The sequence below is a fragment of the Magnolia sinica genome, chromosome 2, assembly GCF_029962835.1.
Source record: "Magnolia sinica isolate HGM2019 chromosome 2, MsV1, whole genome shotgun sequence".
Taxonomy (NCBI): domain Eukaryota; kingdom Viridiplantae; phylum Streptophyta; class Magnoliopsida; order Magnoliales; family Magnoliaceae; genus Magnolia; species Magnolia sinica.
This window is the reverse complement of record NC_080574.1, coordinates 105,784,830-105,856,918: the sequence shown is the minus strand read 5'-3', so window position 1 is coordinate 105,856,918 and position 72,089 is coordinate 105,784,830. Positions and strand designations below refer to the sequence as shown.

The 72,089-nt window shown below is 40.3% G+C and overlaps 1 long non-coding RNA gene and 1 other non-coding gene across 2 annotated transcripts; both read left to right on the top strand.

The window, feature by feature from the left end:
• The first annotated feature begins 30,651 nt into the window (after positions 1-30,651).
• On the top strand, positions 30,652-30,758 carry LOC131238122 (small nucleolar RNA R71). The gene has a single exon (XR_009167535.1). It is a non-coding gene; the product is annotated as a small nucleolar RNA R71 (small nucleolar RNA).
• A 6,356-nt stretch (positions 30,759-37,114) lies between these two features.
• Positions 37,115-37,547, top strand: LOC131229846 (uncharacterized). Its single transcript, XR_009163627.1, has 3 exons — positions 37,115-37,181; positions 37,264-37,356; positions 37,439-37,547. It is a non-coding gene; the product is annotated as an uncharacterized LOC131229846 (long non-coding RNA).
• The last annotated feature ends 34,542 nt before the right edge of the window (positions 37,548-72,089 follow it).

The following is a 72,089-nucleotide window of genomic DNA, read 5'->3' as shown; positions in this document are numbered from 1 at the left end:
CTTATAAATAGTGCATGAATCTCGGAAGAAATCATCGAATTTACTTAATCTATTCAAGCCAATCTTCGTCGAACTTATGAGATCTGGGCTCCATCTAAGCTAAGTGTGCTTATTTAATATTCTCTTTCCTTAGCTTTATTTAATTGATTTTGTTTTATATTCCAATCGATTTGATAAGAGGAATTATTATTCCCTTTCTTTGGAATCAAAATCAATTAAGGCAAACCCTATTTGGTTTAATTTAAAATCTATTAGAATTAAAACCATTGTAATCAAGACTTGGACATTGAACTTGGACATTCAATCATCTAATTTGATTTGGTTCTACCGGCCGCTACAACGAAGGAGATAATCGGGTATTTTACATTTAATTGTAAATCCCTTTCTATTTTGGTTTCTTTGAGATTTGCCGGAAAAATCTTGTTGTATTGGTTTTCTGAGGAGAGCCGGGAAAACTCGGAAGTGAGTTTAATTGTGTAAGCCCACAGACAAAGACACAATTGTAAAGGTTTTGGGTGAACTTGGGAAAACCTATTTTTAGTGAATGCTAATATCCCCTGTGTGAGGATATTAGGAGTGGAGTAGCATTTTGTGTGGCTGTTGTATAACAGTTGGTGAACACACAGGCGAACCACTATAAACCCTTGTGTTATGGTTGTTTGATTTATTCTTCTAATCTTTAATTAATTTTTGTGGGATGTATGTATGGTGGTGAATGTTGTAATTATTTAATTCAAGCTTTGTGAGAATGTTGTAATAGCTTAGAATTTATTTTCTGCTATTCCTTTATCAGCTTGATTTTCAATTTCTTTTGAAAGTTGTTCCAGCAAGGTTGCCCTGCCATTTTTATGGTGTATGGTTGTCCCTAGAACAATACATTTTTAATTACAATTTATTCAGTTTGTATTTAATTCTGTATTCCTCTTCGATTTGAGATTTGATACAAAGATCTTTCTAGAAATAAGGTTGTCCTACCATAAACTCTGGGTTTTGGTGTAAGGTTGTCCTTAGAACAACGTTTGTATCAACCTCTCAAGATCTGAATTTTGAGGTTATTTTAATTTACTACTTTGTGATTTACTTTGGCTATCATTTTCTTTTTATTTCCGCTGTTATTAGTTTTATTTGGCATTGTCCTATTAACCCCCCCTCTATATAGCTTGGCCTTTTCAAGGTTAAGGTTTAGGATTAAGAAATCGGGTTCGGGTTCGGGTTCGGTATCAGGTTTAGGTTTCAGTTTTCAAGTTTAGATTTTGGTTTAGGTTAAGGAGTTAAGATTAGGATTAGGTGTAGGTTTAGGTTTAGGGATTTGAGAATAGGTTAAGGTTTAGGTTTAGGTTAGGTTTAGGTTTAGGTTATAGGTTATAGCTTTAGGGAATTGTGAATAGGTTTAGGTTTTAGGTTTAAGTTAAAGTTATAAGTTTAAGTTATAGGTTTAGGTTATATGTTATTGGTTTACGGAATTGAGAATAGGTTAAGGTTTAGGTTTAGGTTTAGGGTTATAGGTTATAGGTTTAGGGATTTGAGAATACATTTAGGTTTTAGGTTTAGGTTTAGGTTTAGGTTTTAGGTTTAGGTTAAGGTTATAGGTTTAGGTTATAGGTTTAGGTTAAGGTTAGGTTATAGGTTAGAAGTTTAGGTTATAGGTTATAGGTTATAGGTTAAGGTTTAGGTTATAGGTTTTGGTTTAGGTTAAGGTTATAGGTTTTGGTTTAGGTTTAGGTTTAGGTTTTAGGTTTAGGTTAAGGTTATAGGTTTAAGTTATAGGTTTAGGTTAGGTTTAGGTTTAGGTTATATGTTATAGGTTATACCTTTAGGGAATTGAGAATAGGTTAAGGTTTAGATTTAGGAAATCAGGTTCGGATTTGGCATCGGGTTTAGGTTTGGGTTTTCAAGTTTAGGTTTAGGTTTAGGCTAAGGAGTTGAGATTAGGATTAGGTGTAGGTTTAGGTTTAGGGATTTTAGAATACATTTAGGTTTTACATTTAGGATTAAGTTTTAGTTTATAGGTTTAGGCTATAGGTTTAGGTTTAGGTTTTAGGTTTAGGTTAAGGTTAGGTTATAGGTTATAAGTTTAGGTTATAGGTTATAGGTTATAGGTTAAGGTTTATGTTATAGGTTTTGGTTTAGGGTTAGGTTTAGGGTATAGGTTATAAGTTATAGGTTATAGCTTTAGGGAATTGAGAATAGGTTTAGGTTATAGGTTTAGGGTGTGGTTTAGGTTAAGGGTGTAGTCCCTACTAATCACATAAAAACACAGCCTGTCCAAATGGCCAGGCCACTCCAATGCTGTCTATAGGAAATGGATAGCTTCATCATGGTCATAACAGCGGTTCCCACCTTTCAGGGATCCCTGCTCAACATCCGGATAGCTCCAACGCACATCCGGGTATGCTCCATCAATTTCAAGTAAATACATAAACACGGCCTGTCCAAATGGTCAGGCTACTCCAATTCTATCTATAGGAAATGGACACCTTCATCATGGTTATAATAGTTTTTTCCACCTTCCATGGACCCCCGCTCAACATCCGGATAGCTCCGACGCACATCTCGGTCTGCTCCATAAATTTTGAGAAAATACATAAACACGACTTGTCCAAATGGCCAGGCCACTCCAATGTTGTCCATAAGAAATGGACAGCTTCATCATGGTCATAATAGCGGTTCCCACCTTCCAGGGACCCCCACTCAATATCCGGATAGCTCCGACGCACATCCGGGTCTGCTCCATCAATTTTGAGCAAATACATAAACATGGCCTATCCAAATGGTCAGGCCACTCCAATGCTATCGATAAGAAATGGACAGCTTCATCATAGTCATAATAGTGGTTCCCACCTTCCAGGGACCTCTGGTCAACATCCGGATAGCTTTGATGCACATCCGGGTCTACTTCATCAATTTCGAGCTAATACATTTAAAAACAAACTAGCCATCTATTTTTTTGTGGATGAGAACCAATCTTCCAGACTATTCATCAGGCAATCCCTACAATGGAATATTCCATCTATACAGATGAGGTTGAATAATGTACAGTAGTTGGACATTGAATGATTAAAAGCATTAACCACTTCTGTTGCTTTTCTGCATATACACAAGATTCATAGGCTGAAAAATTACCATTGAATTCGTGTTTTATGTTTGGTTAGTAAAGAAGGACAAGCTCTTTATACCAGATGACCTACAGCTAATGAAAATTTCCAAGTAAATTGTACGAGGTTTACAGTAATCTTAGAGTGCAGAAAATTTCCAAGTATGTGCATTTTAGTCTGAGTTATTTCTCTAATCACGATAGCCTTGGGAGGGATGATATGAGGGATGGGTTGATTGCAAAAGGGCTTATTAAAACTATATTGGGTTATCTTGCCAGACATAATGATTTCAGGACCAGCAAGATAACCCAATATAGTTTTAATCGGCCCTTTTGTAGTCAACCCATCCCTCGGATCAACCCTCCCAAGGCTATCATGACTAGAGAAGGAACTCAGACTAAAATTCATAGACTTGAAAATTTTCTGCACTCCAAGATTACTGTAACCCTCGTACAATGTATATCCAAAGATGTATATAATATAATGTATATAACATGAAATGGTACATGAGTGAGACAAGACAACGTAACCTTTTATATAAAAGCTAGAAATTAATAGGTTAAGATTGTCCTATCGAGGAGATTCTTAGGTGTAGTCCATCTGCTATTGGGACAAATAGGCATGGGTTTGGATTATTAAACCATGGACCCCACCTGTCATTGAAAACTAAGGATTAAAATCAGTGTATTGGGTATCATATCATTCACCACCGATAAGGTGGCCAGTACTTCAAACCTTGTTCAAAACTATTTTAACACAAATAGTGGGGTACAATATAATTTGAGTCACAATGTAATAAACTGGACATGTTGAGAGAGAGAGAGAGAGAGAGAGAGAGAGAGAGAGAGAGAGAGATATTATTTATAAGTCTCTTTTCTCATATGTGAGGGGAAATGGCATCAAATAAGTTTTTTTTGTTTTGTTTTTTCTTTTGGTGTAGATAGAAAATAAGTTATTTCTTTTGATATTGTAGTCTAAGAGGGATTTTAAATTTTAATTATTTATGAGGGGCCTCATTGAAATTGTCCCTTGTAAATTGACTACTTTTACATTATAACACAAATTGATGATGATGAATGATGAATGAATGAAATTATACTCGCAGGGACAAGATAGAGCTCTCTCTCTCTCTCTCTCTCTCTCTCTCTCTCTCTCTCTCCAATACAAAACATAAGAGCCCCACTTGATGATTTTGAAATGAGAATAGATCGACCTTTGTACTAAATGCATTTAATGCAATTCCCAAATCTATCATCAGATTCATAGTGTATGGTTGAAATTCGAACATGCAAGCAAGAGTTAATTTGGTCCAAAAGAAGTGTAAAAGGTAAAGCTGATTGTAAGTATCATTATCCTCAAACATGAGAGAAACAAAAATGCTTAAGTTTTTACGGACATAAAGGGCATTACTTTCACTGGCATAGATGTGTGTGTGTGTGTGTGTGTGTGTGTCTGTATCCCAAGAAGGCCTAGATTTCTATTATATTTCACCACCATTGAAAGTGGCAGTGACTCTCCAGCTGTAGTCATGTCATAGTTTGACGGCAATCTTGACCATTCAAATTGCTCAACCAATTGTCGATGGAGCATAACCAAAAAATCCAAAGAGGAGATGATAACATCCATTTGTTTTTACCCCTTAGAATTTGTACCACTTACTATTTTACTTTTAAAAATTCATATGATAGCCATTAATTAGATGGTCAGGATTGGCCGATCAATATGACTTTGAGACATACGCCATCCACAATGTACACTTGATTTATCAAATGGCAGTTATCTATCACAGGAGTATAGCCCGCAAAGAAATGATCCTATTTGTAATCCCAAACCATACTTCAGTTCAAGGCATTTTCACCACCACTTGATCATTGATTTAGTTTGATTGGACGACTAGAAATAACAATCGGCTCGTAATTGCATCGAGATTGTTCACTCTAAACCATTACCATGACCAACATTAATCACAAATGACAAATTGAAATGGAAATTGAAATAAAGTAAGAATTGGGATAGCTATGTAAATTTGTGCGATTTTCAAATCAGAGGCATTGCATCCTGAGCAAAATTCTGAATAGTGCCTTATGCTTTAACAACACTCAAGTTTTGGGCTCAAGCTCACAGACATTGGGACCATCTGCATGCCCTTGTCTTGGCCCTAACTGTAAATTCCATGGCCCTAAGAATCAGGTCAGTGGATTCATCAGGTGATCCACAAATTGCAAACAAAATGGACGGTTTAAATCAATTGGCAAATAGCCCCTATTCAACACAGGTGCCTAACCCATTTCTTGAGCTATGACATACATACATGCATACATACATTGGGTCAACTGCCTTTGGGATCAAAACATTGTTTGGGCCTCAAATGCCCTACTGGAGGGTGTGTCCAAACAGACGACCAGAAAAACTAATCCATTCTATGTTCTAGAAAATCAACAGATGGGTGGATCCCTACTGCTAAATCCCTAAATCCCTAATTGTTAAATCCCCAAATCCACAGATTGCTAAATCCCCAAATCCATAAATCGGTATTAAGATTGAGATATATATACACACACACACAGACACACACACACTGAGTTGGGCTTCCATTGGCAGTGGCCGACTAGGTGCCCAAATACAAAGAGAGGAAGAGAGAGAGAGAGAGAGAGAGAGAGAGAGAGAGAGAGAGAGAGAGAGAGAGAGAGAGAGAGAGAGAGAGAGAGAGAGAGAGAGAGAGGAGGGATTTCAGGTGGTCAGGCGTCGGGCGGGCGTGCGGAGGGCATAGAAAGAGAAGAAGTGGAAATGGGGTTAGAGTTGTGTGGGGTCGAAAATAGTGGGAAAATGCTCTGTACGGTTGAGCTCATGGGAACTTCCCATGATGTCGAGCTATGTGGGCTCCACTATGATGCGTGTCGACCATCAACACCGTGCATTTGATGGGCCCCCTTTAAATTATGGGATATCCCCAAAATCAGCCATATACGGAACTTAAGTGGGCCATACCATTAAAATCATGTGAAGAAATGCCGTAAACATATAAAATCACTTGGTGGGGCCCACCTGAAATTTTGATGAATAACAAACTTGGTCTGACTCCTCATCCATGTGGGACACACATAATGGATGGGCTGGATTTGTGAACCACATCTCGGTGGTCCTAACAAATGATTATGAATATTTTAATGGAGGGTAACCCCTCTCAACTTTTGTATGTGGTGTGGCCCAAAAAAGTCACGGGTTGACTTGATTTTTAAGCCCCAGGCCCACCATAGAATGGTGGATCTGACTGATTGGGTAGATGTTTGACACCCATCACGATGGGGCTCACACAGCTCAACCGTATGAGAAGTTCCCATGAGCTCGACTATATCGAGCCATATATATATATATATAAAATAAATTATAAAATTATTATATATCCATCATTAAAATCCTCCTAAGGCCCACTGTACTATTTATTTGACATCCAATATGTTGATTAGGTCATACAAGGCCAGATGAAGGGAAAGACAAAAATCAGTTTAATCCAAAACTTTTATGGCCCCAAAATGTTTTTTTAATGGTTGACGCTCATTCAACACTGTTTCCTGGAATGTGGTCCACTTAAGATTTGTATATATCTCATTTTTGGTCTCACACCATAAGATGATCTTTAAAAATAGATAGACAACATGGATTAAACACATACATCATGGTAGCGCCCACAAAGCACCAACCATCAGCCATTTGATGGTGTTAGGGGGAGTAGCCAATCCGTTGCCCTTATTTGTGGTGTGGTCCATTTAATCTTTGAATATGATTTATTTGTTAGATAATTATCTAAAATTATCTCGAAAAATGGATAAACAGTGTGGGTTGATCCCAAATTTACGGTAAATCCAAAACTCAAGTGTACCATACCACACAAATCAGTGTGGAATAATGATTTCCACCGTAAGACAGCAATGGTAAATCCAAAACTCATACCATTGCTATTTATTTCCTTGTTAATACAATAAATAAGCCACGATCCTGTAATCAAGCTTCAGTGGTGATCTTATCCTTTGATTTTTACAGTTGAATGTGAGCCATTGAAAATTTTCTACCTATAAGACTGATCACAGTCACCCTTGCATATAGTCCAAACCATGGACTGTTTATAGCATGTGAGCCTCACTGCATGGTGACAAAAGAACTCATGCTTTGGTAAGACGGACAATGGGTTGGGTAGACCTGTGGGTAAACTAGCCAGACCTGCTTTTCATGTTGTTTGGGTAAGATAAATGGTTAGCAGGTCAGGCTCAAGCTAGAAATAGGAACCATTTAAGTCAATGAGTCAAAATTGTGTTGAACCCTATCCCATATAAGGTTATTAATGGGTTAGGTGAGGCTACCCAACCCAAATCCAAAAAACAAAACAAAAATAAGGAAGAAATGTAGGCTTGTTTTCATTTTCTTAAATGTGTGTAAATGTCTTCAGTTTAAGCTAACTTGTTTAAAGCTTTAGTATCATATTTTATTCTTAAACTCGAGTTATGTCGTGACAAGTTGGGTTGACCCATTTGTATAAGTCTAACCCATTTGTAATTAAATGGGTCTAATGGGATGGACTTATTGAATTTTAAAACAAGTCAAAGGAAGTTAAAGGATAAGATGTAGTCTGACTTGGGTAAGAATTTTTGGGCCATTTAGGACTTGTTTGGTTTTCGAATTGCATTGGTAAATGGCTAAAAATAGGTAATAATTATTTAATTTTTTAATTATAGGGGTGAAATCACCTACTTTTGATTCTAATGATGAGTTTGCTATTACTGTTTGTTTTACCTAAGTATCATTATAAAAATAATTGTTTTATAACTTAGAAATGTAATGATTATAATTTTTTTTATTCAACTCTTGATTTACTAGCCATATTTTTTGTTTAAACAAACATGTTTATTATAATCATGGGTGATTTACTTTGTATTATACAAGAAATTGGAAAACCATGCCCTTACTAAATGGATTAGGCTTGAGCTGATCTCAACCTAGTCCGAACCTGACCCATTGCGACCCTACACAGTCATGGTTCATGTGCAAAACTTATCAGGCTTGAGCTGATCTCAACCTAGTTTGAACCCGACCCATTGACAAGTTTATGGTCAACGTGCAAAAATTATGGCTTTGGTTTAGGACCATTTAGAAAATATTGGGTATGTCTGTGAAAATTCAGCTGTACAAATGAAGAGATGCTGCATTTCCTATGCGACCCACATTTTGGACGGTCTCGATGGTTGTACATCATTGCCACATGTGAGGAGGCCGAGTCACCACCATTTTAAAAATGGTGATAAACTATCATAAGATACTGGTGCAAAAAATTACCATAAGAAGGTAGAATATGCAAACAGTGTGGCCCACCAGATGGAAAGCTCTGATTTCCCTGCTACTTATCTGTGTGGCCCAGCAAACATCCCTTGCTGGGCCCACAGACATCCCTATTTAGATATTATTTCAAACCTTCCACCAACCGATGGTGATTTACAATAAATGCGGACACATGACTTGTAATTCTCCAATATTTATCCAGAGAATAGCCCGTGAAATTAAAAATGAGAAATCATTAAGCCCATATTTACAAAATTTTAGCACAATAAAGAATTCCATGTTATCCACTAATTGAGAAATTGGACTCTTAGGAGCCCATTTGTGTGCCAATTAAAAATGAGTTCAACTCATTTTATTTAATTATCATTTTTAAGTGGCCACGAACCATTGAATTTAATTACAATATACAATAGATTTTTCTATTTTTTTAAATATATATATATATATATATATATATATATAATATAATATAATATAATATAATATAATATAATATAATATATATAATATATACGTACGGTGGAGCTCATGGGAACTCCCCATGAGGTCAAGCTGTGTGGGCCCCATCATGACGTGTGTCAAACATCAACACCGTGCATTTGATGGGTCCCCTTTAAATTATGGGATATCCCAAAAATCAGCCGTATACGGAACTCCGGCGGGCTATACCATCTAAAATCATGTGAAGACATGCCTAAAACTCGTAAAAGCACTTGGTGGGCCCCACCTGAAATTTGGATGCGTCTGAAACTTGGTATGACCCCTCATCCAAGTGGCACACACATAATGGATGGGCTGGATTTGTGAACCACATCTCGGTGGGCCCAGAAAATAATGGATGGGCATTAGGATAGTTTCAACGGTGGGAATCACTCTCCCCGCTATTTTCTGTGGTGGGGTCCACTAAAGATTTTTATCTCCCTCATTCTTTGGCTCATGACTTAAAATGATATCTCAAAATGGATGGACGGTGTGGATATAACACATACATCATAGTGGGGCCCATAGGCCAAACCTGTTCGTTTAACCTAAACGGTGTAAAACGCACATTGTGTGGAATTTTTCACCAAATTTCATTTTCCCCCTCTCGCTCTCATTTCTTCCCCCTCTCACTCTTATTTTCCGATTTTCAGCACCCTAAAATCTCCCCATTCCTCTCTCCCCCTCCCGAGCTCTGCTCCATCTTCTCATTCTCCTGCCTCTCTCTCTAATGCAACTCCACCCTCTATATCTCTCTCCATTACAGCAGTTGTGAAGCTCTTACTTGAAGAAACACACACCATTCAAAACCCTTCTCATATCTTGAGGTATCTTTTAATTCCGAAGGAATCTGAGGCTCATATCTTCCTCTCTTTGTGTCTCTTTTTGTCTTTCAGATTTCATGCATGCTAACTGTTTAATGAAATGGCATGCTATCTGTTTGATGAAATGGCTAGATGAAATGGCATGCTATCTTAATTTTGAAATGGCTAGACTTCATGCATTCTTTCTGTATGATCAATACATTTATTTGTTGAATTTGATTATGAAACCCTGCCATTTTTCATTTCAAATAGGGGTGGCAATGACAGGGTCCGGCTAGCTTGTAAGGGCTCAACAAGGCCTGAGCCTGGCATGGACTAGCACAGCTGGCCCAACCCTGAAATTCTTGGGCTTGTTCTTCGATCCTACTCACCCATAAATTCATTAAATCCTTATTCCTCATTGCAATAGATTGTGCCATGGATCATCAGTACCATTGATTTGGCGGGCCTTGTTGGGATGGGTTTTTTACCTATAATGATTGGTTCTAAAACTCGCTGACTCAATTCTAAATCTTAGCTGAGTCAACTCAACTCAGTGAAATTTCAAGATGAGTTTGTAAGAAGCTTGTTCCCGAGCCTGACTCAGTCCAGACTAGACAAGACTCATTAGCTTGACAACTCGGCTGAATCAATACAACTTAGTGTGACTCAGCTCGAATCACCCACCCTATCATGTGGTGGTAAAATGCAAAATGTTATCTGCAAAAATCTAACCCATGACCTCATTGCTAGAAATCCAAAGCTCATCTTTAACAGCGGAATAAAAGAATATGATAGCCAAATAAAAGAAATCAATTCACAATACTGAAAACGAAAAGCAACCTCAATAATCAAGAATTGAGAGGTTGATATAAATGTTATTCTAAGGACAACCTTAAACCATAAAAACCAAGGGTTTATAGCAGGACAACCTCATTTCTAGAACATTCTTTGTATCAAGAACTCAAACAGAAAAGGAATGAATAAATAACAATGAATTGAATAAATTGCAAGAATTTAAATCTAAATTATTACAACATTCCCCGCTGTACTTGAAATGTAAATATCACAACATTCACATCCACGTAAACATTCCACAATTCTGAATGATAAAAGATAGAAAAAATTAAACGAATATTCAAACCACAAGACACAAGAAATTATAGTGGTTTGCCTATGTGTACACCAACTGTTAAACAACAGCCACACAACTACTCCACTCCTAATATCCTCACATAGGGGATATTAGCGTTCACTATCATAATAGGTTTCACAGGTTCACCTAAAACCTTCACAATTGTGTTTTTTTAACTTGGGCTTACACAATCCAAAAACCATACTTTCTAAGTTTTCTGGGTCTCCTCGGATAACCAACACAATGAGATTTTCCTAGCTTAACCTCAAGCAAAACCAAAATAATGGAATTTATAATAAATGTAAAATACCTAAATTTCTCCTTTGTAGCAGCCCAGAAGAACCAATCGGAGTAGAAGTTCGAATATAGAAGTTCAATGTCCAATACTCACTTTGAAATGGTTCTAAGTTCTAATTGATTTTAAATTAAATCTAATTAGGCTAGCTATATTTGATTTGATTCCAAGAAGAAGGAATACAACAATTCCTCTTTTCAATTCAGATTGGAATATAGAAACAAAATCAAATTAAATAAGCTAACAAAAGAGAATTTTAAATATGCACAATGTAGCTTAAAATAAACACAAACTTATCTCAGAGTGATGCCTTGATTTTTCTTGAATTTTGTTATCAAATTCCAAAATTCTTCGTCTATTTATAGATGCAAAATCACGTCTACGACTGGTCTTGGGAACCCTTCGACTGGTCGTAGATGAAACGGATTTTTGAATTTTTAAGCAGGATTGAATCAAACAGTTACACGACCAGTCGTAAGGTGTCTACCATTGGCCGTAGGACCTCTACGACTGGTCATAGGACTCAAAAGTTGGTTGCTGTAGTTTAAGTCGAAGAACTAGGACTGGTTGAATGACTTGTCGACACTATTCACATGACCGGTCGAACAGAGTCCAGGACTAGTCATAGATGAACAAAAAATTCTAAAAAATTGCAACAAACTTAGGACTGGTCCTGGATTTTCTAGGACTGGTCGAGCTAGTGCTAGGACTAGTCGAACAAGGTCCAGGACTAGTCTTAGAACAGACCAAATACTTATAAAGTGATTCAATTTGAATTATGTAGTCAAAATGACCTACCCTAAGGTCAATCTATGGTCTTTCATACCTGGAACATGAAGTATGGACATTGAAATACCATTTCTTTAGATGATAAATGACCTTGGAAGATTGTGAAGCTTGAGATCTTCTAGGGCTTATATTACACTTAATCTTGAGTTGTACTTCTTGTAGCTTGAATTTCACTTGACTTAGGTCTTGAACAAGATTACTTCTTTATAGGTTGTACTTGCATTTCTTGAAATGGATTGAAGTAGTTCTTCGTTCTTGACTTGAAGCAAAGTGTTTAGAGTGGTGATGTGATGTCTTGATCATATATACCAATGAGCTACACAAGACATAGATTGATGTTTTGGCACCATAAAATTTGACAACCAAAGGAGCATAAAACCATAGCATTTACAATCTCCCCCTTTGTCAAATTTGTGACAAAACACACTCTAATAAAAATAAGAGAAGTACAACATGCTCAATAAAGAATGATGCACCAGTCATATATAAGAGAACCAGTTGCAGCCTGGTTAAACATTCATGCACTAGTTGTCATTAACTAGCTTAAATTCTTCCTTACTTATTTACTCCCCCTGAGTAGCACACATATAAAAAATTTAATGCTACTACCCTTCAATACATAGTCCATTCCAATCAATACTTGAAATCTTCTCCCCCTTTTTGTCACAATATGACAAAGGAAGAAATCAAAAGGATAATTAGCAGGAGAGTAAGAAATGTATGAACTAGTCAAGATATAAGCAAGTTAAAAAGTCTACACAACATAAGCTAGTTCAAACAAAAACTTAAGGTTCACACAACACCAAAAGTAAAAAGTAATAAAGTTAATACAGACCAACATAATCACTTAATCAGATCCTGAAGAAGGAGTAGGAATAGAAGGATCAAGTTGATGAAGGCCCTTGTTTATACGCCTGAGATACTTGCACATATATTTAAACCTTAAATCGTGGGCAACATTCATATTTTCTACCTTCTCTTCCAGAGCACGTAAGCGTGCATCAAACTCAGATAGTGTATAATCAGGATCATTTCCAGAGTCAGATTCTATCTCATCAAAAATGTCTTCAGGAGGAAGATTACCAACATCATCTTCATTCCCAGCTTCAGTTCCACTTCCACCAACATCCACTTGGCCAGGAGTCAATCCCAATTTCATCTTGTTTATATTAGAATTGTTGAAAATGAGATGATGGATAGGAACCTCTCCAACAGGCATAACCACTAGCATATGATCAGCTAAAACAGTCATAAGATAGGCAAATGGAATATCACTATAACCTAGATGGAGATGAAATTGAATAATGGAATGACATATCAAGGAAGGCAGACAAACTTTAGTACCAGAAATGACAGAATGTAAGACCTGAACCATAAAAGACCTTAGCTCTGTTTTATTACCAGAATGCAGATACAGATTTGAGATAAATATTCTATGGAGCACCCTATATCTGGGTAACAAACACCTTGCAGGGAGCACATTCCCTTTACGATTCCATTGCACATTCAAATTACAAAGATCTCTCGTTAGCATACGTTTCTCTGATTCAGAGAGTTTTTCAGTTAAAGTATGAATAGGAATACCCTCATCATTAACAGGAATATCCATTAGACCAGATATCAAATGACGATCTACATCAAATGACCCTTCTCTAGCATCAATCTTAAAAGATAAATTCTCAAAAGAAAAGTCATAAAGACACGCAAACATGGCCTGTGTAATAGATTGGAATACAGGCCCACCCCAATGTAAGATGTTATCCCATCATACAGCTTAGAGTAAAGATAGGATACCAAAATGAGCAATATGATTAAGATCAACAGGACGTTCAACAATGACATTGCGCATACACAAATCCCTCACATATGAGGGATCATCTTCAGGAGACCGAAGATGGCGCTGAGTTAAATTCGACCTAGAAGAGGAAGCACCACGTGTTGTTTTCTTTTTCCCTCTAGAGTCCATTTGCAATAAGAAAGTCAAGGAAATAAGAAGATGCAAAGGATATAGAGTGGGGTTTTGTTAGATCATATTTTTCACAAGAAAACCCCAAAATTACAATGAAAGATCAAATAGATTACTCCAAGAGTGAAAATGAAGTGGTATAGACTAGAATCTACAAGAAAAACACAAATGACACACTAACCTTGAAGATCTAGGTCGGTGGCTTTGACTGGTCGGACGTCGGCTCGTTGGAGAGGGAATAAGAAATGAGGAAGATGAGATATCTTTTTCCCTCTAGAGTCCATTTGCAACAAGAAAGTCAAGGAAATAAGAAGATGCAAAGGATGTAGAGTGGGGTTTTATTAGATCAGTTTTTTCACAAGAAAACCCCAAAATTGCAATGAAAGATCAAATAGATTACTCCAAGAGTGAAGATGAAGTTGTATAGACTAGAATCTACAGGAAAAACACAAATGACGCACTAACCTTGAAGATCTAGGTCGGTGGCTTCGACTGGTCAGACGTCGGCTCGTTGGAGAGGGAATAGGAAATGAGGAAGATGAGATATTTTTCCAAATTTTAAAAGACCCAATGCACTCCACGACCAGTCTTGAGTTGTCATCGACCGGTCGTACCACGACCGGTCGAGCACATCCACGACTGGTCGTGTATAGGAAAAAAACATGTATTTATCATAAAAATTTGTAATTTAAACACATAAAGTATCAAATATATATACATTATGATACATACATGCATGAATAATCAATTTTGAATGCACATACCAAGATTAAATTTTAATTTATTAAACCTACCTTTGTCAAGCGGTTTAGTGAAAATGTCAGCAAGTTGAGTCTCAGTCGGAATGTATTCCAAAGATATTATCTTTTCTTCCACTAATTCATGAATATAATGATACCTGATGTCAATGTGCTGAGTACATGAATGCTGGATTAGATTTTTTAAAATATTTATCGCACTGGAATTATCATAATATAATATCATTGATTCTCGTGCAATTACATAATCGCTTAACATACATTTCTCCAAACAAGCTGAGTACATGCATTTCCTGTTGTGATGTATTCAGCCTCAGCAGTTGAGAGCGATATAGAACTTTATTTCTTGTTAAACCAAGAAACTAAACAATTTCCAATATAAAAACAACCACCACTGGTTGATTTCCTATCATCGATATTACTAGCTCAATCAGCATTAGAGTACCCAACCAATTGAACACTAGTATCATATGGATACCAGAGACCCAATTTAGCAGTACTTACGACATATCTCATAATCCGCTTAACCACATTTAGATGTGACTCTTTAGGGTTAGACTGATATCTAGCGCAAATACCAACACTTAAAGCAATATCAGGTCTACTAGCAGTTAAATAAAGTAGACTACTAATCATACTTCTATATAGTTTAGGATCCACATCTTTACCTGTAGAGTCCTTTGAGAGTCTTAAAGTTATACTCATAGGAGTATCAAAATTCTCACCATTCTCAAATCCAAACCTTTTAATCAAGTTCAAGGCATACTTGGTTTGAGAAATAAAAATACTATCATGTTGTTGTTTTACTTGCAACCCTAGGAAATAATTTAATTCCCCAACCATGCTCATTTCGAACTTAGATTTCATTAAATCTGCAAACTCAACAATCATGTTAGTACATGTTGAGCCATAAATTATATCATCAACATAGATCTGAACCATTAAAATATCATCGTTATATTTCTTAACAAAGAGCGTCTTGTCGACACTACCCATTTGAAAATTATGACTTAGTAAAAACTTAGTCAATTTTTCGTACCATACCCTAGGAGCTTGTTTTAGACCATATAGAGCTTTTTTAAGACGGTATACATGATCAATTAATTTAGGGTCTTTAAACCCTGTAGGTTGTTCAACATATACTTCTTCATGTAAATTTTCATTCAAAAAGGCACTCTTTACATCCATTTGATAAATTTTAAACTTTCTAAAGCATGCAATGGATATAAAAAGTCTGATTGATTCAAAGCGAGCAACTGGGGTAAAGGTTTCATCGTAATCAATCCCTTCTATTTGAGTGTACCCTTTTACAACCAGTCTTGCCTTGTTTCGAATAATATTACTAAGTTCATCAGACTTATTTTTGAAAATCTACTTTGTTTCAATAATATGTTTATCTATAGGTCTAGGAACAACGTACCAGACATCATTTTGAACAAACTGATTAAGTTCTTCCTGCATAGCTACTGTCCAGTTTTCGTCAGAAAGAGCTTCTTTTATATTTACCGGTTCAATCTGGGATGTGAAGCACGCGTAATTACATGTCTTCTAGTTGTCTACGAGTGCGCACACCAGTGAGAGGGTTTATAAGAATTTGAGTAGTTGGATGATCTTTAACAGTCCTCTATTCAGAATTATTTTAACTTAATGAAGTATCCAGTTTGTCAATCAAAAGAACTTCATCATCATTTGAATTAGGGGCAGGTGTATTCAAGTGATCATCAATGACCACATTAATTGACTCTTGAATCACACTAGTCCTGTTGTTTAGAACACGATATGCATGACTGTTTAAAGAATATCCTAAAAAGATCCCTTCATCACTTTTTATGTCAAATTTTCCCAGATTTTCATGGTCACGCAACATATAGCACTTGTTGCCCAAAACTCGAAAGTATTTGACAGTAGGCTTCTTATCAAACCAAAGTTCATAAGTAGTTTTATTATTAGATTTACATGTATAAACTCGGTTAATAATATAACACGCAGTATTTACGGCTTCAGCCCAAAGATTTCTAGGGAGCTTCATACTATTCAACATTACATTTCCCATTTCTTGAAGCACTCTATTTTTCACCTCCACAATTCCATTTTATTGTGGTGTTTTGGGAGTAGAGAATTCATGCGATATTCCCTGATTGCTACAAAATTTCTCAAAATTGCTATTCTCAAATTCAGATCCATGATCACTACGGATTTTACTGACTTGAGAACCTTTTTCAGTTTGAATCCGTTTGAGCACTCTTTTTACTTCATCAAGGGTTTCTAATTTATCCCTTAAGAAGGCTACCCATGTAAATCTGGTATAATCATCCACGATCACCAGAATGTATTTTTTTCGACCTCGACTCTCCGTCCTGGTTGGTCCTATAAGATCCATGTGGAGAAGCTCGAGTGGTCTCGATGTGGCATTAGAGTTTACCTTTTTGTGAGAGCTCCTTGTTTATTTGCCAATCTGGCATTCGCCACATATTTTGTCTACTTTTTATATTTTAGGTAGACCTCTTATTAGTTCTCTTTTGCTCAGTCTATACAAATTACGGTAATGTACATGTCCAGGACATTTATGCCACAAATCAATCTCATCGGTGCGGACCATGTAACACGTTTGACTAGATGAGCTGGATTCACTAACAATATAGCAGTTTTCAGAAGTTCTGCGACCAGTTAATATTACTGAACCCTTATTATTTAGAATTTCACAACCTTGGTTAGAAAATCTTACACTATGATTGTTATCACATATTTGAGATATGCTTAACAGGTTGTGTTTTAGTCCCTCAACATATAAAACATTCCTAAATAAGGGAAGGTTATAGAGTTGAACCGTACCTTGGCCAATAATCTTGCAGTTGCTACCATCACCAAATGTGACTGACCCATCAGTCGTATCACTAAGATCGGTGAATAAAGCCTTGTCACCTATCATATGCCTGGAGCACCCACTATCAAGGTACCCCTTTAAATGGCTTGTAGCTTTGAAAGTAGTGTGGGCAACTAAGAAAGTAACCTTAGGAACCCATTTCATAACTGTTTTGGGTTTAAGAATATAGTTAGTCTTCCTGTATTTGTAATTGATGTATGAATGACCCACTGAGTTAGATTTTAAGAGCTCTTTTAGCAAATCAACTATTTTTTCAGCTAAAGGGTTTTGGTTTTGAGTTTTATAGTTGACATAATTGCTTTTAGGTTTTTGAAAAGTTTTAGCATTTTTAGAAAAACTTTGATTAATACTTTTCCCTTTTGAGTTAGAGGTTTCTCCTTTCACAAACTTAGGAGAAGTATTCTTCTGTTTAGAAGGTATATTCTTATCATTGCCCAACCCGGATCTGTCGCCACATTTTCTAAATCCGGATAGAAGTTTTTCAAACTTTAGATCTCCTTGGGCATACCTCCATGTATCCTTTAAACTCAAAAGTGAAGAGTTTTTAAGCTTAAGTTTATCATTTTCATATTTAAGTTTTTCAATCAAGGAGGTTTTAAATTCTAAATCACATTTAGTCTTTTCAAAACAATCTGAAATATGGAATTTTTCTAAAACAAGTGACTCAAAATTTTCTTTAAGCTTTGAAAATTTTTCTTTTTGTAGTTTAAGTTTGACAGCAATTTTACAACTTTCCTTGTATAAGGCATTGTAGGCATCTTGAAGATCATCTTCATTTTCACAGTTACTATTCAGATTTTCTTCACATGTTGAATCATCGTTATTTGAAAAAGTGAATTTAGCTAGAGTCATAAGGGTTTTAACTTCATTACCTTACTCATTTTCAGAATCTTCTGATTTAGAAGTAGCTTCAGAATTAGAGGATTCATCCCAAGTAACCAACATGCTTTTCTTTTTGGGTTTGTCCATTTTAGGACACTTGTTTGCCAAATGCCCATATTCTTGGCAGTTGTAACATTGACTATCTTTTAAAGATTTCCAAGTTTTAGTTTTAGATCTTTTCTTATCATTTGATTTTTGAAAATCAACCCTCTTTTTACTTTTGAAGATCATGTAAAACTTTTTTGCTAAAAGTGCCATATCGTCTTCAGAATTTTCTAAATCAGAATTTTCTTGAGAAATATATTTAAAAGATTTAAGAGTGATAGATTTACCTTTAGGAGCTTTAAAGTTTAACTCATAGGTTTATAAAGACCCAACTAGTTCTTCTACCCTCATATTGTCTATATCACGAAGTTCCTGGATCGCGGTTATCTTAAAGTTGAACCGTTTAGGAAGTGAGCGTTGTATCTTTGCACACACTTTACTTTCTGAGATTTTATCGCCAAGACCCCACATAGAGTTTACAATGTCATTCAATCTTGTATAAAAGTCCATAAACATTTCATTTTTTTCCGTATGAATTTCCACAAATTTGGTTGTGAGGAGTTGGACTTTAGATTTCTTGACAATTGATGTACCCTCGTGTGTCATTTCTAAAATATCCCAAGCTTGCTTTGTAGTATCACAAGATATAATTCTTTTGAACTCATCCAATGATAGTGCGCAAGTGATTGCATTTAGTGCTTTTGCATTGACACTACTCTCATTTTTCTGAAGAGTGGTCCATGAGAAATACAGTGTTGCTCTCATCAATTTTGAACCATCGATACCAGTCACTTCAGTGGTAGGCGGGATCCATTCAGTCACTGTGGCTTGCCACACATTCTCATCCATTGATTTGAGGAAAATCCTCATCCTGGCTTTCCAATAGGCATAGTTGGAGCCATCAAATGGTGGAGGCCTAGTGACTGAAAGGCTATCAAAATTTGACATCTTATATATAGCTTAAATCGTTAGCTTAGGAAATGAATCCAAGAATAAAGAATTAAAAATGAGCTATTAGGCTTTGATACCACTTGAAAAGGCCAAGCTATATGTCTTAGAGGGGGGGGGGGGGGGGTGAATAGTACTATGCTAAATTTAAGCTTTAACAGCGGAATAAAAGAATATGATAGCCAAATAAAAGAAATCAATTCATAATGCTGAAAACGAAAAGCAACCTCAATAATCAAGAATTGAGAGGTTGATACAAATGCTGTTCTAAGGACAACCTTACACCATAAAAACCAAGGGTTTATGGTAGGACAACTTTATTTCTAGAACGTTCTTTGTATCAAGAACTCAAACAGAAAATGAATAAATAAATAACAATGAATTGAAGTAAATTGCAAGAATTTAAATCTAAATTATTACAACATTCCCCACTGTACTTGAAATGTAAATATTACAACATTCACATCCACACAAACATTCCACAATTCTGAATAATAAAAGATAGGAAAAATTAAACGAACATTCAAACCACATGACACAAGAAATTATAGTGGTTCGCCTATGTGTACACCAACTGTTAAACAACAGCCACACAACTACTCCACTCCCAATATCCTCACACAGGGGATATCAGCGTTCACTATCAAAATAGGTTTCACATGTTCACCTAAAACCTTCACAATTGTGTCTTTTTAACTTGGGCTTACACAATCCAAAAACCCCACTTTCTGAGTTTTCTGGCTCTCCTCAGATAACCAACATAATGAGATTTTTCTGGCTTAACCTCAAACAAAACCAAAATAATGGAATTTACAATAAATGTAAAATACCTGGATTTCTCCTTTATAGCAGCCCAGAAGAACCAATTGGAGTAGAAGTTCAAATGTAGAAGTTCAATGTCCAATACTCACTTTGAAATGGTTTTAGGTTCTAATTGATTTTAAATTAAACCAGTTGGGCTAGCTATATTTGATTTTGATTCCAAGAAGAAGGAATACAACAATTCCTCTTTTCAATTTAGATTGGAATATAGAAACAAAATCAAATTAAATAAGCTAACAAAAAAGAATTTTCAATATGCACAATGTAGCTTAAAATAAACACAAACTTATCTCAGAGTGATGCCTTGATTTTCCTTGAATTTTGTTATCAAACTCTGAAATTTGTCGTCTATTTATATATGCAAAACTCACGTCTACGACTGGTCTTGGGAACCCTTCAACTGGTCGTAAATGAAACAAATTTTTGAATTTTTAAGCAGGATTGAATCAGACAGTTACACGACCGGTCGTAGGGTATCTACCACTAGTCATAGGACCTCTACGACTGGTCGTAAAATACCCACGACTGGTCGTAGGACTCAAAGGTTGGTTGCTATAGTTTTGAGTCGAAGAACTAGGACTGGTTGAATGACTAGTCGACACTGTTCGCACGACCGATCGAACAGAGTCCAGGACTGGTTGTAGATGAACAGAAAATTTTAAAAAATTGCAACAAACTTAGGACTGGTCCTGGATTTTCTAGGACTGGTCAAGCCAGTGCTAGGACTAGTCGAACAAGGTCCAGGACTAGTCTTAGAACAGACCAAATACATATAAAGTGATTCAATTTGAATTATGTATTCAAAATGACCTACCCTAAAGTCAATCTATGGTCTTTCATACCTGGAACATGAAGTATGGACATTGAAATACCATTTCTTCAAATGATAGATGACCTTGGAAGATTGTGAAGCTTGAGATCTCTATTCTTGATGTAACATTGACCTTGAGATCTTCTAGGGCTTATATTACACTTAATTACACTTAATCTTGAGTTATACTTCCTGTAAGTTGAATTACACTTGACTTGGGTCTTGAACAAGATCACTTCTTTGTAGCTTGTACTTACATTTCTTGAAATGGATTGAAGTAGTTCTTCGTTCTTGACTTGAAGCAAAGTGTTTAGAGCGGTGATGCGATGTCTTGATCATATATACCAATGAGCTACACAAGACATAGATTGATATTTTGGCACCATAAAATTTGACAACCAAAGGAGCATAAAACCATAGCACTTACATTATTTGCAAAAATCTAACCCGTGGCCTCATTACTAGAAATCCAAAGCTCATGCTAGTGATCTACAAGCTTTAGTTGTGTTTTGTATTAGCCATTTATTATTTAATATAAGTATAGGTTCTAATGATTTAAAATATTCATTATCAATTCAGATATAATTCATTTATTTATATTATATAATAAGTCTTTGAGTTGACCCAACCCAATTGGACTTGAGTCAAGTTTCTGGGGTTTTGAACTATGCTATAGTGAAAGTGATCATATCATGCTTACTATTGAATCAGTGGCCATAAATAGGAACAGTTCACTGGAAAGATGAGCAGCATAAATAGTTCACATCCAACTGGAAAAATGCTAACTATACAATCAGTGTCCTATGGTGTAACACCCTGAATTTTTGCCAACTTGGAGTTAGACGTACTTAGGCAATGGGTAAATCCTAACACCTTAATTACTTCTTAAAAACTCAATCCTAAAGTCTCAAATCCCCTTTCAACCCATTTCCTTCAAAATCTCCCATTTCACCACCTTATTCTTCAAATTTTTCTAAGTACTTTCATATTAGATATTAATCCTAAAGTTTGAATGATGAAGAACAATACTTAAACTAAAACTTACTATAAATGGTAAATACGTAAATAAAATGGGCTTTTGACTATTAACCTTTTGAAATCTTATGAAATAAATAGATTATTTAGATAGATTAGCTTCTCCTACCCCAAAATCATATTACACATCAAATAACTCATTTTGTTTTATAAATGAGACTCGATAATGCCTCGATGGGCTCGAGAGCTCAAACGACACAATTCGGGGGGACCCGAGGTGGGTCCCACATGTATCCGGCACCCCCGAGGGAGGGGGGGGGAGGACATCACCCCTTGGGTGAGTCATCACCCCAGCGACCGGCGAGGGGCTCGCTGGTTCGGCAAGGCCTCATCCGTAAAGCAGGCCCGGTCGGGCCGCATCGGGCCGGGCGGTCCGCTTTTCACAAATTTCTGCGACTTTCGTCCAACTTTGAAAAGTCATATCTCCCTCGTTATAACTCAGATTTAGGTGATTTAAAAGATATATTAAGTATTGATAAGTCTAGTTTTATATAAAAATAAGTAAAAAATATAATAAAATACATAATATAGTTAAATATGGGTCGTTGTGACAACTATTCAAAAATCATTAGTTTGGACAGCTGCTATTTCTGGAATTTTTAGAATTTTTCTACAACACGAAATATAATGAAATTTGGTAGGGATGAAGTGGACTTAATGATGAACTATTAAAAAAATAATTAAAATAATATACCAACTAAAAGTGCTAGAAAGGGGCGTAGAACTGCCCTAAGACCTTATTCTATCGTAATTAGGGCACGATTTAGTTAAGTGCTAAACTAAACAATCAATAGAATTAGCTCGAACTACTTTAAATATGAAATACAAGACTTAAAATATGTAGAATTATTAATGCTACATTATCTTGAAACTTAGGATCCATCTCAAAACCCAGTTGCTCTCGGGAGCACCTTGAAACTTTGTATCGAACCTGGACCGTACGTCGAAAGTTTGATAACCGTAAAACTATACAGTTATGACCGACATACTGGACTTGACAATCTCCTCAAAAATCAAGTCTTAATTGTATCTAGAAATGCACAACTTGAGCCTAGAGCGAAGAGTGTGAGATACGTGAAAATATTTAGAAATAAAAATCTGAATTTAAGTAATCTGAGTCGCGTCGCTTGTGGGCCAAATATAAGGATTCGGACCGTTAGAATCTGACCCAAATACAACCTTAGATCAGGAGAAATGTCCCACACGTGTAGGTGTACTTGTAACCCTGATCGAGTGACCGTGACCGTTGAACTAAAACTGGTCCGCCACGGCTGATCTGTAAATCCGATTGGAACAAAAACTCAGCCTGACCTAGATCCATGGTCAGAGAGCTTAAGTCTGACCGCACATAGAAAAGGGGCCACCAGAAGTGCTCTGTTGGATCGAAATAGTCTGTATTTAGATATAACCTAAGTATACCTTGGCCCTGGGGCCATTCCCATCAAACCTGGGCCTATATAAGGACCTTAAACACTCCCTCTCATATGTCATACGAATTTTGGAAATCCTAAGGGAAAGTAGAGGGAAAAGAGAAGAAGAAAGTGAGGAAGAGAGAGAGAGAGAGTGAGAGATAAATGTTGGGATCTTTCCCTGACGCTCCACGTGCTTAGCCACCACTCCTGTATCGCTATACCGGTGATTCTGATTCCATTTTTGGGTAATAAAACCTAACCCTAATCTGGTTTAGGTTTTCAGATAGTGTAAGTTATGAAATAGCTAGCCTAATTTATGCTATAGGTTACCAATCTACCGTAGACAAAGACTTAGCTTTAAAACTGAGTTCGTTACGAGTCTACTGGCGAAAGGTGCAGACTATAGACGTATAGGTTATGGTTTTCAAAGCTTTCAATGTCGGTTAATGATTTATAACTGACGTGGGTGTTATTTTACATGCAAAATGCATTGTCTGTTTCATTTTACAAGTATATATGAACCATGTGGCATATAGTGTATTCTATGTATATGTTGTGATGTTTGAATACGTATGGAATTTGGATTTGTGCCTAACATGATTATCTGTTATGGATATATGCTTGTTATATATGCGACAACTCCTTAGCGAAAGGACTTGCCCTAAATCACGCCACGACCAATATACGTTATATATGTTAAAGTGTGTAGTCCAAGTGTTTGTGGAAATGATTAAATGAATATGAAACCCGGATTCATGCATGCCATGATTATCCGTCGTGGGTATATGCATGTGGTATACGGGGCAACTCCCTAGTGTAAGGATTTGCCCTAATACGTGCTATCACTAACATACATCATGTATGTTGGAATATGCAGTCTAAGTGTTTGTAGAAATGTCTGAATGAACAAGTGTGTAATAAATTGTACTTTATATGGGTATTGAGAAGAAATTCTCAACTACCTTAACGATGTGTATGATTTCCTCCATGTAACTTATATTCTTTGTCTGTTTTACTTAGACACTACCTATGTATGAATTCATGTTTAAGTTGAAATCCATCAAATGCTCACATGCTTGTATGATTGGAATTGTTGATCCATTACTGTTCTGATTAGCTTGTATGATTATCTGTTATCATTGAATGTGTTTGGGACTATAAAATAGTCCAGGCAATCGGTAATAGGCTTTGAATAGGTGGCTGAGGTTGCTCCACCACATAAGACGTAATCGATGAATCCAAGCCGCACTTGGGATGTTGGCAGTGGTTAGGCCACGCGGAGTGCTTACGCACTTCATGTCGATTAACTCAATATACGCTCGTACTAATCAAGCTCGTCAAGTAACCCGATTGACCTAATGTATGTTCACCATGTATGGACGCTATCGATGTTTTATTTAAACCAACATGATTTAAATGATTTTTAAACTCGCAAGTATAGGAATCAGATATAGATACGGTACGTATTACGAGATCGTTCCCACGAGGACTGGTCGTCACAATTCAAATCTATGATTCTCCTTAACTAATCCAACAAATAATGGAATGAATTACTAAGCACAATTTTATGAAAAACAATTAATTAAGAACAGGGAAGAAAATTCAATCAGAGAGAGGGCACTAGGACTTTCGAATCCACCCCTAATTATCCTAACCCTTGTTTTGTCTGTTGATTCACCTTGATCTAGATTGATACCACTTATATAGAGAAAGCACAATCTGTGTCCTTAATCGGGCATACAGACTGTCTAATTCCTTTAAGCAATGCCATGAATGACATATCCCATATCTTTGGTCGGGCATAAGGGATGTACAATTCATTAAAGCATCCTGTTTCTCCCTCTATAGGTAACATGTTCTTGATCAGACACAAGCACCCATAATAAGCATCCAAACAACATCCATATATATACTTTGGTCAAGTTCATAGATGGAGAAGTATAGAATTTAAACCCATAAAGCCCACTTAAAGAAAGAAACAAATTAATTGAAATTCAAAGTAAATCAACCAATACAAGAGCTAATCAAATTAGGGGCTTCATCTCAGCCCTAGCTGAGAGATTAGTGACCCATAAAATCCATAAAAAATATTAAATAAAATTCATAAAAAAAAACGACAAACCAAACAATCTTTCTCTCTTTTCTTTCTTCTCTTTCTTCTATTTCTTCTCTCCCTTGCTTCAGATCTGGAATCCTCTGGTTCTGAATGCCTTTCCCACGTCCAAAACTCCCCCTTTATAGCTGCTGGATGGTTGGAATCGGTGGCGGAGTCGTAGAAGGACTCGAAGTGTAATTTTTCGCAGCCGTGATCGGTGGGCCCCACAGAGGTGTTTTCTGGAAAATCCACCCCATCCATTGGATTCAGAACGAAATTTCAGTCAAGAATGGGTGGTTTTGAAGGTTCATTATCGCGGCCCAGAGAAGAAAATAAAAAAAATCAGTTTTGAACGTCGCCAGGTAGCCCTTTTGTGGCCTCTGTACCGCACATGTGTGTCCCCATGGGAGTGGAATATCAGCATAGTTTTGAAGATCTCGAAGCCCTCTACACGATGGACGGCTCGGATCGGCCGTACGGGTGACGTACGGGGCCCACAATCCTTCGCAAAACGGCCGCGGACGACGCTACGCGGACGCCAAACCGACGCTGCGATGATGGTGGGGCCCATTCCTGGACTTTTCACAGGAATCCACGTCGTCCATTGGTTTCAGCTCGAAAAATCAGTAGGAATTGACTGGTTTTGGGGTGAATTTGGTGCAGCCCACGGAGTTTTGAACTCACCGTCCGTTTTGCGTTTTTTCAGCGATCAACGTCCGTACACATGCATGGAACCAAACGGACATCTAGGCGATGATGATATCGGCCCCAGGAAGCGGATGGACGGTTCGGATTGTCCATTTGGACACTAGGTGGGCCCCACAACCGATGACAGCGGTCGGTTCCGCGGACGCTGGAAACGGAAACTTCCGTTTTCCAAAGACGAAGTCGGGTCAGCGCTGCTGACCGACGCTCGTCCGTTTGGTGCGCAGCCGATGCACCTGTGCACTGTGTACACATCTCTTACACAGGGCTCACCGTGATGTTTACGAGAAATCCAATCCGTCCATCCTATTTGTCATCTATTTTCAACCATCAGCTCCAAGTTTGAGGCAGTTCCAAATATCAGGTGGGCCCCAAGGTGAAGATTAATGGGCTGATCTGTCCGTTGGACCACTTTCCGCGATCTTCAATGGCTGAAATTTAATATGTACGGTTAATTTACGGCCCTCATCTCATGTATGAAGTTTCGAACTGATCGGATAGTGGGAACCATGTGATCTTGCATTCTGGACCCTTTTCGGGCCCCTTTGGCTTGCTTTCCTCAGATCCCAGACGTGTAAAATCTTCATTATTGGTTCCCTGGAGTCCACCCCGTGCTCTGGAGACTTTGGATCATGAAATCCATGCCTTTAACACCAATTTTCAATTAACGCTCCTGACTTTATCCTGTAATAAAAATACAATTAAAATACTCCATTAAGCATTATCATATACATAAAATTTGGTAATTACTGGGGTCTGATATGAATATTTGACCCTGATCACAACCCCCAACCAGCATTTTGCTAGTCCCGAGCAAAGTATGCGAAAAATATTTTTAGAAATAAAAGATGATTCCTATAAACTCAAGTGACTTGTGAACAGATAGCTGAGATGTGAAAATTCTAAGATTCATGATTGGTGTGTGGAATTTTTCTCTTGGAATCAAGCTCTCAGTAAACTTCATAATCAAGTTCAACATATTAATCCATTAATTATAACATTCCTAAACATTGAGTTCCATGAGTGTAAAGTGTAATCTCGACTTACAATCAATTGTCAATTTTCATGATATCGTTAGTAATTCGTGACAACCAAGCTTGAAACCAATACTGGCATTTTAGATTAACTTTCCATTCAACTAGCCTTTGATTTTCTTTATGAACAGTACACCAAGGAACTCAAATCCTCGCCTATAGGGAGCAAACCTATGGCGAAAACTTGTCGCCCAACTTTTTTATAAGTCAACTATGGAGAATCAAAGCTATACCTATAGGGAGCAAACCTATGGTAAAGATTTTGTGACTTAGCCTTTTAATTCTTCTTTTTACCAAGTTAATCATTCAGTTATCGAACCGAAAACTTAATGTGTAAGCGAGATGTGATATGTGAAATCATGACTCAATCAATGTTTACAACGTCTAATCATGGATTAACAAATCAAAATGGACTGTGAAATCAAGCAGATGGCCGAATCCAAGAGTCATTAGTTACCAACATCATGTAGCTTATAATGGTAAAATCACAACTATCCTTCAAAATCACTTTGAATTCAATAGAAATTCAGAAAAAATTTAAAATTTTCACAAATTTTGCTCAAGACCAAGAAAATACTGATTAGGTTACCTAATCTCCCACCCCCAACCTAAAATCTACATTGTCCTCAATGTAAAAGAAATAATCATGTGATGCACATGGGACAACGAATAATAAAAGAGAAATGAGGGAAAGATAGTACCTGGACGGAGAATCAAGAGGCTTCCCAAAATTATCAATGTAAGAGCAAGTTAGGGCAAGAGAGAAATTAACAGAAGTGAAAATAACAAAAAGAAAAGAAGATCCTACCTATACCACTTTCGCAGGTGCTCTCGATTGCATTTAGCGCATGCAACAAGCCTTTAAACCCCTAGGTTACCCCTAGTGGACGAGTTGTAGTCTCGTGAGGGTTTGCGGCAATGCTACCCACAAACATTGAACTAATGAATGAGAAAAGTGAAATGGAATGAAAATTTGGGTTGCGTCCTAGGAGCGCTAAGTTTAACGTCTTCAACTAGACAAGAACGGACCATGAATGAAATAATCTTTATAACCGGGGTCCGCCAAAGAAATTACCTCAACACTTTCATTAACCGATCCCAGACAAGTGATGTGAGTTCCCATGAACTGTGCTATCTGAAATAAGGCAACTGACACTGTCGTCAAATAATTTAAGGACTTCTGCTCGAACGACTTCTTCTATGTTAGGATCACGCTTCCTTTGCATGTTATGCGACATTTCCACAGCATGATCCATACATATCGTGGGGCATACTCCCTGTATTTCCACTATCTTCCGTTCAATTGCTGCCTTATATGCTCTAAGAACATTAAGCAGCCTGCTCGCCTTTGTCTTCTCAGAGTTGGAAGCTATGCTGTCAAGAAGAGTCTCAGAGGGATGGAGAGGTTCCACTTTCGCTCTCCATTTTTCAGTCTCCAATATAGGAGTAGAGTCGAGCAATGCATTGACTTCATGGATGGGACTATCAATGTCAAAATCCATGCCTGATTGTGCTAAGCAGGTCTCAAGAGGATCTTCAAAAGATGTACGGAAGGAGTCCTGCACAAGGCTCTCGATCATGTCCACTTCAAATATGTCATCCAAATCTGAGGGTTGTTGTCCTGCATTAAAAACATTGAGTTTAATATTCATGTTACCAAAGGACAATTTCATAACTCCATTCCTGCAATTGATAATAGCATTAGATGTGGCCAAAAATGGACGACCCAAAATGACTGGGATCTGACTATGAAGATTCTGGACAGGCTGAGTATCTATAACTATGAAATCCACTGGAAAATAAAATTTATCAACCTGGATTAACACATCTTCAATAATACCCCGGGGCACCTTGACAGATCTATCAGCTAGTTGTAATGTTATCTTAGTCGGTTTCAACTCACCAAGTCCTAGCTGCTCATAAACCGAATAAGGTAACAAATTGACACTTGCCCCTAAATCTAGTAATGCCTTCCCGATCTTATGATCTCCTATGCCGCAAGAAATGGTGGGAGCTCCTGGATCCCTAAATTTAGGAGGGGTGTTATGTTGAATCATGGAGCTGAGCTGCTCTGCAAGGAAGACTTTCTTATGAACATTCTGCTTACGCTTTTGAGTGCATAAATCTTTAAGAAACTTAGCGTAAGCAGGGACTTGCTTGATAGCGTCAAGCAACGGGATGTTGACTTGCACTTTTTGAAACACATCCAAGATTTCATCAAAGTTATTTCTTTTCTTTATTGGTGCCAGACGTTGAGGAAAGGGTGCTTTGGGCACATAAGGTGGCACATTAGTGGCTCTTGGAGAGTCAGAGAGCTTTTGGACTTTGGATGCATTGGTATGGCTCTCTGCTTCATCTTGATCTTCTGTTTTAGAATTTGATTCATCCCCAGGCATCTCTATTCTGTTATCAATCTGCTTGCCTGACTTAAGGGTAGTGATCGATTTGGCCTGTTCATGATATTGCCCTTGGTTGGAATTAGAGCCAATCTCATACTGTCCCTTTGGATTAGCCTCAGGTTGGCTAGGGAGCTTGCCCTTCTCTCTCTCACTCAATGTGGCAGCTAGTTGACCCATTTGTACTTCCAGCTTGGCAATGGATTGTGCATTTGCATGTAAGCTTTGCTGGTTGCCAGTAAGGTTTGTTGGGTGTCTTTTTGGAATTGGAGAGAACTCTGCATGAAAAGATGGAGTGTATCCTCAAGAGATGGTTTCCTTGATTGTGTAGGCAGTTGTTGATATTGTGGAAACTGTTGAGGTTGTTGACTGCCAACTTGGAGGTGCGGTTGCATGGGAGGATTTCCAGATGGTCCTCCTTGTTGTGGTCCTTTTGCCCAAGAGAAATTTGGATGTCTAGCCCACCCTGGGTTGTATGTGTTCGAGTAAGGATCATTCCCAGATTTTTGAAAAGTGTTCATAGCATGAACTTGTTCAGAGAGAAGTTCTGGGAATGCTGCACTAGATGGACAAGACTGCATAGGATGGGCAGGACTAGAACATGTGGCATATGCCTCGACTTGAGCTGTTTGTGGTGGTCCATTATTTAATACCAGAGCATCAACTTTCTTTGTCAGGTTATCAATCTTGGCGCTCAGCTCTGGCATGACTCCTATCTCATATATACCACCTCTCTTTTGTGGTTGGGGACTTCTGTCACCTCTATTTGAATAATCCCATTGCTGGGAATTTTCGCACAAAGTTTCAAAGAAGTTCCACGCTTCGACATCACTTTTGGTCATGAATGACCCTCCACTGGTGGCATCAACCATGCGACGGTTCTGTGGTGTCAGACCGTCATAGAAGTATTGAACTTGTTGCCACTTCTCAAAACCATGGTGAGGACATTTAAGAAGCAAGTCCTTCCATCTTTCCCAACATTCATGAAAGTGCTCGCCCTCTTTTTGTGTGAAGTTAGTAATTTCTCTACGGAGGGCATTGGTTTTGTGAACGGGGAAGAACTTGTTCAAGAACTTCTTAGACAGTTGGTCCCATGTAGTGATAGATCCAACTTCTAGAGAATTCAACCATGCTTTCGCCTTATCCTTCAAAGAAAAAGGAAACAGGCGTAGGCGGATCGAATCGTCTGAGAAGTTTTGGAACTTAAAGGTGGAGCAAATGTTTAAGAATTCTTTCACATGATGATATGGGTCCTCCTTGTCCAATCCATAAAAGGATGGCAACAATTGTATGACTCCAGGTTTAAGTTCAAAGTGTGCTGCCGTAGTGGTTGGCAACACTATGCATGAAGGCGCATTAAATTGGACAGGAGCTGAATAATCTTTGAGAGCTTTAACTTCAGTCTCATTCGCCATTTCAACAGGATTATTTCTCAATCTTTCACGAATTGTTCTTTCAATCTCAGGATCAAACGGTGCTAGTTCTATATTCAGAGATCTACGTCCTAGCATAAACTATGTTATCAATATAAGAAAGAAAACTAAACTAAGATGCAACCTAAGATGAATAAGACTTAAAAGAAAAAGTTATGAATTCCTAAAACAAGAAAAAGCTATGTAAATGAGAATTGGAAAGAAGAACCCGGAAAAGGAGATGATGAATGTCTGCAGATTTGAAAGTCCTCCTTTTGAAGACAATGTTATTTAGCAGCTTCCTTCCTTAATTCCTGTAAACAAAAAGACAACAAAAATAAATTAAATTTACTAAAATAATGCTAGAAAAAAAATCCTAAGCAACGGTTAATTTCTTATAAAAAAAAAAAAAAAAAAGTTTGTAATCTTAGAAATAAAAGCTAAGTTAGTTTTTAAAAAGGGAAATTTTCTAAAAAAAAAAAGGAAATTAGAAAATAAGAGAGAATAAAACCTAAAGACTCTTCCAAAAATAATAAAACCTAAACTAGAAAATAGAAAGTTACTTGAAAGAAGAATCAGAATCTAGAATTAGAAAATAGGAAATTTCTAAAAATAAAATAAAATAGCCTAGAAATAGAAACTTTCTAAAAAAATAAAAATAAAACCTTAATTCTAAAAATAGAAATTAGAAAAAAAAATAGAAAATTTGGAAAGAGATTACCAAATTAGTAGTTTATGTCAGGTCCCTACAAAACAGGAAATAGGTTAGTTTCTAAAAAAAAAAAAAAAAAAATTTAACCTAAAGTTAGTAAAAAAAACTAAGACTATGAATTATGATAAGAGAGAATCCTAAATCCAATTGGACCGAAACAGTCCCGCCAAAACTTGATGTTTTATTTAAACCAACATGATTTAAATGATTTTTAAACTCGCAAGTATACGAATCAGATGCAGATACGGTACGTATTACGAGATCGTTCCCACGAGGACTGGTCGTCACAATTCAAATCTATGATTCTCCTTAACTAATCCAACAAATAATGGAATGAATTACTAAGCACAATTTTATGAAAAACAATTAATTAAGAACAGGGAAGAAAATTCAATCAGAGAGAGAGCACTAGGACTTTCGAATCCACCCCTAATTATCCTAACCTTGTTTTGTCTGTTGATTCACCTTGATCTAGATTGATACCACTTATACAGAGAAAGCACAATCTGTGTCCTTAATCGGGCATACAGACTGTCTAATTCCTTTAAGCAATGCCATGAATGACATATCCCATATCTTTGGTCGGGCATAAGGGATGTACAATTCATTAAAGCATCCTGTTTCTCCCTCTATAGGTAACATGTTCTTGATCAGACACAAGCACCCATAATAAGCATCCAAACAACATCCATATATATACTTTGGTCAAGTTCATAGATGGAGAAGTATAGAATTTAAACCCATAAAGCCCACTTAAAGAAAGAAACAAATTAATTGAAATTCAAAGTAAATCAACCAATACAAGAGCTAATCAAATTAGGGCTTCATCTCAGCCCTAGCTGAGAGATTAGTGACCCATAAAATCCATAAAAAATATTAAATAAAATTCATAAAAAAAAACGACAAACCAAACAATCTTTCTCTCTTTTCTTTCTTCTCTTTCTTCTATTTCTTCTCTCCCTTGCTTCAGATCTGGAATCCTCTGGTTCTGAATGCCTTTCCCACGTCCAAAACTCCCCCTTTATAGCTGCTGGATGGTTGGAATCGGTGGCGGAGTCGTAGAAGGACTCGAAGTGTAATTTTTGCAGCCGTGATCGGTGGGCCCCACAGAGGTGTTTTCTGGAAAATCCACCCCATCCATTGGATTCAGAACGAAATTTCAGTCAAGAATGGGTGGTTTTGAAGGTTCATTATCGCGGCCCAGAGAAGAAAATAAAAAAAATCAGTTTTGAACGTCGCCAGGTAGCCCTTTTGTGGCCTCTGTACCGCACATGTGTGTCCCCATGGGAGTGGAATATCAGCATAGTTTTGAAGATCTCGAAGCCCTCTACACGATGGACGGCTCGGATCGGCCGTACGGGTGACGTACGGGGCCCACAATCCTTCGCAAAAACGGCCAGCGGTCCGGACGCCAAACCGACGCTGCGATGATGGTGGGGCCCATTCCTGGACTTTTCACAGGAATCCACGTCGTCCATTGGCTTCAGCTCGAAAAATCAGTAGGAATTGACTGGTTTTGGGGTGAATTTGGTGCAGCCCACGGAGTTTTGAACTCACCGTCCGTTTTGCGTTTTTTCAGCGATCAACGTCCGTTCACATGCATGGAACCAAACGGACATCTAGGCGATGATGATATCGGCCCCAGGAAGCGGATGGACGGTTCGGATTGTCCATTTGGACACTAGGTGGGCCCCACAACCGATGACAGCGGTCGGTTCCGCGGACGCTGGAAACGGAAACTTCCGTTTTCCAAAGACGAAGTCGGGTCAGCGCTGCTGACCGACGCTCGTCCGTTTGGTGCGCAGCCGATGCACCTGTGCACTGTGTACACATCTCTTACACAGGGCTCACCGTGATGTTTACGAGAAATCCAATCCGTCCATCCTATTTGTCATCTATTTTCAACCATCAGCTCCAAGTTTGAGGCAGTTCCAAATATCAGGTGGGCCCCAAGGTGAAGATTAATGGGCTGATCTGTCCGTTGGACCACTTTCCGCGATCTTCAATGGCTGAAATTTAATATGTACGGTTAATTTACGGCCCTCATCTCATGTATGAAGTTTCGAACTGATCGGATAGTGGGAACCATGTGATCTTGCATTCTGGACCCTTTTCGGGCCCCTTTGGCTTGCTTTCCTCAGATCCCAGACGTGTAAAATCTTCATTATTGGTTCCCTGGAGTCCACCCCGTGCTCTGGAGACTTTGGATCATGAAATCCATGCCTTTAACACCAATTTTCAATTAACGCTCCTGACTTTATCCTGTAATAAAAATACAATTAAAATACTCCATTAAGCATTATCATATACATAAAATCTGGTAATTACTGGGGTCTGATATGCAATATTTGACCTTGATCAACTGCTTGAATCTAAGGTACTAATCTCACCAGTGAAAACCCTTTTAAACCTTGGTACCTCGATCCGCTAAGACTCATGAGTCGGGCATGGTGGTATGGGACACCGTGGTCGAGCTGTTGGCCTACGCTGAGGTGACGAGCCTCCCCATAGTGACCAGTGAGTAACCCAGACTCGTGAGCCAAATACGGTGGTATGAGACACTGTATTCGAGCTGTCGGCCTACACTGATAAGGTGACAAGTCCTTTGTACGTAGCAACAAGAGTACACTAGGCTTGCACTGATGAGGTGACGACCTAGAAACCGCAATATCGTATGAAAATTGCTAGGACTGACGACCCTAAAATGGATCATTGTTTGGGAATTGATATAAGGGAGGTACCTTAGATTCTCAATCCTGCTATATGAAAGGGGCTAATAATAACTTGATAATCACGCTCATTTCATCGCACTGCATGTGCCCCGGGTTGAAGAGCACAAAGGGAAGAAAGCATGTCATGATCGTAAGATGGTGTTGCACGAGGGAGTGTAGGCGAGGGCATGCATCATGCTTACATTTCATCATTGCATTAATAAGAGTATCTAGGAATGTCTGATATGTCTGCTTTATCATTACTGCTTGACTGAATTGATAACATGTTAACCTTTACTTTATGGTTCCACTGAGTTGATCACTCACTCCCACGTTACGGGACAGTGTTTTAAACGCCAACCAAGCTCTGTCTTAATTGCAGGTGTTGGCAAAGCCTACGAGGCGGAGCCAAACTTTTATGATGATGAGGAGGGTTTCTCCTATATGCAGCTATCAAGCGTGTCTATGTAGACCGTGTTCTGATTGACGGGGCTTACAGGGATGTTGTCTAGATATCTTTACACTCGTTATGATTGTATTTTAGAGTACACATGTATATTCATTTTATACATTTTAGGGGTATACATGTACATCTTTAACTTAGTAGCCTGATCATACTTCGGAGACTTACTACAGTTCATATATCTTATACATCTAATACAGTCTTCCGCTTGCAAAATTCACTTGTCTATGGAGTATGATATGCTATTTTGGTATAATCCCATTCATGCTTAATGCACTAATATGGACAACATTTAATCATCATTATCTATGTTGCATAAGTGATGTGTTGGAACTCGGGAGTTGGACTTTTACTCGACCCCCGTACATATGGCTTCGATAGCTCATCCGATCCATGGCCTAAATGATCAATGGTCCTGTTTGCCATGTATGATTTCCATGTTTGCAATGAGGATGGAGTTGCAATAGATTGTGCTTATTTTGAGTCGAAAAATTAGGTCAATCCACAACTTTAAAAGTGGGACACCACAGGGAATAGTTAGGATGAAAGTGGGCTGATCTGATTATTTCCTTCTATTTTTGGTATATAAAAATCATGGTAGGCCCCTGAAAGGTTTCAATGGTTGGCATCTTCCTTCCCACTGTTCCCTATGTGATCGATCTACTTAAAGAGTTTTATGTCCAGTAATGAGCATGCGTTCCCATTTTCACTTTGATTGTGGACCATGGCTCTTTTATCGCCATCCATATTATGACCACAAACACCTACTAATAATATAAATGGTCTGTTTGTAAGTCGCTATGATGAGGCCGTCGGTCAGCTTAATGATATCGAGTGCATAACGAGAATGGGGGAAATGACACGTCTAGGGTTGAACAAGCACATTAAGAAGACATGCCATCTGGGGATACAGGGATTGATTGAAGTGTTGATATTGATGTGGTGCAATTAGACAGAGATGATGTGCCACCTGATCATGTTGATGCCTCAATAGTATATGATATTGTTAGAGATGATAGCAGTTTCATTGAGGGATGCATTGCAGACAATGAAGAGGAAATACTGATCAGCGATATTGATGGTGAAGAAGAAATAGTTCTAAGCGATAGTGATATAGACGACGATTATTAAATGTACACATGATTTACATGTCATTTTTTAATTCGAATATGTATAATATAGAATGACAATGTGTAATGAAATTTTCAAGTGTTATAGATTAAAGTTTACAGTTTTATTATATTCTTCTTGCATTATAGTGTAATGGTCTAATTATATTTTAATCATCTCTAAGCATAAGCACAAATGTATTGTACCGTCAACACTACATGTATAATGTTTTAGTATATTCCACTTGTATTGACATTGTTTAAATTTATAAGTTCGTAGCTCACACATATTCAGTGATGGTACCAGGTGGGAGAGCACGTCATTCACGCACTAGATTTACCCCTTCTACCCGTGATGCGACGGAGCCAGCATCACCGTCACATGTTGCATTGCAGGCCTCTGATCCCTCAGTCGCGCATACACTAGGCACTTCATATAAGTCTACACAAATATTTCTTTTAATGACTTCTGTTTATGTTTAGACTTATATTTTTTTTAACAGCGTCGTCGACCAGCTGACGAGGACATGGACCCACGCGTGGGTTGCTTTTAGAACGACTTACGCGTGAGGGTAAGGTGACGATAGAGTTTCCACAGGACTGCATTAGACCTGTTGGGAACAATGCCATATTGTTTACATTGGAGGTCAGTGTCTTATGCCGATCTTTAATCCCCCACCACTTCCCATTGGGCAGACGTGACAGATGATATGTGGCAGCTCATCCGTCAGCGCCTTCGGGTAAATCTTAGTAAATGAAAATTTATTTTATAAAAGTTCATTTACGGTTAAGTTAATTTCTTAATAAGTTTATTGCCTTAATCTATTATTTACGAAACTGTAGGATAAATTTGACTTGGATTTAAGTGTTTCGCACATCTCCCATGCCGTCGATGACATGATCAAGGAGCAGTTCAAGGATTACTGCAATAAGTTACAACAGCGATACAAGCAGTGCATGAGCCACGAGGAGGTTGCACAGTCCACACTGCTACACATGATCCATGAGGACTGGCAGATACTCTGCGATAGGTTTTCGTCTGATTCTTTTCAAGTAATATTTACATATTTATGATATCTTAATGTAATAATTAAATTTGTAATTAATAACAATGTATTATGAATAATGTGTTCAGAAGAGGAGCAAAATAAATTCTGCCAACAGGGAAAAGTTAGAAGTGAACCACGTAGCTGGTTCAAAGTCATTTGTACGACTTCGTCACGACATGGTAAGAAATTACTGGTAATTATTATGTTTATATATTCTTTCCATGCATTTATATTAAATCTATTGTCCTTTCGATTGCGTAGCGAGATTCCGTCACTAGTCAGGAGCCCGGACCAGTAGACTTATACAGAGGGACTCACTGTCAGCAGGCGTCGGGATCTTGGGTACATCCTAGAGCCAGCAAGATTTGGGTAAAAATCTTTACATTGTAAAATTTTATTGCATTAAATTATAATAATATCATTTATTATGAAAAATCATATGTTTTCATTACATGAGGAGATGAACACCTTACACAGTCAGCCCACTCCCGATGGTACTCAGTGGAGTGAGCCAGAGATCCTAAGTCAGGTGCTTGGCACCCGTTCTAGATATATGCTTGGGCTTGGCCATAGTGCCAAGCTCATGGCACCCGCTAGAGCTACCTCCAGCCGATCCATCGTCGTTGGCGACAGCAGCGTACGCCGAGCTAATATCGCAGAGAGAGAGGTTCAACAGCTACGGGTAGTCATCCATGACATCAGAGAGGAGCTGGACATGCAGAAGGAAGAGCAAGAGAGGAAGTTGATGGAGGAGCTGGATAGGCAGAGGGAGGAGCAGGAAAGGAAGATGATGGAGGAGCTGGCGAGGCAGAGGGAGGAGCAGGAGAGGAGGATGGAGGAGATGCGGGTGGAGCATGAGCGACGGATTACGGAGATATTTCAGGCTCTCGCTGCACGCTTACCCACCGATATCCCACCACCTCTACCTTCATCTTTGTGATTTTTTATATTTTTATTTATGATGTTAAGCTTATATGTATTTATGCGTGAATGAATGTGATGTGGATAAGATTGTTTGTGTTTGGATGAATGTTTATGTTTGGATGGATTTACTAGTTTGGGTTTAGATGGATGTGAATGTGAATATGATAAAATATATTATATAACAGGTGTATATCAGGATGAATATGATGAAATATATTGTAACAAGTGTATATCAGGAATTTTGTGTGAAATTTTATGATGGAATATTTTTTAAAAGAAGAGACTTTTACCTACGAAAATTTTCGTCGCTAAAAGTTTTGTAATTATTTTTTAGCGACGAAAATATTCGACGCTAAAAGTTTTATAATTAGTTTTAGCGACGAAAAATATCATTGCTAAAGCTTTATGTATTTTTTAGCGAGGAAAATATTCGTCGCTAAAAGTTTTGTAATAAATTTTAGCATCGAAAACTATTGTCGCTAACTGTTAATGTAGTTTTTAGTGACGAAAATATTCATCGTTAAAGGTTTTGTGATTATTTTTAACAACGAAAACTATCGTCGTTAAAAGGTTTTGTATTTTTAGCGATGAAACTATTCATTGCTAAACTTTTTGTAATAAATTTTAGCATTGAAAACTATTGTCGCTAACAGTTTTATGTATTTTTTTAGCTACGAAAATATTCATCGCTAAAAGTTTTGTGATTGTTTTTAGCAACAAAAACTATCATCGCTAAAAGGTTAATGTATTTTTTAGCGACGAAACTATTTGTCGCTAAAAGTCTTGTAATAAATTTTAGCGTCGAAAACTATTGTCGCTAACAGTTTTATGAATTTTTTAGCGACGAAAATATTTGTCGCTAAAGGTTTTGTGATTATTTTTGCGATGAAAACTATCGTCGCTAAAAGGTTTTATGTGTTTTTTAACGACAAAAATATTTGTTGCTAAAAGTTTTGTAATAAATTTTAGCGACAAAAACTCTTATCGCTAAAAGTTGTGTAAGTATTTTTACTTACAAATAAAATTTCGTCGGTAGAAGTTTTTAACGATGAAAACATTCATCGCTAAAATTATTTTAGGCGACGAAAAAAATCATCACTAAAAAGCTTGCCTTTGCCGACGATTCAAAATTTTCATCGATAAAAACCTCTTGCGTCAGTCTTTTAGCGACGAAGGTGGCGATGAAAATTTTTGTCGCTAAAACTTTTTAGCTCTGAAAAATTGTCTTTTAGCGACGAAAGTTTTCATTGCTAAAGGTGGGATTTCTTGTATTGTGACAGTTTTATTTCCGTTGGAGCTTTTTGCCTTTATAAGGAGAGCTTGTTCTTGGTTGTTAAATGGAGAAAAAGAGAGAAAGCTTTGAGAGAATAATTGCATATCTCCTACCCTAAGCCCTTTTTCTCATGGAAGTTCATCCTTCAATCCACCCTCACCAATGACATTCAATAGAGTGGATTGGTGAATGAACTTCCTCATTCGAGGATCATCCAGCTACCATCTTAATGGTAAATCATTGAGCTGGGATCCCTTGAATGCTTAAAGAGCTTGAAATTACTCCATCTCTCAAATGAGTAACATTCATTAGAGTAAATTCCAACATAACCTTGACCCAACTCGTCACCTTACATTGGAGCATCATCAGTGTTGCGGATCAAGGGAGCTGAAGAATCTCCGTCATCAAGTGAGATCATCTTCATCAATGTACAGAACGTGGCTCATCTACTTATTTGTAAGTCATTAGAGTCCAGAGACCCTGTTGATCATTCCTTGTGTAGGATTGGGTCACAGGTACATCTCACCCCTTACAAGTCCTCATAGGAGGCCTCCGACGGGAGAGTACGTTTAGGTTCTTAGTGTAGAACCTTTGCTCTTGTGTAGGGAATAAACTAGGGTCCTTCTGTGGATCCTTGATCTGTGTGGTCTAAACTAGGTTCCTGGTGCAGATCCTTTGCCCGTGTGGCCTAAAAGCTAGGTTCCTTACGCGGATCCTTTTGTAACGCCCTAAAAATCGGAGGTCGAGCAAAGCTCGACTCCCGAATTCCAACTCATCACTTATGCAACATAGATAATGATGTTTAAATGTTGTCCATATTAGTGCATTAAACATGAGTGAGATTACACTAAATCAACATATCATACTCCAAATTAATGTAAATGAGCAAGCAGAAGACTGAACTAAATATATAAGGCATATATGTGTTTTATAACCTACAGAGTATGAATGTGCTACCAGGCTGAATATATACATAATTTGTTTCAAAATATACAAAATGACAAAATGTGAATGTACGACTAATCCATTTAATCCCTGTAATTCCCGACGAGGTAGCTCTAGGTCTACACAGACCCACCAAAGAGCTGCACGTAGGAGAACTCCTCGTCTAAGAAATCCGGCTCCATAGCGTAAGCCACATCGCCATCTGCAACTAAAATAGGGTTTGGTTGGTGTTTTAAAATACCGTCCTAGAGTGGGAGTGAGTGATCAACTTAGTGGTACTATAAGGCAAAGGTTAACATGTTATCAATTCAGTCAAGCAGTAATGATAAGGAAGTACAACAATCATGTCCTAAGTACTCTTGTTAATGCAGAAATGATATGTAGTAATGATGCATGCCCTCGCCTGTACTCCCTCAGCGACTTCATCTCACGATCGCTCATGGCAAACTCCCTAAACGTGCTCTTCCTCACCAAAGCACATGCAATGCGGTGCATGGTCGTGTTAGCCAAGTAATTGATTAGACTTATTCATACGGCAGATTCAGAAAGCTAAGGTACCTCCCTTTATATCATTAACTCAAACGAAAGATCCATCTAGGGTCGTCAATCCTAGTAAATCACATACGATAGGCAAGTTGTAGGACATCACTCCCAATAAAAAGCAGTGGATAGGCAAGTTTAAGAGTTTACACTCGAGGTCACTACGAGGAGGCTTGTCACCTTAGCGTAAGCCTAGTTTATACTCGAGGTCACTAAGGGAAGGCTCGTCACCTTAGCGTAAGTCGATAGCCCGAATACAGTGTCTCATACCACCGTATTTGGCTCAAGAATTTGGGTTGCTCACTGGTCACTACGGGGAGGCTCGTCACTCTAGCGTAGGCCGATAGCTCGACCACGGTGTCCCATACCATCATGCCCGGCTCATGAGTCTTAGCGGATCATGGTACCATGCTTGAAACGGGTTTTACATTGGTAAGTGGTACCTTAGATTCAAGCAGTAACGTCCATATATGGTAAACACACAATAGGCCAATCAGGTCATTTAATAAGTTTGACTGGTATGGGCATACACTAAATTAATCGACATAGAGTGCATAAGCACTCCACGTGGCCTAACCACTATCGACAATCAACGTACGACTAGAAGTCATCGAACGTATCTAATGTGACGAAACTAGTTCGACTACTCAATCGGGAGCCGTTTCCAATTGCCTGGACTTACGTAGTAGTCCCAATCATACTCAAATGCAATAGTAGTCACATATGTTAATCGTGACAGCATTTAACAAACAATCGAAATATAATTCTCATTTGAGCATTTTATCAACACATTGAACATGTTGTTATACATGGGTGTATTTGGGTCAGAATCTGATGGTCTGAAGTCTTCAATTTTGCCTGCAAGTGAACGGTCCAATTCACTTAAGTTTGGGTTCATTTTCTAAAGTTATTTGTGTTTCTCACACACTTTGCTCAGGGCTCAAGTTGTATGTTTCTGGATACTATTTGGGCTCGATTCCTGCAATGGTTGTCAAGCCCAATAAGGCGGTCATAACCTTATAGTTTCGCGGTAATCAGACTTTCGACATGCGGTGCAGGTCCGATACGGAGTTTCAATGTGCTCCCGAGAGCAACTGAATTTTGGAATTTTCCTGAGGTTTTCAAGTAATGTTGAGTTAGCGATTTTAATGGTTTTGGGTCTTGCAATTCGTATAGATAGTGGTTCAAGCTAACCCATCGATTAACTTAGTTCAACACTTAATTAATTTTCGTCTAATTTCCACAGTATACGGTCTTTAGGGATTTCTGTCTGAGGTGGTACTCGGGTCTTTGTATGGATTTTTCTGAGATGTTACAATCTACCCCCCTTAAAGAAAAATTTTGTCCCCAAAATTAGTACCTTTTCGTACTCCTCGAAGATCTGAGTGTAGTTCTTACGGACATCGGCTTTAGTTTCCCAAGTAACTTCTTCCTCAGTGTGGTGAGTCTACAATACCTTCACAAGTGGGATAACTTTACTACGTAGCACTTGTTCCTTCATATCCAGAATACGTGTTGGTTGAAGCATAAAGGTAGCATCTTCACTTAGTTGCACCTGCTCCCACTTGATAATATGGGAAGGGTCAGGAACGTATTTCTTCAGCATTAATACGTGAAATACGTTGTACACGCCTGCGAATGGCGTGGGCAAAGTGAGGCGGTATGCTACCACACTCACTCGGTCTAGAATCCGAAATGGATCAATAAATCGCAGTGTGAGTTTCCCTTTCTTGCCAAATTGAAGGACTCCCTTCATGGGGAAAACCTTAAGAAATACATGGTCTCCCACTTCAAATTCCAGCTATCGTCATCATGTATCAGCGTAACTCTTCTGTCTACTCTGGGCTGCGAGAAGTCGATGCCTGATAATATCAATATTTTCTGAGGTTGCTTGAACCAAATCTAGGCCAATCAGGCTCTTCTCGCCAACTTCTGCCCAAAAATGGGGTGCTTGACATGGGCGCCCATACAATGCTTCATAGGGAGTCATGCCAATGCTCGCTTGGAAGTTGTTGTTATAAGCGAAATCAGCATAGGGAAGACAGTCATCCCAATTATTCTTGAAATCAAGCACACAACCTTGCAACATATTTTCTAATATCTAATTTACCCATTCCGTCTACCCATTGGTCTGCGGGTAGAACGTGGTACTGAACTTCAGTTTCACTCCCATTACTTCCTGGATTCAAGTCCAGAAAATAGACACGAATCGTATATCTCGATCTAACACAATCTCCATAGGAACTCCATGCAGATGTACGATCTCTTTGACGTATAGCTTGACCAAATCATCTGCCGAGTTTGAAACTCTAATTGGGAGGAAATGAGTTGATTTCGTCAATCAGTCCACAGTCACCCAAATGGAATCATGCCCCTTTCTCATCTTCGGCAATCTAGAAATGAAATCCATAGATATGAAATCCCATTTCCATTCAGCTATGGGCATGGGCTGAAGTAAACCAGGAGGTTGACGATGCTCGGCCTTGACCTGTTAGCACGTGAGACAACGGGATACATAGTTCGCTATGTGGGCCTTCATGTTGTCCCATCTGTACGAACGCTTCATGTCTCTGTACATCTTCATACTACCCGAATACATTGCCATCCTTGAATTGTGAGTGATGTTCAGGACTTCCTTTCTCAAGTCATGGAGATTCGGGACGCATAGGCGGCCGCAATATCTCAAACCTCCATCTAAGCCAACCCTCCATTTGGAGTCTTCATTGTCACTCGTGCGTTCTCTCATCTTCGCTAATAGTTCATCTTCCTTCTGAGCCACAATAATTCGGTCATCAATAAGTGGCTATACGTGGATGTGTGTGATGCTCTCGAACGGCTCCTCTACTGTAAGCTTCTGTTCGAAGTCTTGCACAAAGTCCACCATGTTCCATTGTTCTATCATTAGCAGAGCTTCAAATTTTATTATCTTCTTGCAACTCAATGCATCGGGCACAAGGTTAACCTTACCAGGATGATAGGAAATCTCAAACTTGAAGTCTTTCAAGGTTTCTATCTAACGTCGTAGAGGTAATGTCTCCTGATTTTTAATGCGAAGATAACTGCTACCAATTCCAGGTCATGCATGGGGTAGTTTTCTTCGTGCTTCCTCAGTTGTCGCAAGGCATAGGCAATCACCCTATCCTTCTGCATAAGAACACATCCCAAACCAACACGAGACACATCGGTGTATGTAGTATATCTAACCCCCTGCTTTGACAATACTAGCACGGGTGCGAACGTTAGCTTGTTCTTTAGTTCCTGAAAGGCTGCTTCTACCTTCTCGTTCCGAGCAAACTTAAGATCCTTTCGAGTGAGTTGTAATAACTGTCTGGCTATCTTGGAAAAATTCTTAATGAAGTGTCGGTAATAGCCTGCAAGTCCAAGGAAACTCCTCACTTCTGTAACCGAACCGGGCTACTCCCAGTCCTGAACTGTGGTCAACTTGGCAAGGTCCACGGCAATACCTTCCTTGGACACTAAGTGTCCCAAAAACTTGACTTCTTCCTTCCAGAAGTCGCATTTCCATTATTGAGCAAACAACTAATTCTTCCAAAGAGTATCGAAGACTGCTCGCAAGTGCTCTTCGTGATCCTTTTGACTCTTGGAGTATATCAAAATGTCATCTATAAATATGATGACGAACCGGTACAGATATGGCTGAAACACCCGGTTCATGAGGTCCATGAACACGGACGGTGCATTCGTAAGTCCGAACGACATAACTAGGAATTCATAGTGCCCAAAACTGGTTCTGAATGTTGTCTTCTGCACTTCTTCATCCCTGACACGCAACTGATGATACCCTGACTGCAAGTCGATCTTGGAGAAATATTGTGCCCCTTTCAACTAGTTGAACAGATCACCTATCCTCGGTAAAGGATACTTGTTCTTCACTGTCACTTGGTCAACCTGCGATAATCAATGCACAATCGCAGCGATCTGTCCTTCTTCTTTACAAACAGTACAGGGGCTCCCTAAGGAGATACGCTAGGCTGTATGAAACCTGAATCCAACAGATCATCAATCTGTCTCCTTAATTCCTCCATTTCACATGGAGGCATGTGATACGTTGGTAAAGAAATGGGCGTCACACCAGGCACAAGGTCGATAGTAAAGTCGATCTCGCACCAAGGAGGTAGTCCAGGTATCGTCTTGAATACGTCTGTGAAATCTTAGACTACAGGGGTGTCCCCAAGTGTTAGGCCATCAACATTCCCCAACAAGGAAACGTAATAACTAATGCGATAGGGCCAACTGACCTGCACTGGGAAAGTAAAGGTCGTGCCCTCAGGTCCATGGGCTATCACCAATCTGGTATCGCAGTCGATCTTTACCTTCATTAATGAGCACTGTTCTGCTTCCTAAGTCTATCAAGCAATCCTTACAAATCTTGGCACTGTTTGAGAAGGTCCCTGTGGCAGTAAGGAGTCTCACCCCAATCATAGGAGTAGTTTTCAACACTAGTCGCTTGACTGCTGTGCATGATACTATTGAAATGGTGGACCCAGTATCAACCAACCGAAATATGGGTATACCTTGGATGTGGCCAGTGACTTCGAAAGCCAATGGTATTGCGGTTGCTAACTCGGATGCTTCAGCTATAAGTGCATGTACATGTGCTTGTTGAGGATGATTCGGTAGCACTGCCATAGGTCATTGAGGTGGCCTATTTTGAGGTACGGGTGGTCAATAAAATGGTTGTGCTAGTGGTGTCGATCGTAGAGGTGGTGCTGATATAGCTTGTAATAACTGACGGTTGATTTTTTGAGGTGGCATAAAGCCGTTGTCCCTCATCTTAGTAAAGCAATAGGTGTTTGTATGGCCCATCCTCTTATAGTAGGTACACCACAAATTTGATCACCTCGGAGGGGTTGGTGGAGCCGTAAGCCTGGGAGGCGAATCGGCACATGGCCTCTTACCGAGGAATGGTCGGTTTGATAAATCAGGTCGAGGCCTCAGGCCCATGAGCATACGTGTACGGGATAGTCTGTCTCCATCCTGCTCAGCTCTTAGGGACATGTTCACCAGCTCAGCATAGTGGGGAATGCTAGTACAACACATCTTCATGCGGATATCAGGCCGCAGTCCCGCAGAAAATCATCACATCTTCATCGACTAGTCTGCTAAAATCAAAGGAGCGTATCTGGCTAGCTCCGTAAACCTATTTTTGTACTCTAACACGGTCATTCCTCCCTATCGGAGGTGAAGAAACTCACCCTCCTTTTCATTATAGTTAGTGAGGGGGAAGTACTTCCCATGGAAGCAGGTCTCAAATGCATTTCACGTCCACACATATCTAGTGGGAACGATTCATAGGATGTTGTCCCACCATAGACTGGCTTCCTTCTCAAACATATATGTAACCAACTCTACCTGCTCTGCCTCAGTACAGTGCAATGGTTTCAACATCTTGGATATACGATCCAACTAGTATTCACCCTCCTCAGGTTTGTAAGTACCCATAAAAGTGGGAGGACGAAAAAGCTGAAAGTGCTCAAAAAGACCGCTGGTATTCATATTCCCAGCAGACTGTACAGGTGGTGTGGGTGGAACCATATTCATGTTCTGGGCAATGGCCCCTGCAATGGTGGCTAAAAATTGTTGTTGCTGCTGCATCAAAAACATCATTTACTCCAACCTATCGGGAGGAGGAGCCGACTGAGGTACGTGTGGCATCGATGTAGACACACGGTTCTGTCCCAGAACTGGTGGTGCATTCTATGTTGGCCCATTGGTGGGGTCAGTGGCCGGCTGTGAATCCGGCATGGTGTCACTATTCAGGCCCAAGGTGGGGTCCGTATGGCTATTGCTTAGGGGAGGTGCCCCGTCAATCGATCCACCAAGTGCAAGACGTGTCATATTCTGAGTGGTCTTCGAAGGCATTCCCTATATACAACATAGGGTGCAATACGTGTAAGATTTAGAATAACATCACTCAATTTCCCAAACATTCTACACATTCCAATTCAAAAGAGCTTCATGCATTTCATTTAACCAAAAGTTGTCATAATACATGGGATGTAGTATTACACGAATCATAACAGAAGATGCATGTGAGAAAATCTAGTAGAAGTTTCACACCGACTAATCCTACATATAACGAAGCCTACCAAGGCTATTACAGAGAAAGTAAGAAACAAACCAAACCAAAAGACGACTGTAACATATGTCTAGTCTTATGACTCTAGCGAAGGTGGAGGCGCACCCTCATCCTGCATATAGCACAAGAGAGTCTTTAAGGTGTGTGACATTCTCTTGAATTTTTATTTCAGATTGGCCCGATTCTCTTCAAGCTTTTGCTTCAATTCAGCTTGGGTCTCCTTGATTTCCTGACTCAGGGCAGCCTGATACCCTTCAATCTGAGCCTTGCGGGCTTCCAAGGTGGCCCGATCACAGCGGTCTTCATGTGTAGCAAGAGGAGGCTCCCTATCTGCATCTTGGGTCGCCTCTTCTTCCTCTTCCTGCTCTTCCTCATCACTTCCCTCTTCATTACTACCTTCTCCCACACTTCCTTCCTCCTCACTTCCTTCTTCTATTTCATTTTCCTCCTCATCTTCACTACTTTCTTCTTCTTCACTTTCCTCTTTTATCACATTCCCGTACTCATCGAGACGGGCTTGTCGTTGTCTAGGGCCAATGCCCATATTGTTGAGCATGGTGTCACTGATGATATGGATTGGGGCATGGTTCTCTATATGGAGTCAGGAGCCAAAATTTCAGGGGATCTTACAAATAAGTCAATTGAAGGGAAGTGAGGCATCTCCCCATGTAAACTGTGCAGTACCCACAATCTGAGATAATACGAATGTAGGCAGGCATAACTTGTCTCCCTGACCAGCTCTGTATAGAAAATCCACCATGAGCCGAGTACACTCCGTACGGTTACTCCACCTGGGGTACACATTATACGTGAATATGTGGAGCAGGCAAAAATCGTTTGTCATTTTAGTCAATGCAAGGTTATTCCCTCGCCTCCACTGCTCAAGCTAGCCACAAAGGAAATGTGTGCAGCGATTTCTTTCTCATTCACTGGTAAGGTTTGTCTCACTAGCATGTACCAGACCACGTTCCATACCCATGATACGAGCTATCATGTCTACATTGACTATGGCCTCCTCTCTTTCCAAAGGGACAGTAAACTGCAGCGGGTCTCGTATATGAGCATAGAAGGCACACACTGCCCCTTCACTCGCATGGGTATTTCCCTCAAATATGGGACCCCATCCACTTTCCAAGAGCATGTCCATCACTGGGTACAACCTGAAAAGCCTTTCATCCACATGAGCCTCGAACACAACTTTTCGGTTATGGAACATACCAAATTCGACGCCTGCCAGTAGCCATCTTTCGATGGGGATCCATAGGTCAAGATCCCGCTTTGATCTTCTCTCTCGCTCGTTGCTCATGCTTGCTTCAGTGCCTGTCCTCTTCCTCAAACTGGTTGTGCGGCTAGGCCCGACTTCATTCGTGAATGCCCTCTTCTTTCCCATAAGGGAAAGGAGTGTGAAGAGGGAGAAAATAGTAGTAACTAGCTCAAAAAGGGCTATGGTGTTGGAAATGCTTGAAAGGTGAGATCGGATTGTGGATTTAGAGAGTTATGAGACACAAAAGAGAGCTTTTGTGCTCAAATAGGTAGGAAATGGGAAGATGGAGAGTTGCATGAGAGGGGTTTTGAGGAAATGGTGGTGGTGGGTGGAAGATATGGAAGAAGATGAAGCTTAGTGTGTATGGAAGGGAGATTTGAGAGGGAAAAAGGGATTTTGGAGGGGTTTTGAGAGCTAGGAAAGGGGTAAAATGGATAAAGGGGTGCAAAGGGGACCCAAATAAGGTGGTCCCACATGAAAACGGGCCCCACACGTGCTTGTGGAGGGCAGTGGGCCGCCGGAACCGCAGGTCGGCCGCGGCCCGCTGGAGGTGGGCGCGGTGCGCCACCGACCGGGTCATGTTGCCACGGTCCTCAGGACTGGTGGCGGTGTAGCCGCCTGGGGGTGGTGGCCTCCCCCTCTCGAGGTGCCAGAAAGATGTGGGGGACCCCCTGGGTCCCACTGGATTTTATGGTATGGGCTCTCATGCCGTGAAATGCATTTTCTCAGCCCATTTCGCACGTATTCACGCCTTTTGGCATGTTTTAAGTTTGGGATTCACCGACTAATAGTTTAAACCCATCGATTGATGGCCTAAGAAGGAGTTGAGATCATTTCATAGGATCTCGAACGCGTATGGGTCACATTTCAATGGCCAATTTTGCCCGTTGGCATAACCTTGGGATCATATGATCATTTCTACATCCCCCCCCCCCCCCCCCCCCCCATCCTAAGTCAAAGTGCATCAGAGTGTATCATGTTACCATAACCCAGGTCCAGTTTAATCCAAATCATGCTCTAATACCAACTTGTAACGCTCCAAAAATCAGGAGTCAAGCAAAGCTCAACTCCCGAGTTCCAACACATCACTTATGCAACATAGATAATGATGTTTAAATATTGTCCATATTAGTGCATTAAACATGAGTGGGATTACACTAAATCAGCATATCATACTCCAGAGTTAATGTAAATGAGCAAGCAAAAGACTGAACTAAATATATAAGGCATATACGTGTTTTATAACCTCCAGAGTATGAATGTGCTACCGGGCTGAATATATACATAATTTGTTTCAAAGTATACAAAATGACAAAATGTGAATGTATGACTAATCCATGTAATCCCTGTAATTCCCGGTGACGCAGCTCTAGGTCTACACAGACTCACCCGAGAGCTGCACATAGGAGAACTCTTCCTCCTCGTCTAAGAAATCCAGCTCCATCGGGTAAGCCACATCGTCATCTGCAACTAAAAGATGGTCTTGTTGGTGTTTTAAAACACCGTCCCAGAGTGAGAGTGAGTAATCAACTCAGTGGTACTATAAGGTAAAGGTTAACATGTTATCAATTCAGTTAAGCAGTAATGATAAGGCAGTACAACAATCATGTCCTAAATACTCTTGTTAATGCAGAAATGATATGCAGTAATGATGCATGCCCTCACCTGCACTCCCTCAGTGACTTCTTCTCACGATCATGCATGGCAAACTCCCTAAATGTGCTCTATCTCGCCAAAGCACATGTAATGCGATGCATGGTCGTGTTAGCCAAGTTATTGATTAGGCTTATTCATACAGCAAATTCGGGAAGCTAAGATACTTCCCTTTATATCATTAACCCAAATGAAAGATCCATCTAGAGTCATTAATCCTAGTAAATCACATACAATAGGCAAGTTGTAGGACATCACTCCCAATAAAAAGTAGTGGATAGGCAAGTTCAAGAGTTTACACTCGAGGACACTATGGGGCACTTGTCACCTCAGCATAGGCCTAGTTTATACTCGAGGTCCCTACGGGAAGGCTCGTCACCTCAGCATAGGCCGACAGCCCGAATATAATGTCCCATACCACTGTATTTGGCTCACGAGTTTAGGTTACTCATTGGTCACTACGGGGAGGCTCGTCACCCCAGCATAGGTCGACAGTTCGACCATGGTGTCTCATACCACCATGCCTATCTCATGAGTCTTAGCAGATCATGGTACCATCGTTGAAACGAGTTTCACATTGGTAAGTGGTACCTTAAATTCAAGCAGTAGCGTCTATACATGGTAAACACATAATAGGCCAATCGGGTTATTTGACAAGTTTGACTGGTACAAGCATACACTGAATTAATCGACATGGAGCGCGTAAGCACTCCATGTGGCCTACTCATGATCGACAATCACCGTACGGCTAAGAGTAATCGAACGTATCTAATGTGGTGAAACTAGTTCAACCACTCAATCGGGAAGCGTTACCGATTGCCTAGACTTACGTAGTAGTCACAATCATACTCAAATGCAATAGGTAGTCGCATATGCTAATTGTGATAGCATTTAACAAATAATTCAAACATAATTCTCATTTAAGCATTTTATCAACATTTGAACATGTTGTTATACATATGTATTTCATCCATAAATCACATAGTAGCAATTTACATTATAATAAGAAAACTATAAATATGGATAAGGTAGTTGAGAATCCTATCTCAACACCCTTATTAAAGAGATTCATCAATCAATTTCTCATTCAGATATTTTATCAAACACTTAGACTATACATTACTACATACATGAACTAAATTAGTTATAACATATATTATGGCAAATCCTTTTATAGAGGAGTTGTCACACATACAACAATCATGTATTCTATATTAATAGTCATGGAAAGAACAAATCATAATTTTAATTTCATTCAAACATTTCAACAAACACATGGAATACATTATATATTCACATAGTTCACACACATGTATAATTTATCGAATACATCGTAACTAAGATCATATGGTAGCAATCAAGTCAGACAGAAATCATTACTGACATTGAAAGCCTTGAAAGTCATAACCTAAATGTTTATAATATGCACCTTTCGTTGGTTAACTCGTTTCGAACTCGGTTCGAATCCTGCGCACCCGAATACAGAACAATGGTACCTAAACATTGAAATAGGTTAGCTATTTCATTGATTCCTCTGTTTGGATTCCTAAAACAAAATTAGGGCTAGTATTCATTACCCAAATCGTAGCTAAAATCGATGGTGGGGAGGCGAAACGGCATGTGGAGTCGTGGGAAAGGATCTCAGCAACGATCTCCCTATCTCACTCTCTTCTCCTCACTCCTTTCTCCTCTTTTCTCTCTTCTCTCTCCTAGGGTTAGAGAAACTCGTATGAAATGAGAGAGGGGTGGTTTAAGGTCCTTATATAGGGTCAAAACTGATGTCAATGGCCCCAGGGCCAGGGTATACTTAGGTTATAGTCAAAGGGTGCCTGTTTTTGACTAACAGGGCCCTTAGGAAGGTCCATTTCTCACTTAAGTCATGGAGCAAGTTCACTGACAATGGATCTATGCCAAGACTGTGTTTATGGTGCGATCTAACAACCGGATCGGTCGTGAAGGACTATCGGATCAACGATCATCGATCCTCGATTAGGGCCCCAAGTATACCGATTGGTACAGAGAAATTTCCCTAATCATGGGTGTATTTAGGTCAGAATCTGACAGTCTGAAGTCTTCAATTTTGCCCGCAAGCGAACAGTCCAATTCACTTAAGTTTGGGTTCATTTTCTAAAGATATTCTCATTTCTCACACACTTTGCTCAAGGCTCAAGTTGTGCATTTCTAGATACTATTTGGGCTCGATTCCCGCGATGGTTGTCAAGCCCAATAAGGCGGACTTTTGACGTGTGCTCCAAGTCTGATACGGAGTTTCAATGTACTCCCAAGAGCAACTAGGTTTTGGTATTTCCCCGAGGTTTTCAAGTAATGCTGAGTTAGCAATTTTAATGGTTTTAGGTCTTACAGTTCATATAGATAGTGGTTCAAGCTAACCCACCAATTAACTTAGTTCAGCACTTAATTAATTTTCATCTAATTTTCACAGTATAGTCTTTAGGGATTTCTGCCTGAGGTGGTACTGGGGTCTTTGTACAGATTTTTTCGAGACGTTACATCTTTGCTCTTGTGTAGGGCATAAAACCTAGGTGCTTTGTGTATGACCTTTGCTCTTACGTATGGTATAAAATTTTACCTTGTGTAGGCATGTCTAGGTTCCTTGTGTAGGTCCTAGAGTCAACCTTATGTAAGTTGTAAAGGTTAGAGGTGAACCTGATTTAAAACATCCGTTAGGGAAATCTGGTACACTCAAGGATTGAGTGCGTCTGTCGAGAGTGGAGTAGGCACATAGCTGAACCACTATAAATGACTGTGTTTAGGATTGATATTTGTATATTCTTTCATTATATTTTCTTTAAATGATTATATGAAACATGATAACATGAATGTTTAGAACTGCTAAGAATCACATCCCACACACATTGTCACATTGTTCATCCATCACAGACAAATTGCTAAATCTTGTTTAAATGTTGAGTAGTCTTGTGACTGAATCCTCTACTTAGCTTGAAAGCCATTAGAGTTAAAGTAAGTATATCTTGATAGTTCCGCATTAGATCAAGATTGGATTAATAGGAATTTTAACTATCAAGAAAAGTCTATAAAGTCCTATTCACCCCCCTCTAGGACACTTTGACCTATTCCGACTTCTATTATAGTGGTCTTACCGTAATTTCAGATCACCTCCCAATTTTTAACAATGCTCATAAGCTTTACAAAACTCATGAGTATCTCTAAACATAGTGAGCTAGTAAATGCCGCACTGAAGAATTTTGGCCATGGTCTTTTGAGTAGAAAAGTGACCACCACAGGCCTGAGAGTGACAAAAGGAGATAACACTCTGATGTTCATTGTCTGACACACATCTCCTAAGAATTTAATCTGGGCAATATTTAAACAGATAAAGATCATCCTAGAAAAACTTACATACCTCGATGAAGAATTTCTTTTTATCTTGCACAGTCCAATATGTCAACGTGAAACCTGTGGTAAGATAATTCGCAATGTCAGCAAACCAAGGTAATTAGGAGTATTTAAATAATTGTTCATCAGGGAACATGTTGTTTATCAGTGTCAGTTCAAGAGAATCAAGAAGATTAAGCTTAGAGAGATGGTCAGCCACTACATTCTTTACTCCCTTTTATCTCATATTTTTATGTCGAACTCTTGGAGTAGAATAATCCATCTTAACAAGTAGGGCTTAGCATCATTCTTAGAAAGAAGGTACTTCAGCGCCGCATGATCGGTGTCAATGATAATCTTGGATTCGATCAAATAGGACCTAAATATGTCCAAAGTGAACATTATGGCTAAGAGCTCATTCTCCGTAGTAGAGTAGTTCAGTTGGGTAGAATTTAGAGTTCTACTAGCATAGTGAATCACATATGACTTCTTTTCTTCTCCGGCCTAACACCGCCCCAATAGCATAGTCAAATGCATCGCACATGATCTCAAAAGGGATGCTCCAATTGGGTGGTTGCATGATAGGTGCATTAGTCAACTTAGCCTTAAGCTTAGTGAAAGCTTGTTGGCATTGTTCAGTCCACTCGTATGGTGCATCCTTTTGAAGGAGATTATATAAAGGACGGGAGAGGTGGCTAAAGTCCTTTATGAATCATTGATAACATCTGGCGTGTCCTAGGAAGGATTGCAGGTCACGTATGTTCTTGGGTGGAGGTAAGTTAGAGATAAGATCAATTTTTACCTTGTCTACCTTAATTCCCTTGGACGAATTATATGTCTAAGCACAATTCCCTTAGGAACCATAAAATGACATTTTTCTCAATTCAGAACCAAATTCTTTTCCTTGTATTGCTTTAGCACATTTTTAAGATTTTTTAAACATTCACTAAAGGATGGACCAAAGACGGAGAAGTCATCCATGAAGACCTCTAAATATTACCCCACCATGTCAGAAAATATGCTCAGTGTATCGCTGAAAAGTGGCGGGGGCATTACACAGTTAGAATGGCATCCTTTGATAAGCAAAGGTGCTAAAGGGACATATGAATGTTGTCTTTTCTTAATCTTCAAAGGCTATCTCTATCTGATTATAGCGCGAATACCTGTCAAAGAAACAGTAGTAAAGTGACCAGCTAGCCTTTCTAAAATTTGATCAATAAAGGGTAAAGGGAAGTGGTCATTCCTTATGACGGTATTTAACTTCGTATAGTCAATGCACATTCTCCAACCAGTGGTAACTCTAGTTGGCACAAGTTCATTATCGGCATTGGTTACGATGGTGGTTCCGGACTTCTTAGGAACCACCTGAGTTGGACTCACCCATTGACTGTCAGATATAGGGTATATGATACCCATATCCAACAACTTAAGTACCTCTCCTTTAACCACTTCCTTCATGTTTGGATTTAATCGATGTTGTGGTTGCCGGGAGGTTTTCGCATTATCCTCAAGATGAATGCGGTGAGTACAAATCAAAGGGTCGATTCCCTTGAGGTCTGCAATTGACCATCTAAGGGCTCCTTTATGCTCAATGAGTGTAGAAATAAGCATACTCTCTTATTCTTTCTCAAGGTGGGAAGAAATCATCATCGGGTATGTCTTATCTTGACCTAAATAAACATATTTAAGATCAGTAGGAAAAAGTTATAGGTCAAGCTTCGGTGCTTTAAGGTTAGACGGTAGAGGCACTACATCGGTTTGGGGCAATTTCTCAAATTGTGGCCTCCACCGGTTAACTTCAATTACTGGCGCAACATTAAGCATGACATCCATTTACCTAATTGTGTTATCATCTAGATTAGCAGAGTGGGCCAAGCATATCTCTGGAGGGCCTGAGTATAGAGTCAAAAGTGCTCTATCTTCCACGAAAGAATTTATGAAGTTAATGTCATGGATATCCTCAACATCCTTTGACTATTTGCTCATGTTGAAAAAGATATTGAGCTCTAATGTCATATTTCTGAAAGATAAATTCATAATTCTATTCCTACAATTAATGATTGCATTTGATTTAGTAAGGAATGGATGACCAAGGATGACGGGAATTTGAGTGCTCAAATCTACGACGGGTTGAGTATCCAAGATAATAAAGTCTATTGTTATCAACCTCGACCAACACATCCTCAATCATCCCTCTCGAAACACGAACTGAGTGATCTGCAAGTTGTAATGTGGTCCAAGTGGGTTTTAATTCACCTAGACCCAATTATTCGTAAACCGAGTAAGGGACTAGATTTACACTCGCCCCCAAGTCAAGAAGTGCATCTCAATCTGATGATTCCCAATTATACAGGTGATAGTTGGGCTACTAGGATCTTTATATTTTTGTGGCACATCTTACTTGAGGATGACACTCACCTTTTCTGTCAGTTTTTTTTTTTGAATATTTTATCATCTTTTGGTAGTGCATAGATCTTTCAGAATTTGGCATATGAAGAGATTTGTTTAATGACATCCATTAGAGGAATATTGGCCTTCACTTGTTTAAACACCTCTAGAATATCTTGAGAATTAGATAGAGGTTTTATTGCAATTAACCATTGAGGGAATGACACAATCGGCTTACTTTGAGGTTCTAGTTCTAACCCATGTGGAGCATTACTAGGTCTATCATTCTCAGTTTCTTCCGGGTCCTTAGGCTTTTCAGCCCTCACCGGAATAGTTTTGTCAATAATCTTCCCACTTCTAAGAGTGGTGATAGACTTAGCTTACTCCATCTGATTTGAAGAGCTTGGGTCACTTATTTCATATTTCAGCTTTGGATTGGAGAGAGGCTAGGCTGGAAGGACCCCTTTCTCCCCAATAGAATTCTTTGTATCAAGCCCTTGTATGGACTTTGTAACTTCTTTAAAGGCTACAACATACCCTGATCAAAAAGCTCTTAATTTTGAATATGTTTTAAGACTGGATCCTCTTGAGGTTTCCTTTGATTTAGAAATTGGTTAAGGATGGTTAAGGATCCCTTAAGGAGTATTAGTTTGTCCATTCTTCCAACTGAAATTTGGATGGTTCCTCCAACTGGAGTTATATGTATTTGAGGTGGGTCCACTGAAAGGTCTTTCGTAGTTGTTTACGGTATTCGATTGCTCATTCAATATCTCTTGGAAAGTAGAAATTGTTGGACAATTTTCGGTTATATGTATGTTACAAGCACAAATACCACAAATAACTTCCGCGGACTTTTTGGGTCATGCCTTCTTAAGTTCCATGGCCTCAACTTTTCTTGTGAATTTGGCCAATCTTGCATTTATATCATCTTCCTCTTTTAAAACATAAATTCCCCCTTATGGGCACTGAAAATTGGTGCCCACGCTGATTTGGATGTTTGATTTTTGCAGTGGGGGTGGTTAGGCTAATTTGTGGATGTTGAAGTCGCCACTAGCCGATAAATCTCAGAATCCCGTGGTCGGCTAGAACCGTGGAATATGTAAGGCTGGAGAAATCCATAGATTCTCCTACCCTAGATTGACTCCTGGTCTGCGATCCGGGATTTCGGGTAAGGGACCTCGGTTACAAAGAGGGAAGGTGTTAGGCACCCTTTCTGTTCGTACAAATGTACGATCTCTACTTAGTGTGATAAAATACTCTCAAAAGAAGATGGATGCAATGGTCAAGACGAGACTAGACACACGCGTAAATTTCTGATATGACAAGATCCGAATTTTTGGCAAGCCACAAAGCATAAGTCCGACGGTGTGTCTAGAAGGTGGATGTGATGATGGTTATGCAAAGGGATCAAAAAACCAGACTAGACTACTAGGAATTTCTGATGTGCCAGGGTCCATAGTATGACAAGTCATAGATCATACGTTCGCTAGAAGTCTAGAGGAGCAGGGGGTTAAGAAGAGAGTAAATGTCATGATGGTGTATAGGATGAGTGGATCCTTAGCTTTAGACTTGGGTAGGCTAGAAAATGGATTGAACCATGACCAACATGGGCTAGGCTTAGAAGGGTCAAGAGGAATGGCTAGGGGGTGGCTAAAGGATCGAATCTTGGGAGGCTTGGGAGCTCCTTCCCTCTCTTCCTCTCCCTCTTTCTCTCACTCTCTTGGATGTGGAGATGATTAAGGTGTTCTTGTTGTTGTTAATGAGAGGAGGAGAGGGTTATTTATAGCCTTCTCCAATAGCATTGCGGTAATTGTGAGGTTTAAGAGGGGTAAAAGCTAAGGTGGCAAGTGGTGATTGGTTGAGGAGAGAGAAACCCCGTGTGGCGCGCTCTCATTGGTTCTTGGGCTTAGTAAAATGGTAAATAGGATCGGATAGGGAGGTAATTCCTGGAGAAAGTTGACTTTCGGATGCTGTGCCAGTTGTTGCTCGGAGGACACACGCGTTTGGGGAACGAAGGTAATCAGAGTACCACTGGCGGTAATCAAACTACCGCCGACGGTAGTCAAACAACCACATGGGCTAAACTCGGACCGGGCCCGAATGTGCAGTCCTCGTGTGGCACACTGGTTTGTCCGGTGGTTCCTTTTTCATATTTTTGGCACGTTCAAATGTATTTTTAGGCTGACTTAGCTCGAATAGGTCCTAAATTTGGGACTTCAGGCTGGGTTTGGGAGGTTCAAAGGGCTTAGATTAGGGTTTCGGATTCGGGTAGGGTTTGGGTTAAGGTTTCAGGTTCGGGTATGGTTTGGATTAGGGTTTCAGGTTCTGGTATGGTTTGGATTAGGGTTTTGAATTCGAGTAGGGTTTGGATTAGGGTTTCGGGTTTGAATATGGTTTGAATTAGGGTTTTAAGTTCGGGTATGGTTTGGATTAGGGTTTCGGGTTTGTGTAGGGTTTGGATTAGGGTTTTGAGTTTGGACTGTTGATCATGGCGTGGACTATCCTTACCTCTTCAAGATGTTAGCCTAGGTGGGGTGTCTATAGATGCCCCTCTTTGGCCGAGGTTGCGAGCAACTGAAGGCCAAAGCGAGTGGACACCCCACCCTTCTAGTCAGAAAGGATAGTGATTCGAATCTGTTACCTGCCATTGTATCATTGCCAACTGACTGTTTGGAAAAGAGGTGACTTGCACATATCATGAGGGTTAAGGAAAATGTTGTGATTGTCCCTACGCATTGGTGCGACATCACGTGTCACCAATCACAACCCTTTCACGTTAGATTATTAATAGCATTAGAGGGTAAGTCTGAAAAGTAGGGCCTCTGCTCGTTGGTGCGACATTACGAGAATTCCCTTACTGTTTGATCTGTCGTTCCTTTTTTATGCAATCACCCTAAGAGTATTCATTTTGTTTGATCATCAAATTAGTTACTTGCCTTGAGTGCTGGTGCGGCTTTACGGGGAACTCACTACACCGACTTGGACTCGATCAAATCTTTCAAACATCCCGGACAAGGTATGTGCAGGTAATCTTTTGCCATATAGTCTGCTGATTCTAATACTTTGGTTACAATACATTGTTGTCACTTTTAGTTTGATTATTCTTCCTAGAGATGGATTCACACATTTCTACTAGCACTTATACGACTATCTAGATATAGAGATCAGGCCAATTGTACATGTATCATGTACGAATTCGAACATTTCGATCATCCTCCGGGGAAATCGAAAGAGATTCAATCTTATTTAGCTGTTTGCATTGACCGCAACTAGAGAATATGGAAGATTCCTCAGTGTACTACGCACCGCATGTAATATTTTGAAAATTTTTATTTTGAAAACTAATATCTTTGGAACTAAACTCCTTGGAGATTTTATTTGAAAATATTTTTAATTTTTTAAAAAATATCCATTCGATCTTGCATGTGGGCTTCGTCGTTTGGTTTTTATTTGCAATAAATTGACAAATGGCCTCCACTAATAAATTAATGGGGCCAATGGTTTGAAATATTTTAGATTTTTGAAAAATTCGTCCGATCTCATGGATGGTCATGATCGTCTGGTTTTTATTGTACGGTTTAGATCAAGTAGCCAGATGGCCACCAAAAATAATGAGGCTATAAGCATTATTTTATTTTATTATATATATATATATATTCGCCAATTTATTTTCAAATTATCAAGATTTTCATGAGATTTTGAATTTCTCATGATATTTTGACCTTCTCATGGGAGGAATCTCTTTTTTTTTTTTTTTTTTGCTTTTTCTTCCTTTTGGGCTTTTATCCAACAGATCCAGGAGAGGACCGGATATTCCATCATGTCATAGGGGACTGGCCCGCTATCCCAAGAGAATCTAGTCAGGAGCGGCAGTTTAATTACCGCTGGTCCGTGGATTTGTCCATCAGTTCAGGCTGAACGCTAGTCCGATCATTGTTTCCCCTCTTTATATATCATCCATCCATGATTCGATCCAGGGAAGCCATTATAGCTCCTTGGAAGCTCTTGAGTGTGGATTTCTTTTGTGGCCCTTCATTGACTTTCTTCCTTCTTTGTTTCTCAAGTGGTTGATCAATGGACCTTTGCTAGATTTTTGCTGGAACATTTTTGTGGGGTTTTTGGAGGATCCATTGGTGGGTTTGGATCTTCCTTTTGGGCTTAGGAGAACCATGATCAGGACCCTTGACCATTTGGGCTAGATCTCAACCGTTGGATCTTGCTGGATTTTTCTTTTGGGCCAAAGAGTTGGCTGGATTTTCTATTATTATTATTATTATTTATAATTTTTTGTTAGAGTGAGGTGTGATAAGAAAGGGAGCCCCCACTCTTTTATTTGAAATTTTTTATCTTTTTATATTTTTTATATTTTTTATTTTTTGGATGATCTGGACCTTAGGATGGATGATCTGGGGCCCACTTGAGCATTTCTGATAGTGTGGACTTGATGGCAGGCTACCATTTATGGTACATCTCATGTGATTGATTTGATTTAATATATGGATGACTTTTCTTGAGTAGGCCCCAAATCATAATTTGATTTAGCCAAGTTAAGGTGGACCTTGATTTGGAGATGTGGTCCCTGGATGTGATTTCATTGGACTCTATGGGAAATGGGCCTTGAGAAATGGCTTGGGCTTTTGAAAGACGGGCCTTGAAATTGGTCTTTGGAAAATGGGCCTTTGGGATGGAACTTGAGAATGGGCTTTGAAATTCAACCTTTGGAAAATGGGCCTTGAGAATGGGCCTTGAAATTGGGCCTTTAGAAAATGGATCTTTGGAATGGGCCTTGAGAATGGGCCTTTGCAATGGGCCTTGAGAATCGGCTTTGAAAATGGGCCTTTGGATAGGCCCTGAGAATGGGTTTCGAAAAATGGGCCTTTAGGATGGGCCTTGAGAATGGGCTGTGAAATTGGGCCTTTGGAAAATGGGCCTGAAATTGGGCCTTTGGAAAATGGATCTTTGGAATGGGCCTTGAGAATGGGCCCTAGAAAATGGGCCTTTGGGATGGGCCTTGAGAATGGGCGTTGAAATTGGGCTTTGAGAATCTTAACCATTGACTTGGACCTTTGACTATTGACTATTTGACTTGGGCTTTGAGTACGACATTGACTTTAAGCTTGAAAGTAAGGAGGTGCTTACCTGTGGGTTTTGCTTGTGCAGCATGCCTCATCGTAGGTGTGACGCTGGTTCTTCCCGTCAGTCAGCCGACCCTTGTTTTGTACCTCCTGAGGGGTCGGGGAGTCAGGACCCATTGGCCAGACTGGTTTCATGACCCTCAACCTCTATTTTTCGATGTGCTGGAGCGCACTCCATTTGCCAGTTTGTTCCAAGTTCGTCTGAGCAAGATGAACGTCTCTTCTGTTGACTTTGATGGAGCGATAGCACGCTGGGACTCATACCTTTCATTTGCCCTTCGGAGAGTGGGGGATCACCCCATATGATATCTATATGCAGCAGGGCCTTAGGTATGACGGGGGATCTTTCCCTTTTGAGGATGACCTCTCGATACCTTTGGAGGATGATTGGATGAGTTTGCTAGGGATGATGCCGGATGTTTCAGATTTTTTCGACCATCGGTTCAGGTTGCTTTGGCTATTGTCGAACTTGCTCGATGTATTCCTAAGACCGAGGTCGCGGCCATCGTGAAGGCCTGCGCCCTGATACTGTACACTATGGGGGCGATGATCTTCTGCCATCGGAATGAGCTAGTGAGTTCTCATCTATTAACATTGGTGGCAGATATCACCTTCCCCACACCATACACTTGGACTGCGGTTCTCTTCGCCCATCTGTATGAAGGACTGGACAAGGCCAGCTGCTGCATCAGCGGGTCTTTAACTAGCTTTTATCCGGTCGTTGAGGTAACCTTTGAATCTGTTCCTTTAAGTTTTTCAGCTTTGGGATGATTGGGGTCGGCTTCTGACTGTGATCGCATGCAGGCGTGCTTTTTTTACCATTTCCCTCACTTGGCGCCCACTTTGATTGATCATTCGCCTCCTTTTCCTTGCATGATGTTGTGGTACAAGGATAACCATAGCCGCACGCATGTTTTCTGATCTCCCTTGGAGGTCGAACATAGATGCCCTGGTCCCTGATGATGTAAGTAACTGCCCTATCTCATGTTACCCTGTGTTTTTTGCACTGTACTTTATGTGTGCCCTCTATTTTTACAGTTTTGTACTCGGTCGTACCTTCAATCGAACAAGACCCTTGCTCCTGCTGCCCAGGAGGCTTTCCAGGCTTCGAAGCAGTGTCGTATCCTGGAAGACCCTCGAGTGACAAAGTGGTATCTCATCAAGAGGCTCTTTTGGCAGTTGAATGAGAGTTCGCTCGTTCCATTCAGTCCACCATCTGGTCCATCTGACTGGAGAGCGGTGCCTGACCGAGAGCTGGCTGCTGCTTCAGAGGGTTTTGATGCTAGCACCTTCGTCAACCCAACGAGGGAGTATAGCTCCTAGTGCGAGCAGTATGGTATTGGTCCCATACTGCAGCCTGCTTATGCTCCCGGTGATGGTGCGTGTTTCACCGGTGGAGGTCTTCTGAGTCCGCATGTCCACCGAAAGGGTAAAGATGAATATATACCTGACGAGGATGACTAGTTTTTGTTGTATCATGTGATTGGTATGCTTGTTTTGTACAACCTTTCTCAAATCTAAGAAAAAAAACTTTCTCGCCTATCTTCTCTGCTCTCGGACTCTGAAACATTATTGTTGATGGCTCAAACAATTTTTTTGGAGATGAATTGGGCTCCAAGGTTTTGGAATTGGATCCCACACTTGATTCCGTGCGATTGTGGGCCAGGGCGGTAGTTGGACTACTGCCAACAGTAGTCCGACTACGGCCCGCTAACTTTTTGCCCATTCCCTTGTCTTATCAAGTGCAGCAGTGATATAAGGATGTCAGTACCTGCAATGGTACTCTGAGTACCGCCAGTGGTAATTCGATTACCGCCTTCTTCCATCTTTTCTTCCAGCAAGTCCTCTTCTTCTCTGTACATTCTTCAGCACCTTTCTAGATATTCCTTCTCCGCCCTGACCTCTGAATCCATCTCTTTTGTCCCCTTCTTCTCTCCTTTGTCTTTTCTCCTTTTATCTCCTTCTCCTCTTTGTCCTTTATTTCTTTTTTCTTTATTATGGCTGGACTTGGTGGATCCCACATCAATGGTGATGCTGTGGTAGGTGTGGACCCATTTATGGGTGTTGAAGGTGGTTGGATGGAGGTTATTGGTGAAATAGTGGGCCCTCTTGAGGAAGTCAATGCTATTTATGGCATTGCTCCTCCCACTATTAATAGTGAAGATGGGATATGGCCAGGAGGATTTGATGGGTTAGATGGGCTTGGTGGATCTACACCAGATGGGCCACTAGGGTTTGTGGATGTTGGTGTGATGAGGATGGATGGGTTTGATGGTATGGATGATGTGATGATGCTGATGGATGGTTCGATTGGTGGGCCCATGGGAGTGATGGGTATGGTGGTGTGAATGATAGGATGGTAATGGTGGATGGTGTAGATTTGACGGATTGGGCTCAAATGGGTGGTGAGCCCCACCTTGGTGGTTCGAGCGGTTTGGATCTAACAGGTGATGGACTCCTTGTAGATGGCTTAAGTCAGATATTTGGTGCGAACTTTGAGATAGTGATGGGACAGGTGGTGTTGTCAGGGATCAGAGTACTGGTCCAGTCAGCTACTGGGATATTTTAGGCGTTGCAGCTCTTAGGGCATGTGCTTTCCAGATTACTCCTGATGTGGTTTTCATTGGTAGCTTGGGCCCACCTGTTGCAGCTTTTTGGGACACTCTGCAGGATGCGATGGGTGAGTCTGGTTTCTTCCGTCACCATGAGATAGATCTGTTGGACGAGAGGATGCCCATCTTTGACGATTCTCCTGTTGACCCGAGGGTCCAGATTGTAGAGGGTGTGCCTGTTCGGACTTGCCGATTGCAGCCACAAGGCACTTGTTCTGAGCGGTTGCATATCTAGATTGAGAGCTTGACCGAGTCCAAGATCATTAAGCTGGGCTCCTTGGGTTTCCGAGAGGTTCTTCACTTCCACCGATTTCTCCTAGATTGGTGACTGTTGAGTGTGGCTTTGTATGATTGGGTTCCAGCGTTGAACCTATTTTCCTGCAATGATTTAAAGCTGAGCCCATCTTTGGAGGAGTTTGCGCGCCTGTCTGGTCTTCCTCTTGCTTAAGAGCCTTATGGTCCTTCATCTGAGCTGGTTCGTCCAGCTGACCTGATCCCTTGGTTTAGACTTTTAGCTGCTATTCCCACTGAAGAGGGTGAAGCCGATGAGTTTTCACTTGAGCTTCTGTATGATCACTATTTGACTGCTCGAGGGGGCCCTGGATCCGATTGCCAGCTTTAGTGCTTGAATGCACTGATATTTTGTGTCCTGGGTGAGCTGCTCTTCTCAGGCTAGTGGTAGTCTTCATTGGCAGTTCTACTGGATGTGTTCCGCCGTGTCCTGGGGCACAGAAGTATTGTTTCGGTGGTGCTGGCGGAGCTCTTTCTGGGCTTGACCGATTGCTCTCTTGGTCACACTCGTATCCTCCGGAGCTGTTGTTCCTTCTTCCATGTATCTTTCATTTTTTGCTTTTCTTCTATTCTGATGCCTATTTGTGCCTTTGAACTTGACTCATTCCTCCATCCAGGTATGGTTGTGGGAGCACCCCCATACGACTCCTCCACTTGTGTGGCCTGAGTCTCGCCATGACAATGTGCTATCTATGTTGCTTGATGGCCTTCCTTCTAGTGCTGAGGCCATTGAGTCGTTGTACCATCGTATGTTTTCTCAGCTCCAGGGATGGGAGGTTAGCTAGGAGGCTCCATGGCTTTGCTACTCGCCTTTAATTTGTAGCGCAGCTCGCACTCCTTTGCTATTGCTGGGTCTCCTAGGGTACTACTCTTACCATCCTGTGCAATTTCTTCGGTAGTTCGGTTCTGGTAGTCTGTCCTGGGCTTCGCCTTTTCTAGATTTGGACATGCTCCTCTTCCTTCTGACTTCATATCTTTGTATCGACGAGTCTGGATATTTTGGCAGGGTTGCTTGGATGCGGCGGTTCTGAAGTTTGAGTCTTGGGCTCCACCTTTAGCTATAATGCCGTATCAGCGATGGGTGGTGGAGCAGTCGCTTTATCGTCAGGTCCTAGGTTGGCACTTGGCGGATGAGGCTGCTGATCGAGATATAGTCAGTGACACCACTTCGTCTTCCTCTTGTGTTAATGACTCACTGGAGGCGTTCGAGGAGTGACCATTCATTGATCCATCATTTCTTCTTGCGACCCACGGCCACTTGATATCAGCGATTGCTATCCTTCGTCACTCCTATGAGGACATGGCTCGTCGGCTAGCAGTGGGGAGGCGGTACGATGATAGCATGTTTGCTGCGCATCGCCTAGAGAGGGATGAGGTCTTTTACTTGCTTATGGAGGTTGAGAGGCTATAATGTCCTGGAAAAATCCATACAAAGACCCGAGTACAACCTTAGGCAGAACGACCCAAGGACTGCGTCCGGTTATATAACTTAGATGGAATTTAGTTAAGTACTAAATAATCAGTGGATTAAGCTTGGGCCACCATTTTTACAAATGGGAAGGTCTAGAACCAGGAATACCACTGAATCAATGTCACCTTAAGACCTAGGAGAAATCCCAAGGGCCTGTCGCCCTCGGGAGCACATTGAAACTCGGTAACAGACTTAGACCACACGTCGAGGGTTCGATGAAAGTGAAATTATAGGACTATGTTTGTCCTGCTGAGCTTGACAACCATCGCGGGAATCAAGCCGAGATAATGTCCAAAAACGCCCAACTTGAGCCATGAGTGAAGTGCATGGGAAACGTGAATATCCTTAGAAAATGAACTGAAACTTAAGTGAATTGGGTCATTCACTCTTACACAAAGTTGAGGATTTCTGACCGTTAGTTTGTGACCAAACTTCACACATAGAGAAAGTAAATTTTCCTGCACACATCCATATAACCGTGGCCCCAATCCGACATGTATGACCGTTGATCTGACAGGGGCCCTCAACGGTTAATCGACTCATCCGATTGCACTAAAATCATGCCCTGGCATGGATCCATTGTCAGGGAGTGTACCCCATGACGTAGATGAACAGTGGGTCTCCCTGAGGGCCCTGTTCATCAAAAACGGCCGCCTATGGGTAGAAATATAGTATAAAGTGGCCCTAGGGCCATTTACATCACATCTGGGGCTATAAATAGCCCTCATTTCACTCTTTACCTCTCATATACGAATTTTATAAACCCTAGGGGAGAGAGTAGAGAAAAGAGAGAAAAGAGGAAGAGGAAACTTGGGGAGATCGCTGCAACTGTCGAAAATCTTCTCCCACGCATCCACGTGCCTAATCACCGCCTCCTTTCGCTACCCAAACCTCTTCCAACTACGATTTCAGGTAAGAAATACAACCCTAATATCGAGGTAGAGCTCCAGGATAGTTTTTCATCAACCTGGCTAACCAGCTTCATCATTTAGGTGCCCGACATTCTATTTTTGGAAATGTAGAATTTGGACCGAGTCCGATTCGAGCATACGAATGAAAGGTGTGGACTATAAATGCTTAGGTTGCAGTTTATCAATGCTTACATGACAGCTAATGATTTATGTCTATCTTGATTGTTGTCGTATTGTCTTAAACACGTCAATTTCTGTATGAGATACACCTATGAACTGTGATAAATAAATGATGCACCCTATGTGTTTGTTGAAACGTTTAAATGAGCACTAGAAAATGATTAGTGCTTGCCATGATAACTGTAAGCCCCGTATCCTAGACCGTACCGTTCCATAGGCTTCCGCGGTCTTCCCAATCGAATTCCGGCAACCTTCGACCCTTAACCGGTATTTGTGCGCGACCCTGATTCTCATGTCGTCAACCTGAGTCGACTCAACACAGGACTTGTACCTTAGCGACCGCGTCGTCGCCGTGGTTCCAATGTCGTGACTCGTGCGTCGAGGCGATACCCTGGTCGGGAGATGTGGGCCAGCGTTCGGTGCGAGGAAAACGCCGCGCGTGGGAATTTCAAGAGAATCTCTACAAGGTGTCACATCAATCAATCAACCCATCAATCCCATCATGTCAAGTACACATCACCTTTCACCCATTCCCAAGCAAGCCCCAAAAGTCAAAAAGATCTTACAAGCCCATACCCTCTCTTACAACTTTTGCCACAAAAGTCAAAAAAGGGGCTCTTACACCCATCACCACCACATCCATCACTCCATCACCCATCACTCTCTCTCTCTCTCTCTCTCTCCCTTTACAAGTCTCTCTCTCATTTTCAAACTCTCCCTAAGCAAGAAAAATTTCATAGTATGAGCTCTCCAACTCTTCCAAGCTTCAAGTGTGGCCCACCTTTCCATCCCTAGATCTCCCATCCTAGCCATCCATTTCTCATCTTCCTCCATTAAAGAGAAGCACAAGGAGCTAAGGAGGCCAAGGGAGCAAGAAGATCAAGCGGTGGGTGCCTTGATAGAGTAGTTTTTAATGTTTTTAAGATGTGCCAAGTGAAGCCAACCGATCAATGGTTTGGATCTCACTTTAGACCCTAAGATGTGACCGATGGCCCACTTGAAACATCATGATCATTCCATGATGGGGCCATTCCCCATGGACTCCATCATGATGTTTATTTCCTTGCATACTTAGGGTCATCTAGACCGTCTAATTTAGTGGAGAAGGGATCTCCACCGTTAGATTTTGATTTAATGGGCCTATGTGTAATGAGACCCGCTTGATGTATGATTTAGTGCAAGGGAGGGCCCATAGTGCCGGGGTCCCTCCATCATGCGTGTCCCACTCTCTTTCTCTCTTTCTCCCTCTCTATTTCTTTTTTTATGTGTGATGATAATGAGGTTGTGTGGCCCACTTGAATGGACCCCACTATGAAGTATGTATTTTGTCTAAGTGGGACCCACTTCATATGTGTAGTACCCACACCATCCATCAGTGGTGGCCCACTTGAGCAGGCCCACCTTGCACGGCCAGACAGTCCAGCGTCCAGGACGCTGGACGTTTTGTTGGAAAACACAAATACTAGCTTGGTTCCAAGCCAATGGGGGTGGTCCACTTGTGTAGGCCCCATCTTGATGTATGTTTTCAATCCATACCATCCATTCCTTTCCCAAGCCCTTTTTAGGCGTTGAGCCGAAAGATGGGACCAATCAGACCTTCGGGCGGGCCATACCATAGCAAATGGTAGTTTTCACCATTGAAACCTTCCCTGATATTGTTATACACCGAAATATGCCCAATATTGGGCTTGTTTTGCTTGTCTTGAGCCATGGATGACCATTGGATGGAGTGGATTCTTAGACGTGGGCCCCACCTGTGAAAAACCACAAAAACACTTGAAAATTAAAAAAAAATAACAACATCACAGCAGCTGCCGTTGTCAGAAGAGCAGGCAGCGCCTGCTGCTACCTGCGCACCGCCGTGGGCCCCTCCTTGATGTTTATTTGTCATCCAATCCGTGTATGAGGTGGGCCACTCCCAGCAGTGGGCCCCCTCAAAATTTCAGCTCTATACGGCACTCGAGTGGCCCACACCGTAGGAAACAGTGGAATTGAACCTCTACCTTTGAAACCCTTTTTGGGTCCACAAAAGTTTTGGATCAGGGTGAAATTTGTTTTCACCCTTCATCTAGGTCTACTTGACCTTATCAACGGGTTGGATGGAGTGTAAACATTATGGTGGGCCCCACATGGAGCCCACTGTGATTCATGTGTTTTATTTCCACCATCCACCTGGACGGTGGAGCCCACTGTGATGTTGTATTTTAACCCCACCATCCTGGACGGTGGGTGTGATGTTGTGCATGCGTGTGTGGGTGTGTACGCGCGTGTGTATATATATATATATATAATATTATATTATATATAATATGGTATGTACTATATATATATATATATATTGTATATTATATTATATATAATTTACCGCTGGTTGAGGCCCACTTTGATTTGTATGTAAGGCCCATCTTAGCTTACTTGTGACCCATGGTTGAGGCCCACTTTGATTTATATGTAAGGCCCATCTCGGCTTCTTGTGGCCCATGGGTTGAGGCCCATTTGATGTACATATGGGGCCCAATTGGCGAGGCCCATTTGATACACATAAGGCCCAAAAGATTAGGCCCATTTGATGCATTCCAAGGCCCACGGGTTATAGCCCATTGCAATGCACATAAGGCCCATTGGTGTGGCCCATTGGTGTGGCTCACTTGATGAATATGAGGCCCATATGATACGGCCCATTTGATGTATTGAAGGCCCAATGGGATATACCTAAGGTCCATTGCAATGTGCAATCCCAACATGATTTATGTAATGATGTTTACAACGAGTTATACCTTGGGAGCAATGGCGGTTTGACGTCCCCATTGCAAGTATAGTGTTGGTTAAATGTCCGCATTATAACTTCCCCTAGGGCCCATACATGTAATGTCTAGGCCGTCTAGGCCCATCTTCATTATGAACATCATCCATCCCATATAACATGTTTAGTTCCATGATTCATGATCATATGCATCATACGTATGCTTGATATGAGAAATGACTGATCATAGCATATGCCTTTGGGCAGATTGTTTAGAGGCTCCCGTACAGGGGGTGTTGCCCTACATGAGCGCACGATACGTGCAGGATTGCTGTATGACTGGATAGTGGGATTCATGCATTCGTATTATGTGATATGGTTACTGTACGCCCTAGCGACATCAAGGCCGTAGTCTCCACAGACGTATCGTGGTTGGTAGGATTGGATACCGAAAATACTGTTCTACATGGGGTGCTATAGATATCCATGGGTGAAAGTCCCTAAATCCTTATGGTACCAAGAGGTTGCTCCAACGTCTAGACCGAGTGGGTGCATGAGTGCTGAGTGCCGATTACCAGACGGTTGCGCTTTCCACTGTGTCGTAGTCGGTTGGAAGGGGGTGCGGCCTTACCCGCCTGAAAGTAGGGGGCAATGCTAGGCTGAGTCTGACCAGCTAGAGGAATGGGTCCGCTATTGACGAGCCGAGCCCGATATTGGCAGGCGGATAGTGAGGTCTTTTTCACTCACCTTATTGCATGCGATGGGGCGGCAATCTGGCTTGGAGTGTACTAGACCCCGGTGATATTCCAGATTTGAGCCGTATTGACATGTGGACTTAAATGAGGGTTTGTATGCTTGAGTTGCATTTCGCATTGCATGGCCTTGGTATGGCCGATATCATTCTTTGCACTGCATGGCCTTGGTACGGCTAATGGTATTCTTGGCATTCATCAACATATTCCGCATTACTCTGATACTACATAACTGCATTACCACCCTGAGCATACACTTTCACCACCCTCTAAGCTTTCTATAAGCTTATGCACGACCATTGCATGCAGGTGACGTTGGATCGCAGCAGCGCTGAGGCTTGGACGCGTGACAGATCATTTTGGAGTTTTTGTTCATCATCATTGTATTTCGCTTTATGCTCATTATACTTATAAAGTTTTTGATCATAGTGGAAATGTGATGGAGTTTTTGGTTGTTGTTGTGGGTTATGCCTTTGGTTATGCTTATTACGAATCAAACTGATGTTAAAAATCCTCCTTGTAGCATCCCAGGATCGGAACCTGGTGAATGGGCGCTGGGAGCTGAGAATGGGGTTCTACGGAGGCTGTCGGCGCCGGATTCGGCAATCGGGAATTTTGTGAGGCCGGTTTCCGAGTTTGGGGCGTGACAATAACTAATCTAGGATTCATCATTGTCATATGCATGCAAATCTCTCTATATAAAGAATTGATAAAACATATGTTGTAACTAACATAGTCTATGTATTTGATAAATTGTCTAAATGAGAAAATTGTTGATGATTTGTATTTACTATGAATATTAAGATATGATTTTGATTGTCTTATGCATATGTATAATTTTCTCTATGAAATCAATTGATAAATGCATGTTGTATTAGCATGGTCCATGTGTTTGATGAAATGCCCACATGAGAAATGCACATGGGTTGTTTATTGAATGCTGGGATAGTTATTACACGTGGTTGTTAGCCATATTTGAGTAGGATTAAGGCTACAAGCGTAGCCCAGACAATCAGTAAAAGTCCTTGTTCAGGTGGCCGAATTAGTCTCGCCACCTTAGCTAAACTCGATGAATCCAAGTCGCACGACGATTGTCGACAGTGGCTAGGCCACAAGGGGCACTTATGCGCTCCATGTCGATTAAGTCAGCATGCGCTCATACCAATCGAGCTTACCTAATGAAGTGATTGACCTATTATGTGTTTACCATGTATGGACGCGACTGCTTGAATCTAAGGTACCCCTACCAATGTAAAGATCTACTTTAACCATGGTACCACGATCCACTAAGACTCATGAGCCGAGTATGGTGGTATGGGATACCGTGTTCGTGTTGTCGGCCTACGCTGGGGTGACGAGCCTCCCCATAGTAACCAGTGAGCAACTAAGACTCGTGAGCTGGCCAAGGTGGTATGGGACACCGCGTTCGTGCTATCGGCCTACGCTGGGGTGATGAGCCTCCCCGTAGTGACCACGAGCACAACTTCTTACAACTTTCCTATCATATTTGTTTGACTAGGAGTGACGAACCTACAACTTGCCTATCGTATGTGTTTGACTAGAAGTGACGAACCTAGATAGATCCAGAACATAGGAGTAGGACCACTTCAGTTGTCCAATGCCAAATGTTTAATTTGGGTCAACGATATAAAGGGAGGTACCCTAGCTTCCCAAACTTACTGTACGAATGAGCTTAATTAATTACTTGGCTAACACGACCATGCATCGCACTGCATTAGTTAGGATGTGTTAAAAAGGTTTTCGAGTTGCACCATTTGAGGAAGTGTTGTCATATGCAAAATAGGCTGTCGATGTCGCATGTGAGGGAGCATTGATGGGTGAGAGCATGTATCATTACTTATACCTCATTCCTACATTAAAAAGAGTAGTTAAGGAGTGATTGTTATGATTGATTTATCTGTAACGCCTCAGTTTTCAGAACCCGAGTACATGACTTGAATTTCAAGAACTAAGGAGTTAGATAAAGATAATGGTGATCAACGAGTAAATCAAAGTGCAGATAGTGGGAAAAGGAATATGATATATACCTGAACCAACATACGAACAATATTCTGGCCCACTTAGCTGGGGGCCAATTACATAGCCTCAAGTTTATCAAATTCCTAAATGTACTGAAAATAAAAATACAAAGCTAATCTACTGGTTTAGCCCAAAATAGGCGGCCGCCTCCCACTGCGACTCCTCGTCATATAGCTCCTCCTCGGCCACCACCATCTCCAAATCTGTTGCGTACCCATTGGCTCCTGTACCTACGTCCTCTGTATAGTTGAACATTGATGAATGAGTGGCCAGCTCAGTGTGATCTCCCCTCAAAATTACACACCGCCGCCCTAAACAAGTAATAGCATAAAG